The 72089-nt window shown below is 37.8% G+C and overlaps 3 protein-coding genes, 2 long non-coding RNA genes and 2 pseudogenes across 5 annotated transcripts; all 7 read left to right on the forward strand.

Moving 5' to 3' along the window:
• The first annotated feature begins 5850 nt into the window (after nucleotides 1-5850).
• Nucleotides 5851-6237, forward strand: LOC145810458 (auxin-responsive protein SAUR68 pseudogene; annotated as a pseudogene).
• Nucleotides 6238-7443: 1206 nt separating this feature from the next.
• On the forward strand, nucleotides 7444-7881 carry LOC114264845 (auxin-responsive protein SAUR67). Its single transcript, XM_028205561.2, has one exon. The coding sequence runs from the start codon at nucleotides 7444-7446 to the stop codon at nucleotides 7879-7881; it is 438 nt and encodes a 145-aa protein (XP_028061362.2).
• Nucleotides 7882-11317: 3436 nt separating this feature from the next.
• On the forward strand, nucleotides 11318-14665 carry LOC145810488 (auxin-responsive protein SAUR68-like). The gene is made up of 4 exons (XM_082907535.1): nucleotides 11318-11492; nucleotides 13253-13349; nucleotides 14109-14208; nucleotides 14651-14665. Exons 1-4 carry the CDS (start codon nucleotides 11318-11320, stop codon nucleotides 14663-14665), a joined length of 387 nt encoding a protein of 128 aa, XP_082763661.1.
• Nucleotides 14666-17946: 3281 nt separating this feature from the next.
• Nucleotides 17947-18303, forward strand: LOC145810505 (auxin-responsive protein SAUR67 pseudogene; annotated as a pseudogene).
• An 8644-nt stretch (nucleotides 18304-26947) lies between these two features.
• On the forward strand, nucleotides 26948-30859 carry LOC145819877 (lysine histidine transporter-like 8). The gene is made up of 5 exons (XM_082913819.1): nucleotides 26948-27427; nucleotides 27638-27774; nucleotides 28278-28705; nucleotides 29942-30073; nucleotides 30227-30859. The coding sequence occupies exons 1-5, from the start codon at nucleotides 27039-27041 to the stop codon at nucleotides 30710-30712; spliced, it is 1572 nt and encodes a 523-aa protein (XP_082769945.1). The 5' UTR covers nucleotides 26948-27038; the 3' UTR covers nucleotides 30713-30859.
• Nucleotides 30860-50689: 19830 nt separating this feature from the next.
• LOC145819489 (uncharacterized) lies at nucleotides 50690-51873 on the forward strand. Its single transcript, XR_014360241.1, has 3 exons — nucleotides 50690-50896; nucleotides 51013-51264; nucleotides 51701-51873. It is a non-coding gene; the product is annotated as an uncharacterized LOC145819489 (long non-coding RNA).
• A 4831-nt stretch (nucleotides 51874-56704) lies between these two features.
• On the forward strand, nucleotides 56705-57062 carry LOC145819490 (uncharacterized). The gene is made up of 2 exons (XR_014360242.1): nucleotides 56705-56820; nucleotides 56958-57062. It is a non-coding gene; the product is annotated as an uncharacterized LOC145819490 (long non-coding RNA).
• Nucleotides 57063-72089: the final 15027 nt, after the last annotated feature.

Genomic DNA, 72089 nt, shown 5'->3' on the forward strand with positions numbered 1-72089 from the left:
TTCATGGTCCTAATAAATAACTCTCTAGGGATCAGAATAGAAGCCCATATATCTTTGTGAGCAGGTAAAGCACAGAACCTATCACTTAGGAAATTCTTCAACCAAGATGGGCCAATGGTAGGTTCGAAGGGTCGAAAGCTGTAAGAAGGAAGGGAAGCTGGAAGTTGGTGGAAGAAAAAGAAGTAAAAAGCAAAGGTAGAAGGATAAAGTGAAGCATTGGCTAGCCTCATGCCATGAGTAGGAGGGTTTGGCTCAAAAAATTTAAGGCATTTGGATTGTAACTCAGTGAAATAAGCAAAAAACCAAAGTTGAAGAATCCAAAATGGCCCCCCTTGATTGACATCTAAAGGTTTCTCACAGAAAAGAGAACAGACTCTATATACGTGACTTAGAACGTATGGAGCTAAGGCCACCTTCTTCTGTAAAACAAGGGCTTTGGCAAGAGGGGCAAATTCAGGCATGATTCTCTGAGAGGGGGTGCAGAAAAGGAATTTGCAAAGCAAATATAATATGAAAGAAAAGAATTCCCTATCAGTCACAAGGCCCTCTCTTCTATTCTCGGCCTTGACGAAATCACTATAGGATGAATTAAGAGAGGGGAGGGAAAAATGGACTGTTAGATCAGGATAATCTGGTCCAATGGGGGTACCAATGGGGGATAATCCTAAGAGATGACAAATGTCAAGAACAGTAGGGGCCATCATCCCACATCTGAATTGAAAGAAATTAAAGGCAGAATTCCAAAAGCATAGGGCAGCAGGAATTAAGAAAGGGTCCTTTGAGATAGTTAACCTGGATAGTCGGAGGGCATCGAGAAGGCAGAGCTCCTGAAGGTCCAGAGTCCTAGCAGGGACAACCTGATCATACCATTCCTGCCACTCCGGTCTCACCGTGGGCCAGCATCGGTGGGGACGGTTCGTCCTCCAGTTCCTCCAATCAAGGCCACCTTCGTAGAGGAGACAATGGTCTTCCAGATGTGGATATAGAACTGGAAGCTCAGTAAGAATCTCCTTGAATATGGGCCCAACCACATAGTCTTGTTGCACATGACGACGATGGATAAAGATGCGTCCGTCGATGGTGCTTTTCTCCCCAGCCTTGTACTCTTCACATTCTGCATCAATGATCCTTTTCAGGGCTACAGATGGACTTGCACGCTCTACGACTGGCACTTTCAATGAAGAAGAATCCATTGGTGGCAAGTAGTGAGGAAGAGAGGGTTAATAGAGGGGAAGGGTTTGTGTTTTGAGCGAGCGAGTGATTTCAGAGCACGAAATAAAAGGGTTTTAAAAGCCTTTGGCCTTGTTTGGTTTGTGTTTCCCAAAAATTTTTGGGAAAAATTCTCTACAAATAAGTTTTCAAAAGTAATCAAACCAAACAAATTTTTCTAAAAAAATTTCTCAAAACTTGTTTGGTTTACAAGTTTTCCAAACAAATCTCTCTCTCATACACATCAAATCAATCACTTTTTTCAAAACTTTCTCTCAAAACAATTTTCCAAAACATCTTTTGAAAAAAACCAAACCAAACAACTTTTCGTACTTTTTATCTCTAAAACTCATCTCCCAAATTCAAACCAAACATACCCTTTGTGTCTGAAAGATATATCGCGTAATTCGTTGAGTACTAAAAGTACGAATGCGAAGAGTTTCCTTCAATATTGATACTTTTGGAGGGAAAACACAGCCCAGATGTTGATGCCAGCTTCGAAGTAAAATATTTTGCTTCAAAACCAGATTTTGGGCGCCAAAAGTCAAATAACAACGGCTTTGAAACAGAAAAGCCGGCTTCGAAGCATATTCCATACCTAAAGATGTAAGAATAATCAAGTATTTGTTTACTTAAAAGGGATTAAAGACCTGTTTTAGGTTTCTTAACAAAAGTAATGTCCTTTGAAGCAAAACTTGAGACCCCTTAAGGATGGGAATTGGTATTCGAAACATCAAAACCAATAGTTGGTTTATATATATACAGAAAGAGATTGTTTTTCGAACTAAAACAGTGCAGTCTTCAAAAGGAACTTCCATATTTTTGAAAGTATGGACTGTTTGTTCGAAGCAAAAATGGTCAATTTAAAACTGATTGATCATACTAACCATGACCATATGTTGGTTATGATTAAAACAAGCTTTAAGGGTAAGAATTGTTAAATTCGAAGCACTGATTCTAAATGAAAATTAGCAAAAACTATCAACTTTATTCCATAAATTGGAAAAGTTCATATTGGTATTTTGTAGTGTTTTCATTTAAAACGATTGAGTCCAAATTCGAAGGATAAGATTATTCAGTTCGAAGCCCTAGATTTTCTTTTAAAGACAGACAGAGACAAGATCAGACAATGCCAAACAAAGAAAAAGTCTTAGTTGTATTAAAGCAAAAGCAATTACATTGAATGGCCCTCTTTGGGTACAAATTCAAGCTCATAAAAGTAGGGAATAGAATAAATAACAAGATCATGAAATTTTGTCCAACTGTGATCAATGAATTTATGTTCTTTTTTTTATTCTATCATCTATTTCTTCTAGGGTTGGATGCATGAGTTGATGTGCTCTCACTTCATAGAAGGGCTCTTCAGCCTTTATTTCGAATGCTGCTTCCCTTAATCCTTGTTCCAACTCGTCTATATTCAAGTCATCCCAAAACGCAGAATCTTTATTCTTGAAGTCATCAAATTCTTCAATGAAGTTCTCTGCATCGTATAGGGCATGAACTCGAAGAGATGAGAGTTGGTCCAAAGATTGAGTGGTGGCTGCAGAAGTTCGATGCCAGTGAAGAGGCAATAGAAGTTGGTCCAAAAACATGTGAAGCTCTGCTTGGGCGAGGGGGTTTAGAATGTGACCTCGAGTCAGAATGTCACATGCCCATCGAAGGTTCTTGAGAGGGACTTCATCCTCAAGAACATTGAAGGGCAAGTGAGAGAAGGCCGCGAGCAGAAGTTGTGCTTGCTTCCGTTCAGCTGGAGTAGGGGAAGGTGGAGGCTTGTAAGGTGGAAAGACCTTATTTGCAGAGAGGGCAAGCCTCAGTCTTTCTGTCCAGCAAGGATTTGGCGGAGGAGAAGGTGTGGATGCTTCTATTTCAGGAGATGGAGCAAGGGCAGAAGGAACAAAGACATTAATATAATCGAGCCAGTAAGAAGAGCAAAGCTTCGCCTTCTGGGCTAAGAACGATGGATTATACCTAAGTGTCTCTTCTGGGCGTCGGGCAGCGTGCACTATCTTTGTAGGCATGGAGGATGTGTACCATGCTACAAGCAGATTCTCCTCCAAACTGCGTCGATGGTCAATGGGCCCATAGGGATAGACCACTGAGCTTCGCGCATAGGAAGGGAACTCTAAAGGGTCAGTGAACTCAACAAAATGATGGTTGATTCGCTCCCTTAAATCACAGGCCTCAGGTTTTGACCAGCTTGTCCAGTTAGAAGCCCTAGAAGAGGAAGAAGCTGCAGCCTTATCCCATACAGAGAGTTGTGAAGAAGAACTTCTCATGTCCATATTTGTGACTTTCTGAATCAAAGGATTGAGAGCAGTTTATTCGTAGTCCAAGGGTGAGTCAGAAGAAGAACTTCCCATGTCCATATTTGTAAGTTTCTGAATCAAAGGATCAAGGGCAATGTGTTCGAAGTCCAAGGGTTGATAATTTGCAAAGGCATCCATGACCTGAATGTAGAAAGGTGGGTAAAGGTGGCTAATTAATGCATGGAGGTTCTTTCGAGGAGGAACAGCATCATCATATGACTCTTTGTGTGCTTGATCAATGGAGGAGAAAATTGATTCGGCCATAAAAAATGTATCAGTCTGTTCGAATACTAAGGTGGGGGGGTGTTCAAAAGATTGAAGGAGAGTTTAATGCAGATGATGAATGACAGTTGCATTCCGGGGAGAATGCAAAGCCCATGAACGTTTTAAGACGTAGATAAAAGACCTTGATCCACTAATATCACCAAGTATTGGATATATTAGTGCGGGGAGTAATATTGGCCACATATTTTGTACAAGCCAATTACAGTTCGATGCGTGGCAGAATAAGGGTAATACTGGAAGATTATTTAAGTCTTCGATCCTGATTGTACACGTGGCAGTTATTATTGGTTATTACAAGATCTGGGTAGCAGTGGATCAACAAAGAGATGCAAGGTGATGTGGCTTCAACGATTACTCACATTTAAATTCAAATTTAGGAGGAAAGCCTAACTGCAAGTGATGGCGTAGTGGAGCTAATTATAAGGCAACATGATCAACGATCATGGATGAGCAGTTCGACGGTTCGAAATGCAGTTCGATGGTCATCCTTGAGAAGTATAAATAGCAGAGAAGGCCCTAGAAAAAAATCTCAGACTCAAATCCAAAAAACCAGTCTAATTCTACTTTATTTCTTTTCCAGTTTTACATTTCTTGTTCTTTACATTCCAGTTCTTTACATTTCTGCACTTTAAAATTCCTGCACTGAACTTCGTTCGATAGGAGTAGTTTCAAGTAGATTATTGTTGTAAACCTCAACGAGGTTGAGTTTGGATCATTGTAAGTTTTTCATTTCAATGAAATGCTTTAATTGTTCCTCATTTAACTGTTATTTTGCTTAATTCTCCTAAATCAAGCCACCAGTAAAAGTTCTCTTCATTGAGGCTGAAAGAACTAAAACACAATCATCTGATAATTTGTTAGCAATTATTTTTCTATAAGGACTGATTGATCCTTGCTAGCACACTCGCAATTACATAATAATCTTCGAAAGCCAAAAAGCCAACAGATATAATTAAATTCACATGGTTTGTTGTCGATGAATCCCAACACACAATAAAAGCTTCATCAAATGGTGTTTCTGAAGTACCCTACATAGCAAACTCAGCATTGTCCTTTGGGCCATAAATTAGTAATAAACCACTTTATGAAGATTTCCATATAATTTGGTAGGACATGGACTCGAGTCTCTAGGACAATGCTCGGGGTGAGACTCTTTACTGATATATCTTAAGTTAGTCTGTGGCTTAAGTATCTTGAAAAAGAATGTAAATTCCTCATGTTGTGAATCGCCTGTGTGCTTTTCCTCGCATTGTTAGGTCCATTTAGCCCCTCTTGTTCGGCTCCCAATGGGTAGGGGCTTGCTTCTGTGGCTGCCCTCTAAAGATAATTGGTACATGTTAGTTTCTCCCCTCTATCCTTTTCATCTAACAATTTACCTTTTCTTATCCTTCCTCTTTTTGAGTTAATTGCACAAGACTTAATGAACATGCCAATTGTTAGGTTTGTGGAGCCTAATTAGTACTGGATCCAACTCTGCGGCGAGTTGGCAGGAGTTGGACGGAGACTGTACTCCGAAGATGAATTTTATTAAGGGTATTACTAATAATTTGTTAATATAAACCCTAACACGTATATTATTGTTGTCTATCCAAACAATTGCATTGTATTCCTCTCTTATTTTTGTTTAATAAAATAATCTTGTTGGACCACCTAAATTTGTGTGGTGCTTTTTTTTATATGTGATCGATTCATGTTGTGCTTTTTTTTATATGTGATCGATTCATGTTGCTTTTGTGTGTGTGATTTATTCTGCAACCGTATACATTTTTAGTACAACTAATCACATAGTTTGACGAGGCATGAGCCCCAACATAAAAGTAAAAAAATAAAAACAACGGCAACCATTGTTTCTCAAAGCCTTCTTTATAAATAGTTCATACCACTCAACACATCAACACCTTTTCAGTGTTTTAAGACCCAAATCTCCTCCTAAACCACCCACCCACAACCCCCCCCCCCCCCCCCCCCCCAAAAAAAAAAAAAAAAAAAAAAAAAAAAAAAAAAAAAAAGAAAAAACAGTGTGATCATAAGCCCCAAGAAGCTCACGAAAATGGCAAGGACATGGCAGAAGATAGCGGTGTCCATTGGAAGGAAAACAATTTCTTCATCAAGAACCAAAGGGACTACTATGGACACCGACAGGTGTAATAAAGGACATTTTGTTGTATACAGCACTGATCAAATGCGGTTTGTGATTCCTTTGGCGTATCTCCACAACACCGTCTTCAGAGAGCTCTTCAAGATGTCTGAAGAAGAATTTGGACAGCCCAGAGATGGGCCTATTATGTTGCCATGTGATGCAGTTTTTATAGATTACATACTCTCACTTGTCCGGGGAGGTTTAGCTCAAGATTTAGAGCAAGCCTTGGTCTTTTCGGTTGTTGGCTGTAGAGGCACCTTACCTTTTGTACTCAACAAGAAACGAGCAAACAAGTAGATGTTTGTTTTGTGGTTAATTTGTAATGTTATTGTGCAAATTTTGTATGTAACAATCACAACTTAATAGAGGGTGATACATACTTTGAAAATCCAAAAAATTTATCCATGTTTGGTTCTTTCCAATTGTATATTATGGATTGAGTGAAACAACTTCGGTAACTATCATGGTTGGGCACAGGATATCATGTAGCACTGTTTCATGACTTAAAAAAAACTCTCTGAAGTTCGAACCGCAGATCAACAAAGAACAATTTTTGTTATTAAGAACTTGTTGTAACATTTGTTCTTGAAATCATCTGAATTCAAGTCATTGGGATATTTTATTTTCTGGTTTTGTCATAAAGGTCCTGAAACATGTCATGAAGGCTCTAAATTGAGCCAGCCATTTAAATCACCCTTTGAGATTTCAATATAACGATCATTTTTGGAACCTCATCAGATTATTTACATTGTATTTCCTATGTTACAATCTCGCTGGTAAAAGATTTTTGATATATTCCTGAACCACTTAAGAATTCATTCATCAAATATAGCTGCAGCAAATAACTAGTACAAATCATATGCAACTCACATATATCCTCTTATGTCAATCACATTAAAAACCCCGAAGCTATTACAGTAAACTATCATTGCTGACAAGTTTTGGAAAGCAAAAATTGAAAATATGCCTCTTTTGTCGCATTTTTATTGGAAGCGACTCAATTGGACCCCTCAACAGAGATTCGGAAACCTTGCCTGCTTGTCTGACCAAACGTGTTATCAATGATCACCATTCCTGTGCCTTAAGCACTTGTCATTGTTTCCGTGTACCACTGTACCCACGTATGGTTTTCTGAATTACATGAACTGAAAGCAAAACTGATTGGGCCGTGATGTTTCCAAACCACTTAGCATATTTGATGATATAACCATGTACAAACTTATAAACACCACTAATCATATTTGAAGAGATAAACCACATATGTTTGTTTTGATTTCAGAACAAAACCAAGTAGCCAAACATGTCCACCCTCAGCTGTCCCTTGCGACCCAACCAGAACATGGTCTTGCAACCCACAAATTCTAACAATTTTAAAGCTACAATTTCACTACTGTCTCAGGCATTCTTTTATATAAACCATTTCCATTTGCGTTCAAATCATTGCATCTTTAGCATTTCAGTCTCTTGAAATCTTTATTCCCTCTTATTTCTAAACACGACAACATGATCAGTGCTAAGAAACTCGTCAAGATGGCAAGGAAGTGGCAGAAGTTTGCTGCCATGAGGACAAAGAGAATTTCATTTCACAGAAATGTGGACACTGCAAGTAACTGTAGTACTTCATTCGTGGCAGATAAGGGACATTTTGTTGTCTACAGCGCTGATCAAAAGCGTTTCATGATTCCCCTAGCGTATCTTAACAAGGAGATCACGAGAGAGCTCTTCAAGTTGTCCGAAGCAGAGTTTGGGCTCCCGATGGATGGACCAATTACATTGCCATGTGATTCGATTTTCATGGAGTACATAGTCTCATTGATTCAGCGTGGTGTAGTTAAAGATCTAGAGAAGGCTTTACTTATGTCAGTTGCTACCAGTCTCTGCTCATCATCATTGTCATTTTTCCACCATGGAAAGACAAACCAGCAATTACTCGTGTATTGATTTAATTGAAGTTTAGTGGTGTAAATGATCAGTGCAGTTCTAACTTGATACATATTATGAAAAATTCCGAGGGTTTACCTTCATTTCCAATTTTTTATTGTAGTGAAGTTGAGTTTCTGGCTTTGGAATGATAAATATTGTCCTGTGGATGATAGTGACATACAAATTTGTAGATTATGGTCAGAAAAAACCAAGTTAATCACTTTGACAACCAAAATAATTTTTATTATGAACTAATATAATCTCTGTCTCAAAATTCCATCAGTTGGTTGTTCATAAGTAATCGTGGAAATTCCAAATCAAGTAGTATGTGAAAAATCAAGCAACAAAATTTAATCAGTACTAGTTTTTAATTGACCAGAAACATTTGAAGGACAATGGATCATTGAGACAGTAGAGACTTTTTATATGGATCAGACAAGCACTTGAAGCCCAGTGGCATCTGGTACGATTAGTCGTACACATACTGACTAATGCACAAACTCAATTTAGAAAAAATAATTAAAAAATCATTTGTGTGTACAAGTACCTTTGATTACAGACTGATCCCTTGTTTCCCATCTTACCCAGTAAGAAGAATGTAAGAATTGAATTATCAGATAATTTACTTGAAATATCAAGAAAGTGATAGAAAGCTGAACAGAAGAGGGGGGTGAAAAAAAACATGCCTAACCCTCTAAAGTTCCCTCTGAAGTTCTCTTAGGGATCACTATCTCTAGTACACATAAGCTGTCCTAAAATCATAGTGGTGCCAATATGTAAGTACATCATAATTTTGAAATTTTAGATGAAATTTGTGGTTTAATAGCTAGGAGCTTATTTGACTGGTCCAAATTTGACTCTAATTCACTTAGCAGAAGAGGATATGTGATTCTCAGCCACACTTCTCCTAGTGCTGATTTCCAAGTAGAAACAAACGCGCAAACCTCCCAGACAGACATTCTAATTGACAAGCAACAAAGCACATTAGTTTTTTTTTTTTTTTTTAAAAAAAAGAAAAAGAAAAAGAAGCACATGGTTTTGCAGCCCAACAATCCCAACACACGTAAGCCACATTTAGTTATTAACCATTTTTACATATACCAGCAAATTCACATATAATGAAATAATTCTTAGTAAATTCACGGATCTTAGCAGCGTTGTAGTTCACAGAACCATTTGTTGATTACGAGACACCACTCGTTTTGGACCCAATATGTTGTTAAACCACTTGACAGAGTGAAATAAAATGATTCCGTGCTCTGTTCCACCTTGATGTGTTGATTGCCAAACATAACCAAACATTCAAACCACACCACCCAAACCAGCCTTCTCACCCAACTATCACATGGCTTCGCTTCCCATTTATTTAAAGCAGTGTCACTAAATCTTGAACATATATAACCCGCCCATTTCCTTTGCTTTCCACCAAGCACACAGATACAGCATTTCAGTCTTTCAAGAATCATATATTGCCTTTCTAGTCTACCATTAACACGAACATGATCAATTCTAAGAAGCTCATCAAAATGGCGAGGAAGTGGTGAAAACTGGCTTCTATCAGTCGAAAAAGAATCACCTTCTCAAGAACAACCGGAGGTGTTGATAATGCAGAGAGTTGCAACACATCTACAGTTGATAAGGGTCACTTTGCTGTGTACACAGCTGACCAGAAATGCTTTGTGATTCCCTTGGTTTATCTCAACAATGACATCTTCAGAGTACTCTTGAAAATGGCTAAGAGTATGGACTTCCAAGGGATGGGCCTATCACATTACCATGTGACGCAGTCTTCATGGACTATGCAGTCTCTTTGATAAGAAGGCATGCAGCTAAGGATCTGGAGAGAGAGCTGCTCACAACCATAACTAGTGGTTGTTGCTTATCATCCTCCTATCTCCAAGAGCGACTAACCGATCAACAATTACTAGTCTCCAGCTTCTGATGGAATTAGGTTTTTGTTGGGTGAATGAGAAACAATGTCTTTAGCTTTATACAACAAATTAATGAAATCTCCATTGAAATTTCTTCATATTTGTCTCTTGTTCTACTGAAAATTTTGCTTATTAGTGTATGTGATAAATGTGTTTGATGATAGCATCACACAGAATTTACTGGGACAGTAGATATCCCTGGCTAGTTCAGTAATCTAAAAAAACTGCCTCCATTTTGGTCAGTATATTTGGTTCGACTCCATGAATTATCCTTCTATAACTTCCCCGTTATCAACTAAATGACATTTTATTCAAATTCAGGTCTCTGAAAATCAATACATTTTTCTTCCTGCAAGCTAATCCTACACATCACATCTCTTGTTGAATCTAGAAGAATTGTTGCAGCCACATCCCATGTGACTTTTTTTAAACTAAAAAAAAAAAAATTGTAAAAAGAGGTGATTGCTTGGTGTAATATTAAATTTTCATGCTGTGATATGCCTAAGGGTGTCGGTTCGAGTGTGAGAGAATCCAATGTGTGCATGTGATGTCAAAGGTGAGATCAGTATCCATTTTATGCATTACAATACCCTTGATTTGGGAGCAACACCTGGAATGATCTATGTAACGGCCTATAAAATTTTACAAATACACTAACAAATTCAATGCAGTCCTATGTGATCATCCTATCTACCCATCACAACACCCTCAATTTTGGACTAGTACTGGGTAATGACCCATAAAATGGCCTTGAAACTTTTACAACACTTCAACAATCTCAAAGTAGTCATGTATGATTTTCTCTCACCTCAAAATTTTTTTCCTGTAAATAAATGAGAGCATACCATTCACCAGTACTATAGACAACCATGGGGGACACCACTCATCTATCCTCACAAAAGAGCAGATTACCAGCTGTCCGATGTTAAGCTACTCTCTCTACAACCACGCATAGATATGCAGCACGCTTCTTGTCTGGCAGTACTTGGACCTACATTTCAAGTACAGAGTAGTAAATTTTACCACCAAATTTTCAATCTCTTCTATGTTTTAGTGAAACAGTTAAATCAGAAAATTCAGATTTTTGTGGCTTTAGGAGTATCATTGGTCTATGTGGTTCGTAGAGTCACTTGTGTTCACAAGACACCAGAAGACACCTCCAGTTTGGGACCCAATATGTTGTCAAACCACTTGACAGTGAAATTTGGGGTATGTTCCACTTTGATACGTTTATTGCCAAGCACATCCAAACATACCCGCCACCCAAATTTCCTTTCTCATCCAACTATCACATGGTTTTGCTTCCCTTAAATTTTAATACAAAGTTAGGTACATTTAAGGCAGTATCACTGGCTTTTGAATATATAACCAGCCCACTTCCTTCTCTTCCAATCAAGCACAGATACAATCTTTCAGTATTCTAAGAACTAAATCCCCTTTTTTCTCTTTAGTAACAAAATCAACCCTTTCTAGTATTTCACAAGAAAATAACAAACATGATCAGTTCTAAGAAGCTCATCAAAATGGCGAGGAAGTGGCGAAAACTGGCTTCTATCAGTCGAAAAAGAATCACCTTCTCAAGAATAACCAGAGGTGTTGATGATGCAGAGAGTTGCAACACATCAACAGTTGATAAGGGTCACTTTGCTGTGTACACAGCTGACGGGAAATGCTTTGTGATTCCCTTGGTTTATCTCTGTAAAATAAATTGATAGAGAAAGAGAGAGACACTGAATTGTTTCTATTATGTTGTGTATGTTTACAAAGAAATGTACACTCTCTTTACAGAGAGGAGAGGCAATCATAAGATGCCAATTGGCACCGAAAGTATAAAGCAAGGGGGGACATATAATTATTAAAGCTACATATAATTATTAAATCTAAACATAATGATATACTAAACATACTTACTGATATACTAACAATACTAACATATAATAATATATTAACAGCCCCCGTCAAACTCAAGGAGGATAAGTACTAACCAACTTGAGTTTGGAGAGAGTAACAAAACAGGAAAGTAAACTGATAAATAAAATAAAATAGGATAGGAGACACTGTATGGTTGTGTCAAATCGTTGTTGAAGACACAGTATGGTCGTGTCACACCGTTGGAGAAGACACTGTATGGTCGTGTCGGACCGTTGTAGCAGAGAATGTCTGAATCAATGTCGGGACAGTTTACGGGGTCATGCCGGACCGATGTAAAAGCTGACCGGAATCAATGTCGGGACAGTTTATGGGGTCATGTCGGACCGTTGTAGAAGCTAACCGGAATCAATGTCGGGACAGTTTACGGGGTCATGCCGGACCGATGTAAAAGATTTTGGTGGTGCACCAAGGGGGCGACTTAGGGAGTGCGCCATGGGGTGGCTTGGGTGGTTCCCATGGTATATAACCATGCTCATCAGCTTGGGTGGTTCACATAGTATGTAATCATGCTCACCATGATATATGTAGAACCCCCCCTCAAACTCAAATAGGTGTGAAGAGAGAAAACCTATTTGAGGTTGAAATAAAGAGATTGATAAAGGGGATCAATTTTTTTTGTTTGTTTGTTTGTTTGTTTGTTTTTTTTTTTTTGGGGGGGGTGGAATATAAAAAAAAATAATAATAATAAGATAAGGGAAAAAGGGTGATGCTCACTAACGAGTTGTATAATAATGAAATATTGATGGAAAAATGAAGATAGAAAAAATAAAAAATAAAATAAAATAAAATTAGGGGTAGTGGAAATATATTATAAGAATGGATGTTTGTTTTGGTGTGGTTTTTATTTTTATTTTTATTTATTTATTTATTTTTTGTATGGTGATCGGGGTGAGCCCCGACATGAATAAAATGAGGTTGAGGTTGGTTGGCAGTTCATCTGCGTCGTTGGGTTTTTTTTTTTTTTTTTTTTTTTTGTTAAAGACATAATAATGAAAAAAAAAAAAGAGGAAAAATAAAGGGAAAGAGTGGGTCACGTGGGTGTGTTGGCCACGGTTAAAGTAATAAAAAAAAATAAAAAAGAAAAGAAAAGGGGAGATGCAAAGGTTGTATGGTGAGTGGAAAATGTTGTCGTGGAATGTGTGGGTAATATATCAATAAAGAAAAAGAGATATAATATATATATATAGAAAAGAAAGAAAGTTGGCAAAATAGTGGGTGTGCTTGAGTGGAGAGAGAGTTTAAAGTGTTGGTTAGTGGGATCATGTGGGTAGCTGATGAGAAAAAGTTGTCATCTCAGAATAGCAAACAAAGGAGAGACCATCCAAAGATCAAGCTCCTGACCATCTTCTCCATGGACCACGACTTCTCCACCCCACTTGTTTCGGGAGCAGACGGTGAAGGCGATGTAGCCCCCCCGTTGGTCGGCGCTGGTGCTGCCGTCGGCGGTGCCGGAGGACTCACTGCCAACGGCGACGGCGACGGAGATTTTGGCTTCTTGCGCGGAGCTGGGGCTGGAACCTGAACAGGTGGAGCAGCAGGTTGTGGTGGTGATGGAACAGCCGGAGGAGGAGAAGCTTTTTGTTGGTGGAAGGTTCGGCCTAAGAAGAACATGAAGCAGTCAAGGTGAGTGACGTTGTCTGTGTGTTTTCCGGAAGAGAGAGTTGCCGAGAGAGAGAGGTGATGGGTGTGTGTGTGAGCATCTTTTTGTTGGTGGAAGGTTCGGCCTAAGAAGAACATGAAGCAGTCAAGGTGAGTGACGCTGTCTGTGTGTTTTCCGGAAGAGAGAGTTGCCGAGAGAGAGAGTGGATGGTGGTGGAGCTGAAACTGGCGGAGCGGACACCACAGGAGGTGTGGCCGGAGAATGACCTCCAACGCCGGCGACGACAATGCAGATAAAGCTACAACATAGACGGACCTGCGATCCATATCCACGGCCTCACTGGTGTGAAGGTGTTGATTATTCCCTCGGAGAGACAAGAGTTCAGTTCAGTTATGGAATTTGTGGCAGCGGAGTGAAGGTATGTGTAGAGGTTCGGCGGGCGGTCAAAGCGAGGCTGCCGCCCGCCGGTGAAGCAGAATGACCAGGTTCTTAACCTCGCTCTGATACCATGTAAAAATTGATAGAGAAAGAGAGAGACACTGAATTGTTTCTATTATGTTGTGTATGTTTACAAAGAAATGTACACTCTCTTTATAGAGAGGAGAGGCAATCATAAGATGCCATTTGGCACCGAAAGTATAAAGCAAGGGGGGACATATAATTATTAAAGCTACGTATAATTATTAAATCTAAACATAATGATATACTAAACATACTTACTGATATACTAACAATACTAACATATAATAATATATTAACAATCTCAACAATGACATCTTCAGAGAGCTCTTAAAAATGGCAGAGGAAGAGTATGGGCTTCCTAGAGATGGGCCTATCACATTACCATGTGATGCAGTCTTCATGGACTATGCAGTCTCTTTGGTAAGAAGGCGTACAGCTAAGGAACTGGAGAGAGAGCTGCTCACGTCCATAACTAGTGGTCGTTGCTTGTCATCCTCGTATCTCCAAGAGGGACTAAACCGTCAACAATTACTAGTCTCCAGCTTCTGATGTGAATTATGTTTTAGTTGAGTAAATGAGAAACAATGTAATTAGCTTGATACAACAAATTAATGAAATCTGCCAAGGACTTTCTTCATGTTTGATTCTTGTTCTACTGAGAAAATGGTTACTTATTTGTGTATGTGATGAATGTGTTTGATGATAGCATCTAACAGAATTTACAGGAACAGTAGATATCTGTGTCTAGTTCTGTAATCTAAAAAACTAACTCCATTTTGTTCAGCATATTTGGTTCAACTCCATGAATAATCCTTCTATAACTTCCCCATTATCAACTAAATGACATTTTATTCAAATACAGGTCTCTGAAAATTGATAAATTCTTCTTCTGCTAGCTTAGTATCCTACACATCACATATCTTGTTGAATCTAGAAGAATTATTGCAGCAACATCATGCCACTTTTTTTTTTTTCTTTCTTTTTTTTTAATTTTTAATTTTTTTTGTAATAAAGGGTGACTTCTTGATGCAATGGTAAATTCTCAGGGTGTAATATTCCTAAGGGGGTTGGTTGTGTCTAAGAGAAGCCACTTTGTGCGTATGATGTTAAAGGTTAGATCTTGTGGGAGTTGAGTAATTGTGGGCCAAACAAAGCCCAAGCCCATCAAATGCTGGACCATTGCCGAGTACACACAGTAAGTATGGAGAGTGCCGTATTGATGATATCTGAGCTGCAAGGTTGAGCCGAGTCTATCAGGTTAGACGAACCCGGATGGCTCATCTCTTATAAAATCTTTCAATAAAAATATTATAGGGAGATGAGTCTGACAGAGTAATGATGAAAGGCTAAGCTGGAGAAAAGATCAAGAAGAATAAACAATATAAAAAGGAGAGGAAGTCCAAAAAGAAGGCATGTGCGAAGAAACCTTAAATCCCAAGAAATTAGAAAAGAGCCCTTCTATTGAAATTAATTAGACTGTCGGAGTGTTTATTCCGGCACCACCATCCGGAGGTTTATTCTTATTTCAGGTCACAACAGGAGTGATTTTCCAACAACTTGTTTGGATTGAAGGAATATTCTATATCCACTTCCACACATATCTTTATCCAAATTATGCATTACAACACCCTTGACTTTGGACCAATACCAGAGATGATCTATATAATGGCCTACAAGTTTACAATACTTCAACAATCTCAATGTAGTCATGTATGATTTTCTCACTGAATCTTTTTATTTATTTATTTATTTTCACTGTAAATAAATTAAATATATGCCAAAGAGGGCATACCATCCACCAGTAGAGACAACCACGGGACACCACTCATCTATCCTCACAAAAGACCAGATTACCAGCTGTCTGATTTTGCATCCTCTATACAGCCTAAGCTACTCTCTCACCACAACCATTCATAGCAACATCAATTTTTTCGGTGCAATGAGATGTTAATGTGGACATTGAATATTGCACCATCATCATGTGAAGGTGTAGGATTTTACAAGTCCGTATAACACGGTTCTTGCCCATAGTTCTTGGACATGATGAGTCAAGCTTGTTTTGTCTTTTGCCTACATTTTAAGTACAGAAATTCTACCACCAACTTTTCAATCTCTCCACTATATTCTAGTGAAAACAATTATATTAGAAAATTCAGATTTCTGTGGTTCTAAGTGTATCTTTGTTCTATGTGGTTCATAGAGTCACCTGTGTTCACAAGACACCACCAGTTTTGGACCCAATATGTTGTTTAACCACTTGACAGAGTGAAATTTGGCGTAGATATGTTCCACTTTGATGTGTTGATTGCCAAACACAACCAAACATGCCCACCTCCCAAATTGCTCCTCATCCAACTATCACATGGCTTTGCTTTGAATATAAACCTATCCCACTTCCTTCACTTCCAATCAAGCACAGATACACAACATTTCACTCTTCTAAGAACCAAATCAACAAAATATACCCTTTCTAGCATTTCACAAGAAAAACACAAGCATGATCAGTTCAAAGAAGCTCATCAAAATGGCGAGGAAGTGGCAAAAGGTGGCTGCTATCAGTCAGAAAAGAATCATCTTTCCGAGAACCACAAGGGGTGTTGATGATGCAGACAATTGCAACACATCAACAGTTCAAAAGGGTCACTTTGCTGTGTACACTGCTGACCAGAGACGCTTTGTGATTCCCTTGGCCTACCTCGACACGGGAATTTTCAAGGAGCTCCTAAAAATGGCAGAGGAAGAGTATGGACTGCCGAGTCATGGGCCTATCACACTGCCATGTGATGCAGTCTTTATGCAGTATGCAGTCTCTTTGATAAGAAGGCATGCTGCTAAGGATCTAGAAAAAATATTGCTCATGTCCATTGCTACTGGGCGGTGCTTATCATCCTCGTGTCTCCAACAAGAACAATGCAATAAAAAATTAGCAGTCTGCAGCTAATGATGTCAATTGTACTTCAGTTTTGTCAATGATAAACAATGTAGTTAGCTTGATACAATTAATGAAATTTCACAAGAGTTTATGTTCATGTTGGTTCTTGTTCCATTGAAAATGGTGTACTTAACATATGAGAAGCTTGATTTTGGACAGCATCTAATGGAATTTCTCAGGACAGAGGACATTTCTAATTCAGTAATTTTAAAATCTTTCTCCATTTTTGTTCGTATATTTTTGGGTTCAACTCCATAAATAATCAAACAGCAATTTATCCATGTCAACTAAATGAAATTATTTTCCAAAACAGTTCTCTGAAAAATGTTAAAATTCTTCTTCCAGAACTAATCTTATACATCAGAAGGCAATCTCAGTGATTTTCCTTAACCATTTAAAGTAATCTGCATCACTTGATTTTCCTATGATTTTTTTTTTTACCAAACCTAGGCTTTTTTAAAAAAAATTCGTAAACTCAAACTAATTTGTTGTAAAATTTTGAAAACACAACTTCATGAAACAACTTGGGTTCGAAAAATAAGTTTAAAATTGCTTGGTTTTTTTGAGAATTTTGTCTCAAAATAACTTGTATTTGGTAAAAAAAAAAAAGTTTGACGGTCTTTATATCTCTTAAGGGCCACAGCCTCATCTACTTCCAGTCACATATTTCTCTCCTGTTTGGTAGGCTCATGCCCACATGTTGTGTTCGACATTATCCATTGCATTGCAAATGCTCAATGCCTGCCAAATTTTTCACTCTCATCTAATGGCCAAGCTATGTCTTCATAAATATTCATGAAAGTGGTTAGAAAGAGATATACACTCCAGCAATTCAATCAATTTCTTAGCTTTATTTGTGTGGTTCTCAGGACTTGCAATCAAGAAAATCACCAGCTTTCAGACCCACCAGGGCTTGTGATTTCGAAACAGAATTGAACATGGCCACAGGACACACTATCCAACCATCCTCTTCACCCAACTCTGCACATGCTCTTGAATCCATTGATCCCAACACTGAAAGCTACCTTCAAAAGTAGTGTCTTTGCTATTGTAAATATATATAGCTAACCCACTTCCATTATCTTCAACTCAGCACAACACAACACACTATTTCATTGTTTCAAGCTCTCAATCTCTTCTTATTTCTCTGATTCATAAATCAACACAATATGATCAATCCCAAGAAACTCCTCAGCATGGCAAGAAAGTGGAAGAAAGTGGCCGCGATGAGAAGGAAAAGAATTTCACTACCAAGAGCCAATGGGGATGTCAATAAGGGCCATTTTGTTGTGTACACAGCCGATCAAAGGCGCTTTGTTTTCCCAATAGTGTATCTTAACAGTGACATTTTCAGAGAACTACTGAAATTGTCTGAAGAAGAGTTTGGACTACCAAGTGATGGACCTATTACATTGCCATGTGAGGCGATTTTCACGGACTATGTGATCTCTTTACTCCAACGCCACGCAACAAAAGAGATACAGAAAGCTCTGCTCATGTCTATAGCAAATAGCAGATGCTCAATGTCATGCTCTCTTCATCAAGAAAATCTTTGTCAGCAATTACTAGTCTGTGGCTTCTAGATCCATATTCATCATAGAGATTTTGTAAATGGTCCACGATATTATTGTAGTATGAAGATTTTGACTTTTTTTTTGCTTTTACTTTGGGACAAAAATTGTTAAAATTAAAATAACTCTTTGACAATTTTTCCAAGAGCAAACATTTAAAATAAGATGTGGATCATTTTTCTCAAACTAAAGAGTTTAACATAACCCCTTCACCATTTTAATCAAACCAAGTAATTTAAAATAGTTGTTTGACTATTTTATTCAAAGCATACAGTTTGAAACAACATTCAATCATTTTACTCGAATCAAGTGAATTAACATAACCCATTGATCATTTTAATTAAAATCAAGTACTTTAAAATGACTTTTTGATCATTTTAACCAAACTGAATTGTTTCAAATAATCTGTTGGCCATTTTAATCAAAGCACGTGGTTTTAAAATAACCTTTTGATCATTTTATTCAAATCAAACTGTTTAAAATAACTTGTTAGTCATGTTAGTGAAATCAAACAGTTTAAAACCTGTTGACTATGTTAATCAAATCAAGTCGTTTCAAGCAACTCTTTGGCCATTTTATTACAAGCAAACTCTTTAAAATAACTTATTGTGGGTCATTTAGCTGATGTGTCACTACCCCATTCCTATATTTCTGTAGATTTTAGTTGATGTGGCAACTCATCAATAGTGGACTCTAAATAAGAAATTTATCCAGTAAATCTGATTGAATTTAATCTATTTTCATATAGAAAATATTTTTGTCTTGAGAGGTTTTGTGTTTTGCATATATGTAACTTCTCATATTGAAGAGTTTATGGTCAACACCTCTCTTTCAGTACATAACATCACACCAACTAATTACATTAAGCAATCTAAATATCATGGATATATGTAATTGCTGGTCAACAAGAGGATAATTAGTCCACAGATAGCCGCCAGCACACGTTAACTCTTTTTTTTTTTTTTTTTTTTTTTTTTGTGAATTCCTTCATACGAAAAATTCATTGTTTTATTGTAAATAATTGAAAGCTACGAAATCAAAACGTGTTGATTGCATCATATAACTAAATGACATAGACTTTATACCAAAAAAATTATGACATAGACTCATGTCACGGCAGCTAGTCTATGATTTCATTCTACCAATTTGGTAAGATTTTTCTTGTAGTTAGAATGTAAAATAGAAATCAGTATTCGGTATAGCAATCATAGGCACAGATTAAAACTTGACCACATGTATCGTTTTGTAACATTTACAGCTTATTATAACAAAAAAATTAAATATGTTTTTTCTTTTAATTTTTTGAAAAAAAAAAAACTAAAACAAAAAACATGTATAATACCCACTTGTGTTTAAAAATTTGTATGAAAATAAGTGAGAGGGGGTGGCTGCAGAGGGTGGTGATCAAAGGTTGTTATCGGTAGAAGGTGATTGTCAGTCGTGGGAGGTTGCGGTTGCCGAAAGAGATTGTTGATGACGGTGGCTAAAGATCACGGATGATGGTAGTTGGAGGTGGGGTGTGGTCAAATGTGGTAGCCATCGGTAGGGGTAGGGGTGAGTATGGTCCGGATTGGGGTAAAATCAGGACCAATTCAATCCGTTTAAATCGTAGAACCAATCCATTTAAACACAGTTATCTACGGTTCCTGAAAAATTAAAACCAATCAAATCTGTTTAAATCGTGGAACCAATCCGTTTAAACACGGATTGAATCGCTTTAGGACTACGAATTCACATAATTAAATAACAAAAAAAAATATAGAATATTTTAATTTCATAAAAACATAAATATAGCATCAAACAAAAGTATCAAACAAAAGCAATAAAACTGGATACACATTACACAAAGTAAAGTTCTCCTCTGTATTAAAACTAAACATAACATCAAATAAAAGTAATAAGAAAACTGGTTTAGCTTTTATATGGAATAAGAAATGATATTATGTGGGAAGGTTTATAGTATAAATATAGATTATTTATATACGGTCTGGATCGGTTCCAATCCTAAACCGTGAGATTCAATTCAGAACTGATCTGTGGCCTATGGATTTTTAAATTTCTAATCTGGAACCAAACCACATTCAAAAAATCAATCTAAACTTACCGGATTAGACTGGACCGGATCAAATTATAAATTATACAAATTTCTTGCTCAGCCCTAGCTGTCGGTGGTGATGGGTACTAGTTGAAGGGGGTGTGAGAGGGAAAACTAAATGAAATTTTATAATCTAAACAAGTAAAATTTTCTTTTAGTTACTGTTAACACCATAAATCTGCAATTTTTATTATTATTTATTATTTATATAATTGCAGGACACGTGGCATCCTCTTATTCATTTGGAAGTTAAAAGAAGTTATAGAGATAATGGAGAATATGAAGGACAAAGTGGATGAGTGGGAGGACAAAGTGGATGAGTGGAAGGACACATGGCAAGACAAGAATGAAGATGGAAGAAATGGGTAGTTACTAAGTAGTTATTGCTGTATTTTTTCTTCTATAAATAGCCATTAATGGCTACATTGTAAATGGCCAGAATTCATAATCAAAGACACTTGATTTCAATATTTCTTGTCATTTTCCTTATCTTAGGAGTAGTTTAACATAGATTTATATTTCGAAACATTTATTTTCAGCATTTTCATTTCGAAGCATTTTATGCACTTTCTTTTCGAAGCATAGGAGTAGAGGTAAGTAATTATTACTTCGATTGTTCACTCAATCATCTTTCTCCGTCCCTTTTTCTTCTTTTACTTTTTCTTTTCGCTACACTTGGAAAATTTGAAGTCCTCTTCGTTGAGGCAAAAGAACCGTCAACACAATCGCTTGGTAATTGGCTTGAATTTAATCTGTAAGGATTTTTCAATCCTTGCTGGCACGCTTGCATTTATGATATTTTCCTTCGTAGGAAAAATAAGCCAACATTTTTTGGCACGCCCAGTGGGACTGCCAAGTGTAAGAAATGACAAACGATTTGGATTTCGCCATTCAAACTTGTCAATTTGAAATATATTGGCGTGAAAGAAAAATTTTGGATCTTCAAGAAGAGATCCATTTTCTTGATGAAATAAACTTTCATCCATTACAATATTATTTGGTAGAAGAAAAAAGACACCATTTAATTGGAAAAATTCATCAACTTGATATGGAAATTCGCCAATAGAATGATGAGTTATCAACTCTCACTACCAAGTCTTTAACTGAGGCTTTAATGGTCGGAATTGTTGAATTTTTTCAGAATTTTTCCATGGTTAAAAATAGCAAAAGCAAAGAATTGATTTCATCAATGGCTCGGGGGTTCAAGAGTTCGTTTTAAAAGAGCCAAATTATGAAATTAACACAACGAAAGAGCATGTTCTTGAGCCAAATTTGGCTAAGAATGATGTTCCATGTATGACTCGAGGGGTTCAAAAACCAAATTTTAGAGAGTCAAGTCATGAAAATAATATATCTATGGGTGATTTTCATAAGCCATTAATGGCTAACATGGAAAAACAACCCACTTTGCCAAATAATTATGAAAACCTATTCGGCAAAAGTCATGTTTTTAAAACAAACATGGTCAAGAATAATGAACAAGCCACTGTTCATGAATTCAAAATTTTTGACATTTTTCAAAATGTCAAAAAGTATAAATTTTCATGGTCACACTATACCATGACTTTTGGTGTTCAAAATCCTTTTTGGATTTGTGGTTCACATCAAAATATAATTATGATGATGTGGCTAATAAAATTAACAAATTGTTCTTATGAGTTCGAAGCACTAAGAACAAGGGATGACCATTTAAAATGCATGAACTTGGCTAGAAAAAGCCTGTGCATTTAAATAAATGGTTGAGAATGGCTTATCTTTTCAAATTGATGGCCAATTGTTTGCATGTACACAATCAAAGCATCGAAGATACATTCGAAGCATCAAGAGTTGTTTCGAAGGTTGATTACTTCACATTCGAAACTGTATAAAGTTTTGAAGATACATTCGAAACATCAAGAGTTGTTTCGAAGGTTGATTACTTCACCTTCGAAACTGTATAAAACTTTGAAAACTTTCGAAATGTGTACATCTCTTCAAATATATGTAAAATGACAATTAATTAGTTGTCGAATAATGTCTGTTTTTGGCATCATAAGTTGGCTCGAAGAACAACAGTTTTGGTGTCTTCGAAGAATTAATAATTGGTTCGAAGCACAAAATTAATATTTTCATTAATTATGTGTGAACCAGAACATATAAGTTTTGAATAACCACAATTTGGCCAAAAACAGCTTCGAAAGCCGTTTTGCCATAAGTTGCTTCGAAAGCCGTTTTGCCATAATTTTGTAAGCTTCGAAGCACTCTATCTTGCATCAACAACAGCTTCGAAGAAATAATATTGGTGGTTGTGAACCTTCGAAGCTTTGTCGAGTATTTTTGAGGATGTAATTCGTCTTTTGTCGGTTCCATCGACCTTCGAAGAATGATTTTGGTCCTTTATATCACTTTCGAAGCTTGTTACTAGTAATAATTCGAGTCATCTAGTCATAATTTCATACTCATTCGAAGCGCTTTATTGGTGTTGTTACATCATTCGAAGCACTTTGCTGCTTAGGTTAGTCATGTGCTTGGTTCGGCCCTTCAAAATTTCAAATAAACATCATTTTTAAGGGCCGCGGGGGGTAATGTTAACACCATAAATCTGTAATTTTTATTATTATTTATTATTTATATAATTGCAGGACACGTGGCATCCTCTTATTCATTTGGAAGTTAAAAGAAGTTATAGAGATAATGGAGAATATGAAGGACAAAGTGGATGAGTGGGAGGACAAAGTGGATGAGTGGAAGGACACATGGCAAGACAAGAATGAAGATGGAAGAAATGGGTAGTTACTAAGTAGTTATTGCTGTATTTTTTCTTCTATAAATAGCCATTAATGGCTACATTGTAAATGGCCAGAATTCATAATCAAAGACACTTGACTTCAATATTTCTTGTCATTTTCCTTATCTTAAGAGTAGTTTAACATAGATTTATATTTCGAAGCATTTATTTTCAGCATTTTCATTTCGAAGCATTTTATGCACTTTCTTTTCAAAGCATAGGAGTAGAGGTAAGTAATTATTACTTCGATTGTTCACTCAATCATCTTTCTCCGTCCCTTTTTCTTCTTTTACTTTTTCTTTTCGCTACACTTGGTAAATTTGAAGTCCTCTTCGTTGAGGCAAAAGAACCGTCAACACAATCGCTTGGTAATTGGCTTGAATTTAATCTGTAAGGATTTTTCAATCCTTGCTGGCACGCTCGCATTTATGATATTTTCCTTCGTAGGAAAAATAAGCCAACAGTTACAATAAAGTAATAAATTTTATAAATTATTTATAATTTTAAAAAACAAAACTGCTACCAAATAAGTTTTTATATAAAATTTTTATAAATTATAAACAAACGAGCCAACTATGGCTCTGTGAATTGCATAACACCAAAAATTCAAACAATGTTACTATAGTAGATAAAATGGTTGATTTTTTCAGTGAGATGATTAGTCAATTATGGAGGATCTTTTTTCTTCTCTTTATTTATTTGTTTACTTTTCTTCTCTTCTTTTTTTTTTTAAAAAAAAAAATATTTATTTAATTACCATTAATTCCTTCCATCTGCTTGCGTATAGGTGCTTGAGCTGGCCATATTTGAATTGAGCTATTTTTCTCTGCGCTTAAGCTTCGTTTGAGGATAGATTTTTTTAGTAATTTTTTGATTTTTTAGTTAAAATGTGATATAAAAAAAACTAGTATGTTTGGGATGATTTTTTGACTTTTTACGAAAAGATATGCAAAAAATAGAAAGAAAATAGAATATTTAACTTTTTGGTATGGACTGTTGACTTTTTGATTTTTTTAATAACTTTTTGACTTTTTAATTAAAAGGAATACTTGCCAAACGAGAGCTTTCACAAAGTCAAAAAGAATAATAAAGCTCTACATCAACATAAAAATCAAAAGCATGCACTAGCGATCCTAATTGTTGTGTGTGTATTTTAATGCTTAAATTTCATTTTGTCTCCAACTTCTTTGACTCATTGGACACTACAGTGTGGTGTTATATATTAAACTATGAATCTTCAGACTATGCAAAGAAATTACTCCCATCCCCACTATTCACATTGCCATTCATTTTCCATGTTGAACCACTTTTATCAAGGCAAGTACTATAATTTTCTGTAAATCCTAACTAAAGTTAATTCATTGAGTTGGATACAGATATGGGAAAAGTTATAATTTTGCTTTAAAATTATGATACATGTTCACATACGTGATTTTTATTGAAAACTCGAACAAGATCTATTGAATCAAATTGAAATAGAATAATAAATTTATCGTTAAAATTAAGTTAATTAAAATTATATATATAATCTAAATTGACATAAAAAAAACAAATTATAAAAATTAACGATATAATTCCTCCCAAATTAAAAACAAAGAAGAAAAAAAATGGAAAAACACAAGTCTAAGTCAAGCCAATACAAAAAGATAAGGTTGAACTATACTCTATAATTTAGGGTTGAAATAAAGATGATCAACCCCCTTAAGTCTTCAAAAGGGTGCTTTCAAATTTAAGATATAAAAAAAAATAATAATAATAATAATAATATACATATTCAACATACAGGAAAAAGATTGTAGCAGCCAATGGCCAACCTGGTTCGTCAACAAGCCCACTTGCCTTTATTTTAGGCCCATTTCTTTAATATACTTTTCTATATTCATTGCCGGTGGTTCCAAATTGTCTGCGAAATCTTGGTCAGCATACGACCCCTACGCTAACAACCTTCCCTTTTATTCCCTGTGCCCCTTTTTTAGCAATGTTACGTTTGACACAATTTATACATAAAAAATATATATATTTATAATATTTAAAAGAAATTTAAAATGATCTAAATAAATATATATTTTAATTTTTATAAAAAGATGTATAAAAAAATATAGAAATAAGATAAAATGATAAATAAGTGTGCTAATATAAGAGATACCAAATAGTGCCTTAATGTATAATTTAAATTAAGGATAAATTTCATTTTACTACCTATATTTGGGGTATGTAGGGTTTACCCCTATGACATTTAGAAATGAAGGTATAATTCCCACGTGATTTGTTGATTAAAATGTATTATTAAATATTCTGTCCAACTTAACAATAAGTGTGAAATACGTGACAGACATAAATGAGTTATATGCTAATTTTCAAATTTTAAAGGAGTAAATCACATTTGGAATAAAGCACAAGGAGTTGAAGTGCATTTTGTCTTTTAAACAAATGACGAAAATATTCATAATTCACACACTTAAGGTACTTATGTACAGGGTTATTTTAATCTTTTTTATTAAGGCCTCGTTTGGCATAACCTATATAATCCATCTTTTTATCTTTTTATCTTTTTTCCATCACATCACCTCTCTACTTTTCTGCACATCTTTTCGTAAAAAGACAAAAAGTGCACTTTTTTAGGACACCCCAAACCAACCCTAAATCATTAATGGATCTAACGTTACACTTTAGTCTACAAACCAGATGGGGGTTATGCAGTCATTTTCAAACGTTAAGGGGTAAATTATACATGGCCCAAACCACAAGGACTAAAATGAAGTTTGCCCAAAAATTAATTTAAGATGTGAGTTTTACTACATAAAATTTAAATTTAAACCACACAATAATCTTCTAGATATAATTTTGTGCATAAATTTTGTATACATATCTTTACTGTGCTTGGCCAACTAGATCATCAATCTAGTCCACCTGGAGAATCAAACTGCTCATTTTGTAAAATCCGTCAAGCAAACTATCTATGCCAGCAATCAGATTGAATGATATTATTAGCTATTTGATCATATCATATTCGTTTAAAAAATAATTAACAGATAGTTTATTTTTTGGACAAATATGATCTGAAAGCGACTATGGATGCCTGATCAACCTCATTTTTTGGCATAATTGAACTGTTCGGCAAAAATTAAAAAATAAAAAATAAATTATGAATACACCTTTTGAGATTTGCTTAAAATGCAAATTACTCCATTTGGTTTGGAAAATTACAAATATTTCATAATTTTTTATTGAACAAAATTAGCCGAAAAAATAAAATTCTTAACTATTTTCTTATACAATAATAAAATTACTTGAATTATTAATTGAAATATATTTATTATATCATTAAAAACTGTTAATTGACTTAATAATTTATTAATAAAAAAGATAATTTGTTATACAATTAAAATTTTGAAAGGGTGAGACGTAATTTTCAAAATTATAGAGAGCAATTTATATTTTAAACAAATTTCAAAAAATATATTTGTAATTTATCAAAAAAACAACAACTAAAATATAACTCCTCAATGAAAAAAAATTATTGATTGATCTTAAGACGCCACATGACCATATCTCAAATCAATCACAAACCCTCGTGTCTCTTTCATACCCTCGTGTCTCTTTCATATTCTCGGATTTTTCACCAATTACAGTACATATAGAGCAACACATGACGTGGCCTGAACCAACCAATAACTTCGCCCCCAATGAGTATGAACAATTGAGTCGGTCAAACTAATCCAACATCTCTTTTGAGCACATGAAAGCACCATACACCACAGTACATGCAACTCCTATATATAGGCCTATACTTCCAAGCCTTGTTTGTGTGGCCAAAGGCAGGAGAGGGAAAATAGAAGTTGCCAGAGTACTAGAGATAGACCTTGCAAACTACAAAACTAAAAAATGGGTGAGGTGGATGAGGTAAGGTCCGCCCCCATAACTCCTCGGCCGCCATCTATGGCCTCAACACCACCCATATCATGTCCACCCTCTCAGTTCCACTCTCCTTCTCTGTCTCGATCGCCGCTGCTCTCCACCGCCGACCATCCCGAAACCACCGCGAACAAGACCCCAAACAAGACCCCCAGGATCAGGACCCCACGGTTCATTACTCCGTTGGGAAGCCCACTCAGGAAAGCTCTCAAGATGACCAAGCTCGACCCACAAGATGCTTGGCTTCCCATCACTGAGTCGAGAAATGGAAACGCATACTATGCTGCTTTTCATACTTTGTGTTCTGGGATTGGAATTCAAGCCCTGGTGCTTCCTGTTGCTTTCACCATTCTTGGATGGTAAGTTAAACTTTGTAGATTGACTATTTTATTAATTTCTTAAATTTTTATAAAAAAGAAATACGTAAATATAGAGACAGTGATGTAGTGACTTTTTAACTAAAATTCTTAATTGCGAAGCCTCAGTCTCTGAACCCACTTGGGTTTAGGTTTGGTTACTCCAATCTTTTTAATAACTTGTGTATATAAATGTTGTTTGTTTGGTTGCAGGACATGGGGAATCATACTTTTGACATTAGGGTTTGTATGGCAACTTTACACCCTCTACTTGTTGGTGCAACTCCACGAATCAACTGAAACTGGAATTCGCTATAGTAGATACATGCAGATAAGCAGTGCAACTTTCGGTAAGTTCTTGATTCTCTTTGGGGCAATGGCTTAAACAATTACTTTTTCACTATTTTTGTCCTAAAAAAAAATTTCCCACCCACTTTTTCCAATAACAAAAAAAAATATTTTTTAAGTATCAATTTTATTAACAATTAATTTTTTCTTAAATAAATAAATAAAACTACCAAAATAACTACATGAGTGCAACTGTAATATCATGGTATTATCAATTAATAAATAAAATTAAATTAAAATTTTACATATCTCTAACTAATTGAACTATTTCATCTCTAGTAATGCTATGTGAATTATCTGATCACATCTCCCTCTTTGAGTTTAGTCCTCTTTTGTACCAAAAACATTTATTATTATTATTATTATTATTTTTCTAGATCTGTATTGTATATTTAATCAATTAAAAAAAAATAAAAAATAGAGAACCATGTGTTCAACTTATAAATTAATAAGCTGAGTCTACCTCAAAACAATTGAACAACTCCTCTATGATCCAATATTTCAGGTGACAAGCTAGCTAAGCTGCTGGCACTGTTTCCAATCGCGTACCTATCAGGGGGCACGTGTGTGGCTCTGATCATCATAGGAGGTTCAACGATGAGGTCGTTGTTTCAGCTGGCATGTGGGGCCAACTGCTCGCTCAAGCCATTAACGATCGTGGAGTGGTACCTAGTCTTCACGTGCGCCGCAGTGTTGCTGTCTCAGCTGCCGAACCTCAACTCCATAGCTGGGGTGTCGCTGATCGGAGCAATCACAGCCGTCGGATATTGCACAATCATATGGGTGGTGTCGGTGGCGAAGGGTCGGCTTCCGAACGTGTCGTACGAGCCTGTGAGATCCCATTCTCAGATGGTTAACGCTTTTGATCTTCTCAATGCTATTGGGATCATTGCTTTTGCTTTCAGAGGCCACAATCTCATACTTGAGATTCAGGTACTTACTGTGCATACCATGCTTGTGCTTCTTCTTAGTAATGTTGCAATATTAAAATTTAAAATGCCAAATTCGAGATTCAAAATCGAAATCAAAATTAATTTAAATTTGTTAATCAAATTTATTCTAGATATAATTTATATTACATTAAATTTAAATTTACGTTATAAAGAATCGATTCTTCTCCTATCTAAGAGAAATTTAATTATGTTTGATCAAGTTCCTAAACTCTTTTCTCGATTTTGTTTTATTTTATCAAATTAATTTGATTTTTTATTAAAATATAAATAATTTAAATTATTAATATAAATTCGATTAAATTCAGAGACCCGACTGAATTAAACAAACCACACTTGGATACTCTTTTTTGGAGGCATATGATGACTTTTCTTCCATTGTTAATAAGGACCTGTCATCAACATGCAAGTAACTCCAAAGTCTTCGCAGACAAAAATACTTGAATTTTATGTGCCAATGGCCTTGTACTTCACGACCATTACTAACAATTTCACGGGAAAAAGTTAGATATATATATATATATATATTTTTGTGATTGTTAAAAAAATTAAAAAATTTAATAATACAACTTACCGTATGTAAAAAATTCACCAGTTTGAAAGTTGAGTTTTGACCGAACTAATATATTTATGTAATATATAATGCATCATACTCAGAGATTATTAAGTGTGTGAGTCTGACGTTTTATGACACTTATGGGCCGAAGATGTTGAATTTTGGTTTCAACAATGATAGAGACCACTAATTTTTGAGCTCTAAAAAGACCATTAATGACATGACACTCAATAGAAAAAGAAAAAAAATACAACACCAAGGCTAAAACATCAAATCATTCCTGGTGGGGCCCACTGCCACATCATTAGTGATAGTACTAATTAGTGCTCTCACTCATTTTCCTTTTGGTTCGGAGCTATTCATTTATTATTTATTATTATATACTCTAGTACTAGTCAAGTGTTGCAAAAGCTGGATGGATTATTTTGACCATGCACCATGGTTTTAGTCCCCAGCTTTAATTACCCAACCAACCACCCACCTCAACAAGACCATATAAACATGTCAATAATGCTACGTGCCATGACCAAAAAATGTTGTGTAAGAAAAAGAAAAAGAAAAAGAAAAAGAAAAAAATTAATGTGCAACCCAAAATGAATTCAGATTATACATTGATTTTTTAATACACATTTTTAATTTTTGGATACATTTGGTTGAGTGCAGGCAACCATGCCTTCAAGTGAGAAGCACCCATCACGTGTGCCAATGTGGAAGGGTGTGAAGTTTGCATATGCTGTGGTTGCAATGTGCTTATTCCCTATTGCAATTGGTGGCTATTGGGCCTATGGTCGCCAGGTATAATTTAATTTCCTCCTCCTACTTTTTCAAAATGAATGTGCTTTATCTAATTTTCTATCTCAAAAAATGAATAAATAAATAAATGAATTCTTGTATTGTATTATGAGAATGAGATATAAAATTTATTATGTATAGTATATATGAATACAGATACCCGATGGAGGCATGCTAACAGCTCTGTTCCAATTTCACGGTAAAGATACATCGCGGTTCATCCTAGGACTAACAAGCATCTTTGTCATAATCAATGCCGTGAGCTCCTTCCAAATCTATGGCATGCCAATGTTCGATGATATGGAGTCCAAGTTCACCACCCGATTGAAGAAACCGTGCACGTGGTGGCTCCGTGCAATCCTCCGAGCCATGTTTGGCTTTGGCTGCTTCTTTTTCGCCGTGGCAATCCCTTTCTTGGGAAGCGTGGCCGGCCTTATCGGAGGGATCGCGTTGCCGGTGACTTTCGCTTATCCGTGTTTTATGTGGATTAAGATTAAGAAGCCCAAGGTTTATAGCCCCATGTGGTTTGTAAACTGGGGATTAGGAATTGTTGGAATAAGTCTCAGTGGGGTAGTGATCGCTGCTGGAGTATATGTTGTGATTGACACTGGTATTAAAGTCAGCTTCTTTAAGCCTCAGTAATTAAATTAGTTCATGGCACAAAACTAAATGATGGTCTGAATTTTTAGGTTCAAATTTTTTCTTGAGTGTATTTTATTTGTTCTATGTAATTGTAATATTTATTGATCATAAAAGAAGGGATTGATATTATACTACTTTTCAATTCAATGCTCTTCTCTTGTCTCTCACCTACAATTTTATTGTCCACAAAAAATAAAATAAAATGGGAAATTTAAGAATTGGCCCATTCCCACTCCACCACCGCCCCAACACCACCACTGTGTGCTCCACCTCCTGCTACAAATCAACAAATAGTCTTCCAATTCAACACAAACAAATGACCATGGGATTGATTTGAGAGATTTGAAAATTTGAGTTTTGATTTGTTACACGATCAAACTTTGAAGTTTTGCACAAATAAAATTAAAATTTTTGGGCCATTGCTGAAGGCCCATGAATCCAGCCCAGTGATATGGCAAAGTTCTCAACATCATATTGGGTCGGCCTACCATTGTGCATGAAGTTGACAAAAGTCACAAAATTGAGTTCAAAGTTGAATGTCTGTTGGAGTCCAATAACCTCTCCACGAGAAACTAATTAGTGGCATGTTTTTTTTTTTTTTTTTTGATAGATGGTTAAAAGTCATAATTTTAACTTTTAACTTATTTTAGGTTAGATTATCTCTTTATTTTTTTAAATATTTTTTCAAAAAAAATGAAAAAGTCAACTTTTAACTAACTTATGAAAATAATCCTAAATATTTGAAATACCAGTGATATTATCAATTAATAAAAATTTTACATTGTGGTAATGAAAATTGCATATTTGGATTAATAGAAGTAAATGAATATGTGGTTTAAATTCATCTTAAATGTGACTCACTCCATACCTAAGTTTAAATATACGCCATACATTGAAATTTTGAATAATTTTTAAATAAAAAATTTGAGTTCACACCATTGAAAAATAGTAAGGGGGCATGAAATGGTGACAATGAAGCCTATAACTAATTAATTAAAACAAGCGATAGAAAAGACTTGATTTTGAGATGTGTTGAAATTTCAGTCCATATATATGTTTACCCTATTTTCTGAATGTGACAACCACCCAAAATTTGAGTTAAATACACCTTAGCTACTACTACTAAATAAGTCCTATTTTCTGGCACGTGATTGACTATTTTATACATATAATATCTTGGATTTCAGTTCATTCAATCAAAAATGTGTAATGCTCATTGCAGCATCCAGTGTCTCATTAACAATTAGATTAATCTCTTTCAACTGGAATTTCTCTTTGTTCACATTGGCCCCAAATGGAAGTGTGATCAGTATGGTCATGTTCATCCACTACAAAGATGCATTCATATAGCTTTGAATAATTCTCCGAAAACATATCATCTAATTGGACACACATTGTTTACAAATGAATAAAAAAATAAAAAATAAAATTGAGTGGATTAAAATGACAATGGGTTGGATTTTTTTTTTTGAGTTTCACACACGAGTTCTTGATTTTAAACTCATCTATCTTAATGATACAATTTCATATTTTATCTTAATCTTGATAAATTTTACGTGCATACTTTGTATTTTATCCTAACTTATCAAAGTTCACCCCGAACCTTTTTTTTTATTAAAATCGGGTTAGGACAAATAAAATCAGGTCGAGTAATATTAAAATCCCTTTCTACCTACAAGTTTTTATAAAATTTTGTTTATTCGTAGATCTATGTTCCATTTTGTATATTGTTTCTATTTTTTGTAATATAATTGTATAGGTTTTTATTAAAATGAATAAAAATACAGAATCTAGAGTAATATAAAATAACTAATCATTTATTTAAAAAGTGTATTATCCTACTTAAAAATATAAACTCCACTATTTTATATGAATTATTTTGTTCACACATATTAAGTGAAAAATATCAAACTTGGTTTTTTTTCATATATGAACTAGCATATCACCCGTGCTATGCACACGGGTTGTGTTTCACCACTTTATCTTTTTTTTTTTTTTTTTTTTTATACTCTATTAAAATTTAATATTTTGATACTAATCATATGTGATGGACTTTTCAAAGAATTTTTTTCATGCTTGTTCTTAATGTATTAAAATGTTATTATGCAGGATAATAATCATGTGTTGGATTTTTCAAGGAATTCATATATACTTCACAATTATTTTTATATATGTGAATTGTGATTTTTAAATGTCTTTTTTTTTTTTTTTAAATGTCTTCTTTTTTTTATATTATATTAAAGTGTAATATTTTGATAATAATCATATGTGTTAGACTTTTAAGAAATTCATATGTGTTGGACTTTTCAAAGAATTTTTTTTATGATTGTTCTTAATGTATTAAAGTGTTATCATGAGGGATAATAATCGTATGTGTTGGAACTTTTCAAGGAATTCATACGTGTTGGACTTTTTAAAGAATTTTTTTTATACTTGGGGGTTGGGAGAAGTTAATAAATGGTAAGATTTTTTTTTTAAATAAAAAATCAGGAAATTTAGATTAGGATATTGGAGCTCCCACAAGACTTGGGGGGTTAGAAACCCCATTTTTCTTAATATATACTAGCCTATCATCCGTGCTATGCACGGGATAATTATAGATATTTATATTTTTTTTTAGATTTTTTTAATATATAAATTATGTTTTTTAAGATTTTTTATAAAAATAATTTAACAATCTTATCACTAACCATAATAATGTATGGGAGAAATTGAAAAGGGTACTGCAATAACTATATATGGATTGTATCTATAATTATTTGTATGAGGGAATTTTAAATACTGATTAGAAAATTTTGACCAAATCAATAAATGTAGGCATGTGGAAAGACATGTGGATTGAAAAAAGTTAATAAATGCTGATATGGGGATTTTAACTAAATCAATAACTGCTGAGTTTTTTTTTTTTAAATAAAAAATTTAGAAAATTCAGATTGTGATATTGAAACTCCCACAGGCCTTGGGGGTTAAAAACCCCCTTTTGCTTAATATATAGTATAGATAAAATTTTCAAATTGTCACTGAAACAATTAATGACATTTTTAAAAAAACACAGTGAGTTAAAAAAATCAATTACAATTTTTTTTTTCAAAATACAATCTAATCATTATTAATAATTGGTACTTTAAAAATCAAATCAGAAATAAAATCAAATCAAATCACAAATATTTTTATACTATCTAACTACAATCATATTTTTTTCATAAATAATTGTAAAAGAAAAACCATTAAAACAATAAATAAAAAATTAAATCACATTAAAAAAAAAAGAAGAACCATTGAACAAACTACAATCACATCATATTTTTTTCCATAATTAAAAAAATAAAGGGTAAATTACACTAACACCTCCTGAGATTTATGTTTATTATAGTTTCCTCCATCACATTTGGGAAATTACACTGACCCCTTGTTAATCTAATTTTATGTACGATGATCATTACGGTGAGGAGTGGGCAATCTGTAATGAAACTTTAAACCTGGGGGAAGGGAATGTATTTTTCAAAAGGTGAGGGGGGGAACTGTAATAAATATAAACCTCAGAGGGTGTCAAGTAATTTACCCAAAAATGAATAAATGAAAAAAAAAAACCATTGACTAACTACAATCACATTAAAAAAAAAAAGAATCATTGAACTAACTACAATCACATTTTTTTCTTTGTGAGTGTTTATGTTTATCTAACTTCAATCATATTAAAAATAAAATTAAAATAGTAAATAAAAAGATTAAATAACATTAAAAAAAAATCATTGAACTAACTACAACAATCATATTAAAAAAAAGAGTCATTGAACAAACTACAATCACATCACATTTTTTACATAATAAAATAAATAAATGAAAAAAAAGAACTATTAAACTAACTACAATCACATTAAAAAAAAAAAAATCATTCAACTAATTATAATAAAAAAATTATAATAATTATAATTACATTTTTCTCTTTGTGAGGGTTTATATTTATCTAACTCCAATCATATTAAAAAATCAAAAATAAAAATAAAATAGTAAATAAAAAGATTAAATAACATTAAAAAAACAATTTAACTAATTACAACAATCATATTAAAAAAAAAAGAGCTATTGAACAAATTACAATCACATTACATTTTTCACATAATAAAATAAATAAATGAAAAAAAAGAATTATTAAACTAAACTACAATCACATCACATTTTCCACATAATAAAATAAATAAATAGAAAAAAAAGAACTATTAGACTAACCATAATCACATTTAAAAAAAAAAATTATTCAACTAATTATAATAAAAAAATTATAATTTGATTTTTTAACTAACTTCAATCACAAATATTTTTATGCATTATCTAACTACAATATTAAAACAGTAAACAAAAGGAAAAGTCAAAAAGGAGAAAGCAAAAAGAAGACTTACTGTTTGCATACATGGTCACTGAAGTTGAAAGTGTAGAAGTGAGAAGTCAAGAAGGAGAAAACAAAAAGGAGACTCACTGTTTGCAATAAGTATGTGAAAAGTTAAAAAGAGTGTGTGTATTGGAGAAGTTAAAAAAACTTGGAAGAATTTAATAAGTGCTAAGTTTTTTTTTTTCAAAAAAAATCAAAAAAATTAAGAAATTAAGGTTTAGATATTGGAACTCCCACAAAACTTGTGGGTTAGAGATACATATAAATAAATAGATAGATATAGATATAGATATAGATATTTATATTTGTTTTAAATTTTTTTTAATATGCAAATTATTTGTTTTGGAAAAGGTACTGCAGTAATTATGAGAGAAGTCAAAAAGTATTGTGGGTTGAGCCAAGTTAATAAATGCTGAGATTAATTTATTTTAAAAAAAATTAAAAAATTAAAATTGACATATTGAAACTTTCACAAATCTTGAGAATTAAAAACCTTCTTCTACTTAATATATAGCATAGATAAAAAGATTGACCTGGTCAATCTCGCGCGTATCATGTAAGACCGTTACCAAAACTTTATCATATTAACATAAGGTGCAACCTCTTTCTTTTTGTATTTTTGTTTTTGGATTGCATATAGTCTAATCGATGCATGTTATTCTCATCACTATTTTTTTTTTTTTAAATTAAACATACATAGTAATACTCTCAGTGCAAAAATAAAGTTCAACACATGGAAATTTCAAGTCTTAAAAAAAAAAAAAAAAAAAAAAAAACTTGAATCGGACTACATTGCATGTGATTCCTAATTGTTGTTTTGCTGGAAAATGAATTGCCATTGTTAGTATATTATTATGATAGTCTATTATTATATGTTGTTAGCTTTAATAATGATATGTCACTTTAGCTTTAATAATGATATGTAACTTTCATAATTAGATGTTCCCCCTTTACTTTATACTTTCGGTGCCAATTGGCATCTTATGAGTGCCTCTCCTCTCTATAAAGAGGACATCTATTTCTTTGTACAGATACACAACAGAATAGAAACAATTCATTCATTTTCATTATTTCTCTCTCTCTATCTTCTCTCACTATCTCAAACTAATATGGTATCAGAGCCCAGTATTACATTTCTGGCAATTTTTGTTTAGGTACACAGTGGCACTACATCAAACCGCTCGGAATTTTCTCACGATTCCAACGGCACCAAGCCTGTTCTCATAAAACCTTCCACGCGCCCACACGCGCCGCTTTTGTCCTCGGCGCGTCAACACTTCCGCCACCACTCTCACACGTGCCATTTGTTGTTGTTCACTTTCGCCACGCGCCCACACGCGCCCACACGTCCGCGGCTCCCGTACGCCGCGCCTGCTACTGTACGCCTCTCGTGCGCCGCTTCGCTAGTGTGCACCCGCGTGCGCCAAAACAGCTACCGTGCGCCGCGCCTGCACCTGTCCGCTACCGTGCGCCGCCGCCTTCCTGCTAACGTACTCCTCTCTGCACTCTGCTAACGTGCGCCGCTGACATCATTGCTGACATCATCACTGTCCAGCATACATTTCCTTGCTATTTTCGACTTTCCGGACTCACTGGTACGCTCTGTTTTACCTAATTTTGCTCCTACAGGTCTATTCCTATTACTTCAACCCTACTCAACTAGTATTATGGATCGTCATGATGCCTCCCATCCCATTTCTGTTATTTTAAATGGTTCCAACTATGTTTTGTGGGCCCAAGCCATGTCCTCCTTCCTCAAAGGCAAGAAGCTCTGGCGAATTGTCATCGGAGATATGACTAAACCAGTGAAAGAAAGTGACACTACTGAAACTACTGCTCATACTGCTACATATGAAGACCGACTTGAGGAATGGGACAATAAGAATTACCAAATCATTACCTGGTTTCGTAATACCTCTGTTACCTCTATCAGTCTTCAGTTTGGTCGCTTTCAGCTTGACTCTGTAACTACTATGGGGGGATACCGCTATTTTGTTGTTTTTATTGATGATTTTTCTCGGTTTACTTGGCTTTTTCTCATGAAAAATAGGTCTGAACTTAAACACATTTATTATAGATTTGCCCAAATGGTCCACACCCAATTCTCCAAAGCCATCAAAATTTTTCGCTCTAACAATGTTATGGAATATCGGGATTCCGATTTCCTTTCCTTTCTTCAGCATCATGGTACACTGCCTCATCGTTCATGTGCTGGCACGTCCCAGCAAAATGGCCGCGCTGAACGGAAACATAGGCATATTCTTGACACTACTCGCGCTCTCCTTCTCTCTTCTTCCTGCCCTGAAAACTTTTGGGGAGAAGCTGCCCTCACTGCTGTTTACACTATCAACTGTGCTCCTATCCCTGTCATCCATAATCAAACTCCCTTTGAACGTCTGCATGGCACTCCCCCTCCTTACGCCAATCTCTGGGTTTTTGGCTATGCCTGCTTTGTTCTACTTCAATCCCATGAACACACCAAGCTTGAACCTTGTTCTCGTCTTTGTTGCTTTCTTGGGTATGGAATTGAACATAAAGGCTTTCGCTGCTGGGATCCTCTCACTAAACGTCTTCGTATCTCCCGCCATGTCGTTTTCTGGGAACACCAAATGTTTTCCTCGCTATCCTCTTTTCACTTACCCGCACTTTCCACTACTGTCTTGTTTACTAATCCTTCCATAGATCTTTTCTCCGTTGATTTTGATACAGGTTCCTCCTCCATCGAGCCGCCCTTGCTCACTCCGGATCCTATCCAGCCTGCTCTCCCTGAAAGTCTACCTCTTATTGCCACACCTCCTTCTCCACCTGTTCTTCCTCCCACCGACCCTCCTACGGGTCGACCACGCCGGGTAACTCAACCTCCTATTCATCTTCGTGATTATATTGTTGGATCTGCTGCCTTCTCTACTTATGAACCTACCTCCTATCGTGAGGCTTGTACTAATCCTCTTTGGCAGCAAGCTATGACTGCTGAACTCCAGGCCTTGGACAAAGCTCATACTTGGGATCTTGTTGATCTTCCTCCTGGTAAGACTGCGATTAGTTGCAAATGGGTTTACAAAATCAAAACACATTCTGATGGCTCTATTGAACGCTACAAAGCTCGTCTTGTTGCCAAGGGTTTCAACCAAGAATATGGTATTGATTATGAGAAGACATTCTCTCCTGTTGCTCGGCTTACCTCTGTTCGCAGCTTACTTGCTGTTGCTGCTGCTCGCCACTGGGGGCTCTTTCAGATGGATGTCAAAAATGCTTTCCTCAATGGTCATCTTCTTGAGGAGGTCTACATGCATCCTCCACCTGGGTCCACTTTTCAACCTCATCAGGTTTGCAAACTACAGCGTGCTCTCTATGGCCTCAAACAAGCGCCTCGTGCTTGGTTTGCTACGTTCAGTTCTACCATTCATGACTTCGGGTTCACCTCTAGCTCCTATGATTCTGCTCTTTTTATACGGACTACTTCTCATGGTACCACTCTTCTTTTTCTATATGTGGATGATATGATTATCACTGGTAATGATGAAGCTGGTATTCTCCACCTCAAACAGTTTCTCCACCGACAGTTTGAGATGAAGGACCTTGGTACTCTTAACTATTTCTTGGGCCTTGAAGTCTCTCATGATTCTACTGGTTCCTATTTGTCCCAGGTCAAATATGCATCCGATCTTCTGGCTCGTGCTGGTCTTACTGATTGCAAAACTACATCTACTCCAGTTGATCCTCAGATTCGTCTCACTCCTCTCGATGGGACTCTTCTCTCTGATGCTACTCTTTATCGCCAGCTCGTCGGCAGTCTTGTCTATCTCATCGTAACTCGTCCTGACATTGCCTATGCTGTTCACATTGTCAGTCAGTACATGTCGGCTCCCCGCACTCCCCACTACACTGCTTTACTCTGCATCCTTCGCTACCTCAAAGGCACTCTGTTCCATGGCCTTCACTTCTCTGCTTCCTCCTCTCTTGAACTGCGTGCCTTTTCCGATGCTGATTGGGCTGGGAATCCTACGGATCGACGCTCTACCACGGGTTTTTGCTTCTTCTTAGGGGACTCTCTTCTTGCTTGGCATAGCAAAAAACAATCCCTCACTGCCCGCTCTAGCACCGAAGCTGAATACCGAGCTCTTGCTGATACTACTCAGGAACTTCTCTGGCTTCGCTGGCTCCTTGCTGATATGGGTGTTTCTTCTTCTAGTCCTACCCCTCTTTATTGTGACAATCAGAGTGCCATTCAGATTGCTCACAATGATGTTTTTCATGATCGCACCAAACATATTGAGATAGATTGTCATTTCATTCGCCAGCATGTTACCTGTGGTACTGTTCATCTTCTCCCTATTGCTTCAGTCGATCAACCCGCTGATATCTTTACTAAGGCTCATCCTCCTGGCCGCTTCAATGATCTTGTTTCCAAACTCAACTTGGTTGATGCTTTCCCTCCTTGAGTTTGCGGGGGATGTTAGTATATTATTATGATAGTCTATTATTATATGTTGTTAGCTTTAATAATGATATGTCACTTTAGCTTTAATAATGATATGTAACTTTCATAATTAGATGTTCCCCCTTTGCTTTATACTTTCGGTGCCAATTTGCATCTTATGAGTGCCTCTCCTCTCTATAAAGAGGACATCTATTTCTTTGTACAGATACACAACAGAATAGAAACAATTCATTCATTTTCATTATTTCTCTCTCTCTATCTTCTCTCACTCTCTCAAACTAATAGCCATGAATAAAACACAAATTCGCAAAATGTCCAGTCCATGTCCAGCACTATAAATAATAATAATAATAAAAGCCCATGCCTTAGGTGGAACGTTAGGGTGGAACTTGATCTTTACTTTTCACAACTTCAGTGGGAAAAAAACCATATTTATAATATCTAGCAAAGTCGATCAATAATACTAAAATACATATCATGATAGCAAGAGACTTTTTTTACAAAATAAAATATTGGATGCATCGACACTACATTGATAATAAAAAAAATATATGAATGATATATCGATATCATTAAGTCAATATAATTATAATATATAAAATGATAAATAAAATATAATATACAAATTTGAGCATCATAGAACTATTATTGACTGAAGTGATAACATATGAATGAAAAAGGAAAGAGAAAATCTAAACTGACTTTCAAAGAAATAACTTGAAAATAGAACCACTACTCACAGAAAGAGAAAGGAAAACAAAGTGGCCACTCACTTCAACCCACCACAACACCACAATTTTTGGTTGATATATATACCCTCACGATTTCTATGATTTGCTTTGTCAATGGTAAATTTATATTTATACTACAATGAAAGAAAGAATATAGACATTTGTTTTGGAATATTACTTATTAGAATTTTCATGCATGTTTTTCTATCAAAATGATACTCAGTATCAGGGGTATTTTGTTTTAAAATGAGTATTCATGTTATTTTGTATACAAATTATGTATACGTTTTTTGCTGTATTCCCTCATAATCACAAGTAAACCAATAAGCTAGGAGGTTGGCTTAAAGCAATTAATGTAGTCCCTTTTAAGCCTGCAATTTTGGATGGTTCATAGGTTTCACTATAGGAATTTTTACTTTTTGACGATTAAATGTTTAGTCGTTAAAAATTAATTTTTAGTCGTCGAAGGGTTTCAGCGACTAAATTATTTGGTCATAAAAGTAGTCATCGAAGAATTGTCGGTAAAGGTAATTAGTGACTAAAATTATTTTAGTCGCCAAATGTATTCAATTTCCGACTAAATTTTTAGTCGCCAAAAGATTGGACATAAGATTAAATTAGTAAATTTTTGGTGACCAAACTTTTTGTCGTCTAAAGTCTCACATCTATAGCTACTAAAATTTTTGTCAGCAAAGAGTTCTTATTTGGCTACTAAATATTTTGTCGCTTAAAATATCATATTTTTGGCTACTAAAATTTTAGTCAGCAAAGAGTTCTTGTTTTGGCTACTAAATATTTGGTTACCTAAAGTCCCACATTTTTTGCTACTAAACTTTTAGTCGGCAAAAGTGTTTTTATTCTTTAGCTTTTGTTTTTAGCTACGAAATATTTTAGTCGCCAAATGTTTGATTTTCTTTTGACTACAAAACTTTTAGCCGCTAAATCTTTGCTTTTCTTTTGCTACAAAACTTTTAGTCGCCCAAACCATTTTTCCAATTTCTTTTAGCTACCAATTGTTTAGTCGCCAAAAACTTGATATTATGTTTTATCGCCAAATTATAATTTCTCCATAACCTGTTTATATTCCATGCAACCTGTAATACGTATATAAACAAAATGATACATATACTATCAATCATTCCACAATCTGCATCCATATACAAAAAATAAATAACTTTAAATGTCAAAGTCTATATAAACCAACTATTGTCCAAAATAAAATAATAATTCCATACAAAATATAAAATCATACAAAAATCAAAGCCCTTCTTATATAAAAATTACATTTACTACTGTAACAACCCCAACCTCTGATTAACGTTAATCCATGATTAATTATGCCTAATTAGTAATTGAGGTGAATTCTGTATTAAACTGCATGTGTGTGATGCATTGTTTGTGTCTATATCTGTTAGGCGTAGAAAGATCTGTTCATGTTTTAGTTTCAGTTTGCGAATTGAAAGCCTTATCGGCGTTCGAATCAGAAATTGACTTGATTTATGTGCCAGTTAGGATTTATAGAATTTTATGGTAGGTTTAATTAAAATTCGGTTCGGAACGATTAAGTTAGATTTAATTAATGCTATGTGCTTACTTTGGATTATTTAGCTTACTTTTGGATTAATTGCTACCCTACAAGCCACTTTGACACTCCACTCACTCCTTTCTTTATCTTACATGCACCTTTGAGTTCTCTAAGACCCAAAAATGTGAGAGATGGAGAGAATTGAAGAACTGGAGCCTTAAATTCAAGATTTGAATTCAACAAGGGGGAATTACTAGAATGGTTGGTGAATTATGAAGAACTAGAGGACTTTAACTTCAACCCTTGAGAATTCACGTCACTAGGTAAGACAACAAGCTCTTGGTTGTGTAATTGAACTAGATTTTGTGAGATTTCAAGCAAATTAATTGAATTCATGTAAGGTTTGAGCTAGGATTGGAGGGAACTAAGTCAATCCATGCATGCATGCATAAATTTCCATGTTTTGAGTTTAATTTTCAAAGGATTCCCTCATTCATGTTCTGATTTCACTTTAACTTTGGGAAAACAATGATTTTCATGTTATTTGGTAACATTTGATCATGATTTGGAGGCTTGAAGCTTAAATCATTTCATGCATGTCATGTTTTGGGCCACCTACAAAATTTAAGTTGAGTTTGTGCATAATTGGTTTGCTCTTGGGTCATGATTTCTTGAAATGATTCTTTAAACATGTTGTATTATGAGTTTTCATGTATTTCCTCAATTTATAGGCCCAGAAAATTGAGTTTGATGCTTCAAAGGTCGAATTTTAGCTTGGTGATCAAATCTGAAATTTTCAGAAATTTGATCCACGCTCGAGCGGGGAACTTTACGCTCGAGCTTGCACTCTGAGTACATGCACCTCCGCTCGAGTGTCGAGTTTTACGCTCGAGATACCCAGAAGTTCTTGTGTTTTGCAGACCGCTGGAGCAGGGGAATCTACGCTCGAGCGAGGGTCTGAGTCTCACGTTCAAGCGGAGGTCGAGCGTCCGTCGAGCGTGAAAATCATGTATCTAGTACTTTTTCAAAAGTTAGCAGTCCGCTCGAGCGGGGAAAGTCACGCTCAAGCGAAGCTTCCTTGTCTGCATGTCCGCTTGAGCGGGGAAATCCATGCTCGAGCATGGACCTTATTTTCAGCAAGTTTTAAGAAATGATTTCCAATGCATTCTTGCATCCTCCTTCTATTCTAGGCATTCCTAGGCCATGTTTAAGATTCGATAATGAGGATTAAAGGTTAGAAACATACTAAGAGCCAACGAAATAAGTTATGTGCAATTAGAACGTGTGTTTCAAGTGTGTGTCTGTTATGTGCTATATAGGTCACGTGCCACATACCGTTTGACCAATCTGCTCCATTTATCTGTCTCAAGGCCAACTGTGAGTAATAACATAGTAAAGCTATGTTCCACTTTATTTATTTTCTATGTGATGAATTAAGATCTGTTTTCTGAAATGATATGTTCTGTACAATGAATGATTGTCCAATTTCTGATATGTATTCGTAACATCCTTAGTATCTTGTGATATCTGTTGGCTGTTACCCGGTATCGGAGGTTCCATCATGGAACTTAATCTGTCTGCACTCTGTTACCCATACCGGAGGCTCCATCATGGGGCTCAGTGTGTTTATTCTCTGTTACCCCGATCCGGAGGTTCCTTTATGGAACTGGTTACTCGTAACCCTCACGTGTCTGTATCTGTTCTGTATTTGTTCTGTTAATGCTAATGGATGTATCATGTATACTTAAGCATACCTCATGATTTTTGTATATGATCTAGACAAATTATGAATTTGATATGAAACTAAATTATGATTTCTGAATTTGTACGGACTCATTCATTGAAACCCCTTTACTCTGTTATTGTTCACTGAGCTTTCGCTCACAGTTTATATTATGTATGTAGGTGAGCCGGCGCGTGATCAAGGCCAGAGTTGACGGCCTTCATTTCTATTTTTGTCAGCCAACCGTTGTGCCTCCCGAGGAGGTTTCGATCGAAGTCTAGTTACATGGCTGTTTTTGTACTTATGCTAGTCTCTGTCTGTTTGGTAAAGTCGGGTCCTAGGAATTACACTTTTGTAAATGTTTTGTAATATTGATGTCCTTCGACCGAGACATTTATGTATATATATAAGTTTTGAAATATTCTGTCCCATGTATGTTTCCACAGCTCATTAAACCTTGTCTATTTTGTATAATTGCTTCCGCAGCTCCTTATTATGTGTTGATCTGTTAAGAGGCCTTTGGTAATCCACGGATTACTGGCCGATTACAATGTTAAACCTACAGGGGCGGGTTTGGGTCGTGACAGAGTGGTATCAAAGCACGTGTTCTACCGCACACACAAATCCATATGAGCTTAGGATGTCTTAGTAAGAGTTAGGGGCATTCCATCTGAATGTGTGAGTATGTGGTAATCCAAATGAATGTGAAAAATGAATGTAAATTTGAGCAAATGAATTGAAAGAAACGAATAAGATTATGCCTATGTTTATTATCGTTTGATGTCTCTATAGTAACATGGAGAATGCAAAGGGAAGTGATGTAAATGAATCTTCAGAGGCTCGCATGGGCCGAATGGAACAAATGCTTGCAACATTGACTGAAACTTTGTCACAACAGCAAAGACAACAACCTTTGCCTCATCCACCTCCGCTGGCACAGGCCGAAACAGATAATAATGACATCATCAACTTGACACAGAAATTCATGAAAATAAAATCGCCGACGTTCTATGATGGAATTGAACCGTTGAAAGCGGAGACATGGTTACTAGAAATGGAAAAGCTATATGAGGTGTTCCTTTGTTCTGAAATCCAGAAAGTCCTCCTAGCCACCTATACTCTGAAGGATGAAGCCCGAAGGTGGTGGTTACTGATTCGAAGTGGCAATGGGAATATGACGTGGGCACAGTTTAATGTCGTCTTCTATGATAAATATTTTCCCTAATGTTTCAGGGATCAGAAGGTGTCTGAGTTTCAAGAACTTAAACGGGAAAGAATGACTGTAGCAGAGTATGAAGCCAAATTCACCGAACTGGCATGGTTTGCTCCACATATGGTGGATACTGATTACAAGAAAGCGCGAAAATTTGAAGGTGGACTGGATTTAGAGGTGTTTGATCGGGTAAGCATATTGAAATTGCTTACTTATGTGAAAGTTTTAGACAGATCCTTAATGGCGGAAGCCACCATAGCCGCTATGAAACAAAGTAAGCCCCAGCAGCTACAATAACTGATTGGAGAGGAAAAAGGTCTGGGTTCGGTTTTAGAAGAGGCCGGTCTTATGTCAATAAGAAACAGAACACGGGATCTATAAGCAGCTCGAGCCAAAGTAGTGGGTCTATCGCGGTCTGTTCTAATTGTGGTAGAAGGCATAAGGGTGTGTGTTACCAAGTATCCAGTGCTTGTTTCCGATGTGGCCAGGCAGGTCATGTAGTGAAGGATTGCCCACTCAGGTCAGAGAATACTAGCCGTCCTACGGCAAGTTCAACTAGATTCGCTTCTACAGCCAAAACAAATGCAAAGGCCAATAATGGGAAGGAACCTTCGAGACAAGGTCGAGTGTTTGCCTTAGTGCCCGGTGACGTACAAAACACCTATACTGTGGTGTCAGGTACACTCTCTGTATGTTCCTAAAATGCATGTGTACTGATGGATTCTGGTTCTACACATTCCTTTGTATCGCATGCTTTCTCTCGAAAATTGAATAGACCATTAGAACTTATGACATATATGTTATCTGTATCTACGCTGTTTGGGGGTTCTATGATGTGTGCTCATGTTTATCCAGCATGTGATATTAGGATTGGCGATATGATGTTATATGTTGACTTATTGCCCTTGAACATTGATCATTTTAATTGCATTTTGGGAATGGACTGGTTGACTAAATACTGTGCTACAATTCACTGTGCAAGTAAATCTGTTGTGTTTAGACCACCGGGTATGCCTGAATTTACTTTTACTAGGAATGGGTAGTTCCTCCCCCATATCAGATTTCGGCTATGAAAGCTGTAAAACTGCTTAAGAAGGGATGTAGGGGTTACTTGTGTTGTATACTGACTGCATCATCTGACGGTACTAATGTAGAAATTATCCCTGTTGCTTGTGAATTTCCCGATGTGTTTCCAAATGACTTACCTAGGGACTTAGTTGATAGAGAAATTGAATTCACTATTGAGGTGTTTCCGGGAACACAACCTATTTCCAAGACTCCCTATAGAATGTCTACCTCGGAATTGAAAGAGTTGAAAACTCAACTTCAGGAACTGCTGAACAAGAAATTTATCCGTCTGAGCACTTCGCCTTGAGGTGCTCCAGTCCTGTTTGTCAAAAAGAATGATGGATCTTTGAGGCTATGTATAGGCTATGTTGACTTATATTCCATCAGTTGTCACAAGTCTTATTTTTTATGGGGAAGGTGTCCGTGAGAGCCACATGGTGATTTGGTGGCTGTTTTGAATTTTCACCCACAAAACGCTTTTTTTCAAGTAAATTTAAGGCGTATTCGACTTTAACTCCCAACCTACAGGTCCGGATTACATTCCGTCAGTTGTCACAAGTCCTATTTTTCATGAGGAAGCTGTCCGTGAGAGCCACACGGTGGTTCAGGGGCTGTTTTGAATTTCTGCCCCTAAAATGCCATTTTTCGAGTAAGTTGATGGCGTATTCAGCTGGAACTCCCAATTTACGGGTCCGGATTACATTCCGTCAGTTATTACAAGTCCTATTTGTCATGAGGAAACTGTCTGTGAGAACCACATGGTGGTTCGGGGGCTATTATGAATTTTCACCTCCGGAAAGTTCTTTTTCGACTAAGTTTAGGGTATATTCGGCTCTAACTCCCAACCTACGGGTCTGAATTATATTCCGTCAGTTGTCACAAGTCCTATTTGTCATGAAGAAGCTGCCCGTGAGAGCCACACAATGGTTCGGGGGCTATTTTGAATTTTCGCCCCTGGAACGCCCTTTTTCGACTAAGTTTAAGGCGTATTCAGCTCTAACTCCCAACCTACGAGTCCGAATTACATTCTGTCAGTTGTAATAGGTCGTAATTGCCACGAGGAAGCTATTCGTGAGAGCCACGTAGTGGTTCGGGGCTTGTTTTGAATTTTTGCCCCCGAAACACCCTTTTTCGAGTAAATTTAAAGTGTATTCGGCTCTAACTCCCAATCTACGGGTCCGAATTACATTCCGTCAGTTGTAGCAGGTTGTAATTGTCATGGGGAAGCTGTTCGTGAGAGCCACACGGTGGTTCGGGGGTTGTTTTGAATTTTCGGCCCCGAAACACCATTTTTTGAGTAAGTTTAAGGTGTATTCGGCTCTAACTCCCAACCTACGGATCTAGATTACATTCTGTCAGTTGTCATAAGTCCTATTTGTCATGGGGAAGCTTTCCGTGAGAGCCATATGGTGGTTCAAGGGCTGTTTTGAATTTTTGCTCCCGGAATGTTTTTTTCCGACTAAGTTTAAGGCGTTTTCGGCTCTAACCCCAAGCCTACGCGTCCTAATTACATTTCGTCAATTGTCACAAGTCCTATTTGTGAAAGGGAAGCTGTCCATGAGAGCTACACGGTGGTTCGGTGGCTGTTTTGAATTTTCACCCCCGGAACGCCCTTTTTTGACTACACAAATCTAATTTATTATCCCTTTTAAGGCAGCAACTGAAATGGATAATTGGGAAAATAGAAAGAAAAAGAAAACTAAATCTATTAACTGAAATAAAAATAACAATAAAAAAAGAAACATACTATCATTCATGGCTAAATAAATTAGAGCCTAACAAACAATTTGAACAATGTCATGATGAGGTTGTCAATCAAAAGCTACAATTTTAATCCAAAAAAAAAAGAGTAATAGTTTCCTTAGCCAATTTGATTAATGCAAGAATTAAGACTAAGTAAAAGCAATTGTGGGAAAATTCAATAACAAACTCACAAATCCAATTTTGAATTGACATCCAACAAAAATATTGATTCAATCGATGCCATAGCCTCCTCTGCAGTCTGCACATATTTCAAGAACTTCAGTCCTAAGATCATTCTATTAACAATGACAATAGACAAAGCACATGCATATATAGTTACAAAAGTCAAGATTTCCTAAAATCAATCCATGTAGAGTGACACCTTATAATAAGAAATAAGACCTATGATACTGTGGGGCACTAATTGAAATTGAATTGTTATGAATTAATAGGGGTAGCAAGTAATAGTCTGAGCACAATTTGAATAGGAGATAAAGTAGATTTAGACAAAATAGAAATATCATACCATACCCATGATCACAACCCTTCTAACTTCTAAGTTCGACTAGTACCAAATGAAACATTTAAGTAAATCATAAATTGTTGTGCTATGAATTTGCAGAATATTATTTGGTACAGTACTAGAATATTGCCATTATATGTTAGGCTAAAAACTTACCTTTTACTATAAGCCGGCACATGCAACAGTAATAGATGGGCTATCAGCAACACACAACAAGAGCCCTCAATTTCATAGCAGTAACACAAAAACACAAGATACCCACAAAACAAAAGGCTAATAAAATACATTCAATTGCAAGAAATTTCATATCTTTGGTGGATGAGAAGATCTTTCCACAATTTGTTTCAGAAAATGGGGTTTGGGCTTCGACCCATCTGGTGAATCTATGAGGGAAGATTGGTCATTTATAAATCTTTCCTATATTGAATTAATTCAATTCAATTTCATAGAATACATCAAAGCAATCAACATTGAGACAAACCTCTAAGCAGAAAAAAAAAAAAAAAAAAGTAGGCAACAAATTAATCAGCAGTCCAAAAGCATAAAGTAGGCAACAAATTAATCAGCAACTTCACTAATATCATAAAATTGTAGTGGGTCATGCAAGAGTTCTTAACTAAGTCAAGAAATTAAGTACTAAAATTCAAATAAAAATGAGGTACCAAGCATTAGAAGCCTACCCAATGATAACAGAATTAGAATAGCGATGAGAAGCTCTATCCTCTGCTCTTGGGAATCAATTAATCGACTCGATGTAGAACGAGATTGAAACAAATCCAAAATCACAAGAATTCCACTAAAAAAAAATATCGAATTCAAAGCAAAATTGAAGTCATCAAGGTATCTTTCGAGCTTCTTTACAGAAAATAAGCAAACAATGGTTCAATGGAAGCTACGTAAATGGCCAAATTCCACAACCCCAATACACAATCTTCTTCGCTCGACACAAATTCAATCCTTAGGCCTATTTTCCAGAGGTAAGATCAGAACAAACTTCTTCAGCAAAACAAACTAATCACGTTCCCAAACTAATCACTCCTTATCGAAGGGATCACGGTGACTTTCGCTTATCCGTGTTTTATGTGGATTAAGATTAAGAAGCGGAAGGTTTATAGCCCCATGTGGTTTGTAAGCTGGGGATTAGGAATTCTTGGAATAAGTCTCAGTGGAATAGTGATCGCTGCTGGAGTATATGTTGTGATTGACACTGGCATTAAAGTCAGCTTCTTTAAGCCTCACTAATTAAATTAGTGCATGGTACAAATCTAAATGACGGTCTGAATTTTTAGGTTCAAATTGTTTATTGAGTGTATGTTATTTGTTCTATGTAATTGTAATATTTATTGATCATAAGAGAAGGGATTGATATTATACTACTTTTCAATTCAATGCTCTCTCTTATCTCTTACCTACAATTTTATTGTCCACAAAAAATAAAATAAAATGGAAAATTTAAGAATTGGCCCATTCCCACTCCACCACCGCCCCAACACCACCAGTGTGTGTTCCACCTCCTGCTACAAATCAACAAATAGTCTTCAAATTCAACACAAGCAAATGACCATGGGATTGATTTGAGAGATTTGAAAATTTGAGATTTGATTTGTTACAGGATCAAACTTTGAAGTTTTGCCCAAATAAAATTAAAATTTTTGGGCCATTGCTGAAGGCCCATGAATCCAGCCCAGTGAAATGGCAAAGTTCTCAATATTATATTGGGTCGGCCTACCATTGTGCATGAAGTTGACAAAAGTAATTGAGTTCAAAGTTGAATGTCTGTTGGTGTTCAATAGCCTCTCCACGAGAAACTTAACAGTGGCATGTTTTTTTTTTGATAAATGGTTAAAAGTCACATTTTAGCTTTTAACTTATTTTAGGTCAAATTACTTCTTTATTTTTTTACATATTTTTTTATAAAAAAATCAAAAAATCAATTTGTAATCAACTTTTCAAAATAATCCTAAATATTTGAAATAGCGGTGATATTATCAATTAATAACAATTTTACACTGTGATAATGAAAATTATATATTTGGATTAATAGAAATACAATAATGCTAGAGGGCCACAATTTTTGTGGCCATAATGGCTCAAAACTGCCAAAACGGCGTCGTTTTGGCATGTTTTGCACCCAAAACGACGTCGTTTTGACAGTTTTGAGCCATTGTAGCCACAAAAATTGTGGCCCTCAAACATTTTCCATAGAAATAAATGAATATGTAGTTCAAATTCACCTTAAATATGACTCATCCCATACCTAATTTTAAATTTACGCCATACATTAAAATTTTAAATAATTTTTAAATAAAAAATTTGAGTTCACACCATTGAAAAATAGTAAGTGGGCATGAAATGGTGACAATGAAGCCTATAATTAAATAAATAAAACAAGAGATAGATAAGACTTGATTTTGAAATTTCAGTCCATATATATGTATATGTTTACCTTATTTTCTGAACGTGCACTACAAGAAATGTTGGTTTAAAAGGCGTTTATATAATGGCGTTTTCTTAAACGTCGTCTTTTTTAATATTCAACGGCGTTTTAAAAACGTCGCCTTTTGTGCTACTCAAAACGGCGCTGTTTAGCTGATAGAAAACGCCTCCGAATATGTTATAATCTCTCACACCCTCTCCCTCCCGCTTGAGACTCTCATTCTTTACTCTTCAGTCTCAGAAAGAAGATGCCTCAAATCTCTCGCTCACTCTCTCGCTTCAGCTCGGTGATCCCTTAAATCTCAGAGTGATTTTAGAATAGGAATCGATTGGAATCATCTCGGTGATTTAATTCGTTTACCTATTCCATTTACATAGAAATCACTGAGAGGTAAACCTATCTACATCAAGCTTCAGAATCGATTTCATTTACTCAAGCTCAGTGATTTTGATTTCGATTTCATTTTTTGTTCTCTCTCGCTCATTTTCACTCTTCTCTGTCACCAGACTCATCTCTCTCTCTCTCTCTCTCTCTCTCTCTCTCCTCTGCCGATCTCATCCACACTCACCGCCGCTGCTGTCTTCTCATTATCGCTTCAGATCGACAGCTACAGTGGTGGAAGAGGATGGCGGTGGTGGTGCTCGTTGAAGAAAAGAACAAGAGACGAGATTTGAAGGATTTCGAACTAATTAAAGCCAGATCTAAAGGTTTCAAAGAACACCTGATCCAAATGTGGGGGTTTCGAATCAGATATGTTGGTAAGCTCCTTCGAATCCTTCCGTTTTCAGTAATAACCTCTTTTCATCAACTTCTGTATATGTTTGTGTATGTTTGTGTATGCTGTCTTCTCATTATCTCCGATCCGAACATTCCAGAGTCTCAATCGCCGAATCAGATATGCTGTCTTCTCGTTTCTACTTCAAAACCATTTTTTTGCTCAAATATGGTAAAATATTAGATCGACCATACTGCAATTTGAAGAATAATTTGATTAAAAAAAAAAAGAGAGTAAGAATTAAGAATGTTCCATATAAGATCAAGTTTTTAATTAAATTTTTACTCACATTTAATAATATAAAAAAGAAAGTAGAAGAGAGTAAGGATTCAATAATCTCAACTGTTTAATTGTGTATGTTTGACATATGATATATATTGTTAGCAGTTAAATTTTCACTTGTGTTTGATTAATTGTAGGACTTTTGAGGATGACGTTTTTGTTCCCAAAACAATTAGTGGTGATGAAAGAAAGGCACATGTGGGCAATTGACATCAAGAACATACTTGTTCAACATGCTTCTTATTATGATTTTTTAGATAGTGGAAGCAAACCCCAACTAGGCCACCAAAGTTCCTATCATGAAATCCCAAAGAAGAGCCATTTGGATAGCAACCTAGATAACCAGACACTACAGGAAGATACACCACAAGAAACTCCCTCTTCTTCTTGTTCATTTACTCTCTCTTTTTCGAATACCAAACAGGGCATTGATGTGGCAAAGTTACTAAATGCAGTTACAGATAGCCTAGTTTCCTTGGAAAGCAGCAGCCAAAAGAACCAAACAAAGAAAGGTACTCACTGTCTCGGTTCTTCTGAATATATTCAACATTTTATGATAATTGAACTCCATGAATAAAAATTCCTTTTTCGATTAAATATTTTCATATTTTTTAAGTGCTTTGTTTTATGTTATTAAATGCGCTTAATTATGAAGTTATTGAGTATTAGTTTAGGCCATGTTTGATAACCAATATAAATTTTTGGAGGTTACACTGAATTCGTAAAACTAAGATAATTATGGACTAGTAGATTAGTAACACTATTGTTTTAATTTTTTGGAAGCACCTAATCTAAATGCACTTAAAATGTAAAATATTCGTGAAGAAATCTACAAAGAATTCAATAAGTACAAAAAAAAAGAAGAAAAGAAAAGAAAATGTACTTAATTTTTATATTTTTTTGTAGTTAGTGAATTTTTTAAAGATTTTTTTCCCTACAAATTTTGTACTTTTAAGTGTATCTAGATTAAATAGATCCAAAAAGTTTTTTAAAAAATGATTAAAATATTAAAAAAATTCACTCAAAATCAAAAAAATACAGATTGAAAACTTTTTTTTTTTTCCAGACACAGATTTTACAAAGTATTTCTGTACTTTGCAGCATTATCACAAGCATAAAATTACTATTTGTCACTTGTCAATTGCTTTTGTACTTCCAAGGTTTTTCAAAGCTGTTGTTTCTTATATCTGAAAAAAATTCAAGAGAACAATGAAAAAAAAAACTAAAAGAAAAAGAAAGGAGCAGGACATATTCTGTCCTCTTCGCAACCAAATCTGATATTGATTTACAACATGAGAATGACCAAGCTATTCATTAGTTTTTTTTTTTTGGTCCCATGGACATTTGTTAACCACAATGAAATTTTATATAACATTCTAGGCTATATCATCTTGGCTGTGGCCATTATAAGGGCAGCCGTTTCACAAATTATGTTGTAAGTTTTTTTGAACTTTTTCATTTCAAGGAAATGATGATAATTCTGTACTTGGAAATATGGACAAGTCCTGTTCTTTCATGGACACATTTTAGGGGTTGAATTCTTTTAAATGGAATGCCACAGAGAAAGCAATTGTCAATGGAGTGTCTCCAAATGCTAATGAGATCACATTTTTTTTATTTTATTTTTTTCCTTGCTTTTTATATCTGGTGTGTTCCATGTCTTATTTTGAAGCGTTAGTCAATGAACAACACTTCGTGCAAATTATGCTAAAAGTTAGGTTTGTACCCAATCTACCTCTCCCAGAACCCCATCAAATGGGGATTAATTTGGGTGTAGTTTTTAGTCAATGAACAACACTTCCAAATTATTTTTGCAGGCCACAGAGGTTCATGGATGCAAGACAGCTCTACGTTCATGACACTTTTTATAGTCTTGATGTGTATTTACAACCAATGGATGCAAGACAGCTCCACGTTCATGACATTTTCTCTATCTGCTAAATTCTCATTCTATAGTCTTGATGTGTATTTACAACCAATGGACTATGTCATAAAGTTTTTGTAATGCAGATTGGTTTTAGTGCTCCACAAGGATGTGGAAAGACTACACTCGTCTTTGCTCTAGATTATCAGGTTGATGTTTCAAGCTCTCATAACTTACTAGCAATTCCAGTTGGTATTAAACAAAAGAGTAATGTTGATGTTATTGTTCAAAAGGTATAGTTGTCTATTAATGCTTGTTATTCAAAGCTATAATAGTTCGTAGACATTGGACATGTCATTATGTGGACGTTATTTGCCTAATTTTTGTGAATTCAGTTTCTTTCAAAGAATTTTACAATTATATTATTCCATTATGATGGCAATATGGATGGATGGTGGGATCTTCCATGGAGCAAGATGGCTACACATATAGTTGCACAGAACCAATCAAAATGGTAAGGCTATATATATTTCTTAATTCATCGCTTTCATAATCTCAACCTCTTCCAACAAGGGTATGTATGCTTCTATTACTTCTTCTTCTTCTATTATATCCATTTCTCTTTCTATTTGATCATTTCTTTCTTATTTTTTAATTTTATGTGCATTGTAGATGGTATCAGATTAAGATTACAATGAGACGGGAGGACAGTGACGACACTTGTCTCGGAATGCCAGCTAGAGTGGTTCAATATGAAGGGGGGAGATAAGCTAATGAAATTTCCAAGAGTTGAAGCACCAAATGGGCTGCACATTAGGGTCTCAAGTTTGTAACTGACCTTTTTTTGTTTGTAACTGACCTTTTTTGTTATGTAACCAAGTATTCTTAAATTATTAATGGTGTATTTTCACACCCTACAGGTCGACAATGCAGCATCTAACTGTTTTTTACTTTGATGTTCACACAGGACCAAGGATTGGAAGTGATATCAGAAGGTTTGGATAAATTGAAAGACATGGCCCGTGATTTGAATGAGGTTTGCTACTGGATGGTTTTTACTTTGATGTTCACACAGGACCAAGGACTGTTTTTTTTATTATTGGTGGTTATTGTTTGGTGTTGTTTTTATCTTATTTGTTTTAAAATTTGCACCTAACCCCTTTATAATTTTTTTTGGAACTAAATGTTATATGAGGATCTACCTGCAATTGATTGCCTTGAAGATCACAAAAGACCAAGTTCATCACATTTGAGAAGGAAATAAGATTTAATCTTTGTTGATGAATTACCCTACAGATGAAGAGAAGCAAAAGTGGATAGGCATCTGAAAGCAACCTCAACAATCTGGCTGCTCTCTTAGGGCAGAGGCGTAGTATGTGTCAAGTTGCTTTCAAGTTTGTGTTGATAATTTGTCAACCCTAACCTTCCAACTTGGTGTCTGATTCGTGTCATGTTAAAAATTCTCACCCCTACAATTTCATAAGTTTCATGCTTTTATTAGAATGTTAACTTTTGTCATTGTTCAATCCAAGAAAGTCATATTTTGAAAATTTATTTGGGACTTCTAGTTTTGAGACATCTAAAATTGAGTAAATGTTTGCTACGTGTTTTTCTTTTAACTAATTTTTATCACTTAAGTGGTACTGGTATACTATATTATTTTTGTATCAGGTCAAATTTTATGTCCCTCTTCTCCACGTCTCCATCTGCTGGGGCTTCCAACATGCTCTTTGCACAGTTTTGCTCTTTGAATTGCAATCCTAATTGACATCAGCACCCTAAACCTTAAAGTTGCCAGAGTTTGTCTAAGTTAAACAGGCTCCAATATTCCTCCCTCGCCTCTTTCTTATGTTTGAAGTTCTACTATTCATGTTCTGAAATAGTCAAGCAGTAGAAAACTGGCAAGCCACAAACAATACATTAGTTTGATAATGTAATTTACAAGTCATTTGTTTTTCCATTATGCTTGATATGGTCTACCTTCATTTCACTTGTGTTTTTCTGCAAGTCTCATTTCTTATAGGTTGCTTTGGACAAGCACTAAAGACTCCAAACCTTCTTGTTGATAAAAACTGGGTTGTTAAGGTTTGCTGAAATTAGAACTTGGCATTTGAAATCTCCCATTCCTTCCTTGATTATCCAATTGTTGCTGTATTTAATGTAATCTAGAAAATGCGTAGTTAACAATGCCGTGACTCACCATGGACTTCGTCTCTTTTACTAAGATCTAGACTTTTTCATGCTTAAGGATGTTTTTCTGAAACTTCTCTAATTTATTGTTGTCTCTACAGGTTTGTGATTTTGGCTTATCACGAATGAAGCACAATACTTTCCTGTCTTCAAAATCTACTGCTGGAATGGTAATTGATGTCAGGATAGAATGTTATATTATATCAATTATACTGAAGCTGTGCCATTGAACTGCAGGCGGAATGGATGGCCCCTGAGGTTTTGAAAAATGAACCATCCAATGAGAAGTAGGTTTATTTTTTGTGTTAGACTTGAAAGCCATGCTAGAGAGTTTAATTCATTTTTTAATGTTTCATTCAAGTCTTGCTGATAAAATAATTGCGGACTGGTTTGCAGGTCCGATGTGTACAGCTTTGGCGTGATATTGTGGGAGTTGGCAACTTTACGTGTGCCATGGACTGGGATGAACTCAATGCAGGTTGTTGGAGCTGTTGGATTTCAAAATAGACACCTTGACATTGCAAAGGAGATTGATCCAATGGTTGCAGAGATAATAACAGATTGTTGGCATTGGTAAGTTGTCAATTTTGTAATTATCTGTTTTGTTGCTGGTACATTGGACTATAATCTTTCTCAGCATTAGAGGATTTGTGCACAATTATGAGTTAGTATGAACCCTAAAATTTTATTAGCTTCTATTTCCACACGGAAAACACTCTGTGCACATCATCTCTCAATGTACACACTAATTGATTTTGAAACTTGACTTTTTGCTCAGTACACAACTTATCACGTCAAGAATACCCTCACTTCTTTAACCTTAAAACCTAACCCTAGCCATTAGTGGCCACCACCTCCAAACCCTAACCCTCAACACATCACAGATTCACAGCGCCTTTCCTAGCCTCCACCACCGTGACCCAGCCCCCTCCCCCACCCTCATGCCACCGTCCTCCACCCTCGCAGCACCTTGAAACCCAATCTCGGGTAAATGGTTTTGAGAAATATATTTTTTTGTAATTCTCGGGTAAATGGTTTTGAGAAATATATATATTTTTTTGTATGTATTAATTTACTTGGTTATTGAATGGGTATGCATGTCCTATCTGCTCCAAGTCAGTCTGTGATATGTCGAAGGTATGAGAGAAATTTGACATGGAGATTGCGGCTACACCCATGCCCAAACCTTACCAAAACAAGATGGTCAATCTCTCTCTCTCTCACTCTCTCTCAAAATTCATTGGATATTTTGCAGTCTCTCTCTCTCTCTCTCTCTCTCTCTCAAAATTCATTGGATATTTTGCAGGAGGAGATTTACTAGTGTGAATTTGGTGTTACAGGTCCGGATCCTCTGTAATGACTGTGGAACCAAATCAGAAGTGCAGTTTCACATAGTAGCTCAGAAATGCCCCAACTGCAAGTCTTATAACACACGCCAAATAAAAGGAATTTGAATTGGAATGGTTACACAATTGATCGCTCGCCGATGCTGTTGACTTTGGGGTTCACCTTGTTCATGAAAGATTGAGTGACTCGTCCTATTACCACTGCTTGTTTAGTAGATATTCTTGCATCCATCTATTTCCATTTTGTATTTTTCACATTTTTTTCAAGCATATTAGACTCTCTTTACCTAATCAATTTTAGTGGAATATATTTCTTTTCCCCATCATTTCCAGACCTCCCTCTCTTTAACACATTTGGATATTATATTGTGGACATACCTTTTACGTTTATTCATTTTATGTGTTTCAAACTATTTTGCTCTCAAATAATTTGGATAAACTTAGTACAATTTCCCAAAAAAAAAAAAAAAAAAAGGATATGACGGCGTTTCTACAAATGCCTCTTAAACCATAAATACTAACAGTCATTTGTTTTAAAAAGATATAATGGCGTTTTTTTAAAAACGTCGCTAAATATCGTCAGTGACGTCAGGTTGTGTTTAGGAGGACATTTGGCGGCGTTTTTAAAAACGCCGCCTATACTAATATCATGACTGTAGACACCCCATTTTTGACCGACCTTAAGACTCAGACGTCACCAGTTGAGCGTTAGGTGATGTTGCATAATATGCTCGTTCAGAAGTTTCAGAGTCGCGGCCGTGAGCCCTGCCTCCGGACTTCCGAACCCTTTTCTGTGCCTTGTCTCGGTTTGCGAGCCAGACTCGGTTTTCTCTATTTCTTTTCCTGAGGGAAGGGAGAGGTCCCGTAGACCATCTCTCAATGTCCGTAGGCTACATTTGGTGGCCGTAGGCCATTTTGCCCATTTCGGAGTCCGGTTCCCGGTTTTCGGAGCCGTCGGGTCGTGTGCCTCGGTTCGGGACCGCTTAACCATCTCCTATTGCTCTGATTTTTGGCATACATCTTATTTCATCCCTTTTGAGGGACACTGGGGGCTGAGAAACCCACTTCGAGGTCGAATACCATTTTCGGTGCTTAACAGCCCATTTTCGGGACCCCGAACTGCGTGTTTTGGCCCCGGAACATTCGTTTTGCAACGGTTTTCGTTCATTTTTGGCAGGTACCTCTGTTTTATCACAGGGAAGGTCACTGAAGGGTGGGAGGCCAGCAATTGTTGCAGCAACCAGTTATTTCTCTTCCGGAGCCTCCCGGCGCCCGTTTTTCGCACTTCCGGGCTAATGTTGAATACCTTGGAGCTAGTGTTGCCAACTTTCAACCACATATCTGTGATCTACACACTTGGGAGGCCCCTAAAAGTTCATGGCCGGCCATTAAGGTCACCTGACCCTTTTGACCCCTTTCTTCCGGGCTAATGTTGAACCCCTTGGACCCTTTTTCTTGAACTTTGAACCACATATCTGTGATGTACACACCTGAGAGGCCCCTAAAAGTTCATGGCCGGCCAGTAAGTCAACTTGACCCTTTTGACCCCCTCTTTCCGAGCCATTGTTGAACCCCTTGGGCCCACTTTCTTGGAATTTCAACTACATGGTTGTGTTGTACACATATAGGGGTACCTCTCCAATAGCTGGCCGGCCAGAAAATCACCTTGACCCTTTTGACCCCTAGCCGGCCGGCTAGGGGGTGTGGCCGGCCGGCCACCTCCAGTAAAAGTAATGGGCCGGCCGTGTTCTTTGCACTGTGCACTTTACAGCTGTGGGGCATTGTCCCCCAGATATTTTCTGTATCCGGGGGATATTTTGTGGGGGAGTTTTGCCCTCCTTCTCCCCCACCTTTACACCCCATTTTGAACCCTTATAACCAGCTGGTGGCCTTCTTTGTAAGGGTTAGAAAATTTACTCTTCAAAGCTCCATAGCCAACACTATCTTCTTCCTTCTCAATTCTTCAAAAAACCCTAAGTCACTAACCATCATTCCTTCTACACCACCAAGCTCTACCACCACCATCTCATTTCCAGCAACAAGGAGGGATTCTTGAAGGCTAAAGAAGCTGCAAATCCATCCAAGAAGCAACAAAAGCTTGAATCTTCAAGGGTAAGTTACACTTTTAACCTTTTGAACCTTTTTCTTGATCTATTTCTAAACCCCACTTCTTTTTGGTTTCAAGCTCCGGCCCTAACTGAAAAGGGCCATATTTTGAGTTCATCTTCACTTCTCATTAAGGGCTCAACCTTGTTTGAGCCCTCCATAATATACTTGCTTCATTGATCATCTTGTATGTCATGTTTTTGCATGCTATTTTTGGCCCATGAGCAATTTATTTTCGAGCATGTTGTAAACTGATATAAGGCTTATTTTGAGCCCCTCTTCAACATTGGAGAAGGGCTCAACATTTTTTGGTGACTCCATGTGTCACTTGTAGTTATACCCTTCTTTTCTTCCCCTTCCTTACATGCAATGGCAGCCTACCATGCTTAGGTTTTTGGCCATTTTACAGTTCTGAAAATGTCCTTGTTTTGGTCCATTCTTCATGTTTTGTTTAGGGTCTTTCATGTTTTGGGACCTCCATAAGCCACTTCATGTTATATCTCACTTTCGGTTCGTTTTCTTGCATGTTTTGTTAGCCTACCATGCTTAGGTTTTTGGCCATTTTACAGTTCTGGAAAAGTTCTTATTTTGGTCCATTATACATAGTTTATCAAGGGTCTTTGGCTGTTTGGTGATTATTTTGCATACTTCATGTTATGGCACCTTTTGAGCCTTGTTTTGCATCATATTTTTAGCATATTTGTATACTGATTTTGAGGCTGCCATATACTGTAAATGTTCATATTTTTGGTCCATCTTCAGTGTTGTAGAATGAAATTTTCCAGTTTGGGTTTTGTTTATATCACTTGCTTCATTACCTCTAGAAAATACCGTATTCTTGCATACTATTTTTCCCCTACCTATATTTGCTGTTTGGCCATGTTTATAACTGTGAAAGTGCATCTTTTGGGACTGTCTAGCTTGTGTCTTTGCATTACATGTCCATATTGTGCATGTTTGGCATAGCTATAGGCCATTTCGGGTGCCTAATGTTGCATTTCGGGACGTTTCCTTGCATTTCATGTCATTTCGTTTCATTTCGGGACTGTTTTCCCCCATATTTTAGTGCTGAAATTCCATTAGTATGCTTGCATATCATTTTTGCCACATTTCATCACATTTTAGCATCGTCTCGGTTTGCGTGCCCGTGTGCACGCATTTCGAGGCACTTCATTTTCTGCCATCGGCATCTTATGTGAGTGTGGCTGAGGCCCTCTCATGTTAGTGTAAGTCCATGTTGCATTTTCCATGTCATTTCATCACATTTTAGCATCGCCTCAGTTTGCGTGCCCGTGTGCACGCATTTCGAGGCACTTCATTTTCTGCCATCGGCATCTTATGTGAGTGTGGCTGAGGCCCTCTCATGTTAGTGTAAGTCCATGTTGCATTTTCCATGTCATTTCATCACATTTTAGCATCGCCTCGGTTTGCGTGCCCGCGTGCACGCATTTCAAGACACATATCATCGCCTCGGTTTGCGTGCCCGCGTGCACGCATTTCGAGACACATATCATCGCCTCGGTTTGCGTACCCGCGTGCACGTATTTCAAGACACATATCATTGCCTCGGTTTGCGTGCCCGTGTGCACGCATTTCGAGACACATATCTTTTTCTCGGTTTGCGTGCCCGTGTTCACGCACTCCGAGGCATTTCATTTTCATAGCATTCTGCCATTTTCTCGGTTTGCGTGCCCGTGTGCACGCATTTCGAGGCATCTCATTTTCATAGCTTTGAGTATGTTAGGATTGTATCTTAGTTGCATTTCATGCATATCATGCATATTGCATCGTGTCGGGAATAAGAGTTAGCCCGGGCACGGGAAACGAGATACATTTCGTACTCCGAGTGACGAAATGTGTCTCAATTCCCCAGTCGCCGACACTCCGGATTATCCATGATGGAGTTAGGTTTTAGCTGTAGTTTCATGTGCATTCATCCTATATTGAGTTGTGCATTTCGACTCCTCTGCCATCATGCCTCGGTATGCGTGATTGGTGGCACGAGGATCGAGACATGCATATATTTGTGCAAATACATTGCTATGCCCCTTTCTTGCTCTCTGTTGCAGCAAAATCAGGAATCAGCAACTTTCCGGGACTTGGCACGCTTTTCAAAAAAATAACAGGTGTAAACAGAGGCTAATTGGGGCATTCCGGTGGATTTCCGCGCAAGACAGTCCGGACATGCATCATCCACCAGAAGCAAGGCAGTCCCTGGCTTGCATGCCAGTTTTACTTGTTTTCTTAGTTAATTCTTTAATTAATTAGAATTTTGTAATATTTCGGACTATAATATTCTTTTATTCGGGACTGTAATATTCGGGACTGTATTATTTATTCGGACCCTCTGCGCGAGGGCCACAACTGTAATAAGTGTGCGTGTGTATGTTGTATGTCTTCCAACCCCACGTCTTTCTCCCTTTTATTTATCCGCTTTTTGATGGTTAGATTAGGGCATGTTTAAATTAGCATACAGTATGACAGCATGTTTGCATCATTCATCTGTTTTGCATACACCGGGCTCGGCGCATCATACTAACTGCATTGTACTTTCAATTTCAAAGTTGAATACATGATAGTTGTAACATTTCATATGCCATCTTAGAATAGCCGAGCCTGCTATAAATTGCATTTTGCATGTGTTGCATTAAGCATTTCTGTATAGTTAGGATCATGCATAATTTCTAATGAGTTCCTCTTTTGGCTTGGAGTACTCGGTAAGCTTTATGCTTTAGCATCCTTGCATGCGTGTGAGTGACTGCCATGAATAGCATGCTTACCATGAGGCTATGTGCTTATCTGATATAACTGCCTGAATGCCTGTGGGTGAAGGTTGGGTTATCTGAATTGGAGTGAATCATCAAATGTTTCGAGCCTACCTGCGGGTAGCAAAACCTCTTTCAAAAACAAACAAGAAATGTTTTGTTCCAATTCAAGCGATCCAGTCTATACTTGTATGCTGTGCGCATCACATAGTAACCTAGGCTAATAAACCGGAATAAGAACTCACAATGTTTTCCAAAAATTGATATCATGGTTAGTAGAGGCCGGTCTATGACCGGGCGAGTGGGGGTGCTCACGAAGTGACCTTCCCCAATCGTACCCAAGTTCCCGAGCCGAGGCAACTTTGGTGATGACGGACACGTGGCCTTTTGGCACCGAGTCAGGGTTTCCTAAATTTCCCAAAATAAAATATTTAGGTGGCGACTCTGTATCTGGCAAAGCAGTCCATGTTTGGCACTTCTTTCAAAAATCTGTTTTCTTAAAACGATTTGTCGGATTTGGACTCTTTGGTTCAGATTTAGAACCGTGACTACACAAAGTCGAGTCCGAGCTGTAGCGAGGTCCCCCGCGGGCTTGTTACAGTTTCTGGCGACTCCGCTGGGGAATTAGAGAGCTTGACTCGAACTCATGATATCTGTTTTTTGACTACACTTGTGTGTTTCTTTGCATTGCATTTGCATTGGTGCGCCTAGGACACCGTGTTTGCCATCTGCTATTCCTGAACGGTTTGCCGGAGGCTTGTCTTGTCAAGGCATGACCATAAGGCTGACCGGTTGTGGGCTCTGCCAGTATGGGAACACAAACCCCGGTTTTTTACCGGGGCACCCTCTTTGACCATTCGACCTAGTGCATATTCGGATCCATAGTGACCATTCCAAATTAGGACAGGTTGCTTACCCGTTTATAGGTTGTTTGAAACCGCTGTGTGCGTAATGAAACCCTAGTTCTTGACACAATAGGACAGGGAAACCCTACCCCAACATAGGGGTGTTTTGGCTCTCACTTATCTGTTATGTGCTTTAGAGTGCGTCTCTACAGGAATGCATGTATCAGTATATGAGTTTGGGCATCAAGCCTGCGGGCTTCAGTTCAGAATTGTCAGTATCAGGCCTGCGGGCATCAGATCAGTATATGAGTTTGAGTATCAAGCCTACAGGCTACGGTTCAGTATTGACAGTATCAGGCCTGCGGGCATCAGTTCAGTATTGTCAACATCAGGCCTGCGGGTATCAGTTTTGTATTACGGGTATCAAGCCTGCGGGCATCAGCCAGTATTTGAGGATTAAATTATCTGCGGATATCAGATTCTGTTTCAGAGAACAATGATACAGGGATAATAATAAGTGTTCGAGGCCAATGTGTATTTTAGCTTATTGACTGTGTGTTGATTATGCCCGACTGTGTGTCTTGCATTTTATTTTAAGCTGTTATGCTATCCGTTTATCGGTTTATTTATTTCCTTTTCGCTTTATTTATCTTTTGCTAGGTCAGTTTTAGCACGATTGCTTCCAACCCAACAGGCATTCCCCAAGCACCTTGGACACGAGGTCGTCGACTCCACCGATCTGAGGATCTAATCGACGGACAGCCAGTGTTCCGTTCTCTACCCCCTGTTACCAGAAGGAAGCCGAAAAGGCGCAGTACGTCAGAACAGAGATTGTCAGAACAGTGGGTTACTTTATCAGAGGACTACAGGACTGAGGTCTCAATTACTGCTGTAGAAATAGACATACCGGTTAGACAGATGGATCAACCGAATACATCAGGGATGGAGGCTTTGATGCGCCAGATGCAGGAGAGTATGAAGCAAATGCACGATGATGCCGCCCGTCAAGCGGAATTCTCCAAACAGCAGGCCACAGTCATGGCCCAGCAGGCTGAGCTGATCGCCAGACTGCAACAACAGAATACGGCGTCTCCTTCACAAACAATCCCTCCTCCGGCAGGAGCCCCAATACCTGAGCAGGCACCTGTTGTTCAGAATATTCCTCCGAATACCCAGAATACTGTACCAACTGTCCAAATTTTACAAGAGGACACGAGTCTTCCAACGGGGCCGGCTCCGCCCCCACTTCCACCACAACTGTCCAAGGTCCATACATCCAATCACCCGGACTCTCCATCCGAGGTCGAGGTTGATCATACGGCTCTGAAATTGAGCAAATTGGAGAAACTCTTTAAGAAATCCCAAGGGGCCAAGGCTATGCCGGATATCGGGGATGGATATACCGAGGAGGCCGTAACACTCCCCGATAGGTTCAAAATGCCACAAATCGACCGTTTTGACGGGACTGGCGACCCCATGGTCCATATCCGATTGTTTGCAGATGTCTTGCGGCCAATGGGCCTTACACGACCACAGAAGCTCTCACTATTCGGCCGAACCCTGTCAGGTGTGGCCTCCCATTGGTACGCAAGATTACCAGATGAAGTGAAGAAGAATTGGGATGAGATGGCTGAGGCCTTTGTCACACAATATTCATATAACACTCAGATCGAGATCACGACCCGTGATCTTGAGACGACGAGACAAGAGCCCAAGGAATCTTTCTCGGACTTTGTGATCCGATGGAGGGCAAAGGCGTCAACGATGACTTTAAGGCCTACTGACAAAGATCAAATTCGGATGATTGTGCGCAATCTCCACCCGAAATTAATGCAGAGAATGATTGTAGTCCCCTTTCCTACTTTCGCAGATTTACATGATATGGGGGTGCAAATAGAAGATGCTATGAGGCAAGGTCTGTTTGACCAGGACAGAGAACAACCGAAGAGGACCTTCAATCGCAATAACAATGCAGGCCCGAGCGGCGCTGCAAATACGAGAGCCTCGGAAGTTGGTATGGTCACCACCACTCCCCCTCCCCCTCCAAGGCCCATGACTGCCACACCATTCTCCGGCGCGTCCGGAAGCAACACACAAGCCAACAACCGATTCCAACCACGAGGCCAAAGAACCTTTACCCCACTATATATGCCTCTGACCAAAGTTCTGGGAATACTAATCAGAAAGAATCATTTGAAACCCCTAGAACCAAAGCCATTACCGAATCCACTCCCCCCCTCTTACGACCCATCAAAATACTGTGCATACCACCAACAACACGGTCATGACACCGACCGCTGTTATAGATTGCGTCATGAGATCCAAGATCTTATTGACAAACAAGTGATCGCACCTCCTGATCAACCCAATGTCACAACCAACCCTCTCCCATCACATAACCAAGCTCCTCCTCCCAAAAGAATTAATTTTATCCAGACTGGGGTCGCATCTTATGATCCTAGCATCTATATCACTCCCACCCACCTACCCAAGCCGGAGGTGCTCCTCCCCGATTGCACTGACCTCTTGTGCATGGTAGACATCTCCAAAACCCAACCAGAACCGATGGTGGTGACCGGCGAAGACGGGGCAGGGCAGATTTTGGGAGGAAATGAGATTGTTGAATCTGAAACTGGACAGAATTTTGTCGGGGGAGCCTATGATCCAAGCAAGCACATCCTATCAACGATCCGAATTGGGCTAAGTGTAGAATTGCCAGAGACAGGAGAGCTATGCATGATCCGGGGGGATAGATCTGGGCTATGGACAGATGAGCTGACAACTGCAGGGGAGGACTTTCCCAACCTGCAACTTCTTGATGACCAGGAACTGGGGGAGGCGTCAATTAATTGGTATGATTATGAGGAATCAGAGGAGGCCACGGGATGGCTCGAAGATCAACCGGATGCAGTGGGGGAAGCCCAATCAGAACAGAGCCCGGCAGGGGTAAAATATCAGTTGTGGCCGGAACGACCGAAAATCAAGTTGTACCGCCGGAGAGCGCCGGTGTAAAGAATTCCGCTCATGATATGGGCATTACGGATGTAGGAACTGTTGAACAAACAGTTGTACTGACGCAGCTAGAACAAGAAAAGTTTGAGAAGGCTGAGAGAATTAGAAAAGCAAAAGGCCCTGAGGGGACTGAAAGTGCTGTGTGCACGAAGACAAACAATGCTGCGAGCATATGGATAGAGAGCACTGAGAGTGCGAGTGGACCGGAGCCAGACAGGTGTCTGTTGGCCGCTAGCGGGATGTGGTGGGAAGATGACGACTTGTGTCTTGCCCACACGGATGAAGACTGGGGGAATAACCAGCCGGATGATACTTGGTACCTCGATGAGGTTGACCATATGACAAGAAGTGGGCGGTACTTCAAGCCCCTACATCTGGACCAACCCGAAGCATCCGGGAAAGATAGAGAAGCAGAAAGACAGAAGGAGAAGCAGATTGAGGATGAAGCTGTGCTGAAACAATTAAAGAAGATACAAGCAGACATCTCCATCTGGGGACTGCTAATGGCATCGCGAGTACACAGAGAAGCTGTCCTATCTGCTATGGACAAGTCCAAACTCTCCATAGACACCACGCCTGAACAGCTGGTTGGGCTGGTTTTTCCGAGAGGAGGTTCCCCGGCATTAACCTTTTCGGACAAGGAGCTACCGCCTGAGGGCACAAACCATAACAAACCTCTCTATATTTCTGTGGAATGTAGAGATAAGTGGATACCGGTGGTACTTGTTGATACCGGGTCTGCGATTAATGTCTGCCCGACCAGAACGGCATATGCAATCGGGTTGAAGCCCGTGGATTTCGTCCCAACCACCCAAGTGATCAGAGCATACGATAATACCAGCAGAGAGGTGATGGGGACTGTTAAAATTCAAACCAAGGTTGGTCCAGGACAACACAGCATTGAATTTCATATCTTGGACGTTCCCGCAACCTTTAACATACTTTTGGGGCGACCGTGGTTGCACCAGGTCAAAGCAGTCTCTTCCACTCTACATCAAATGCTAAAGTACCCTCACGGGAAAGGGGTAGTGATCGTTTTTGGGAATTCATCAATCCATCCGCCGCCGGAGGTGTCTACACCTGTCTTGGAGATTGAACACGGCACGGAGGATGTATTTTTATCGAGGTTCACTTTGGCCGAGGCTCAAGTGGTGCAGAATGTCATGGCTGCGAATGAGGGCATGTATGTTAGTGCACAATCCATATACCTCATGAACAAGCTAAAGCATACCCCTGGGATGGGATTAGGGAGAAGCGGCCGGAAAGGCGTCTCAGTATTGGCCGAAGTGCCGCACAACCCCCACGCCTTTGGACTGGGTTATCTGCCCACCAAGGAGGATTGGGTAAGGAAAGGGAAAGAAATGGCCGGAAGGTCCAGGGCAAAGAAGGCCAGGAAGCCATTTGATTTAATGCACAGGCCCATCTGGGGTACCCTAAACGGACGCTTCGTCCGGGAGGGGGAAGACTTTCCATTCTGCGGCTTCCCGGAGCCATGGCAAAACGCGGAGGGGAAGCGCGTGCCTGGTTTTGAAATCTTCTTCGACATACAATTATCTGGGGATGACGTTGCCGAAGCGCAGACAGACCCACCAACTGAGACTGAGCAGTGTGAAGCAGTGGATTCTGAGAGCACAGAGCTTGAAATGGGGGTAGCACTGGCGAGTCTACTATCAGATCCTCCGATCGGCCAAGAGTGCTTGGGGGATAACTCTTTGGTTTCTGTGATTGGAGATGAAATAGCTGCGGGCTTTCCAACGCCGATCTTGGATGCATCTATCGCACCTTCTCTCATCTGGCAGTATGAAGAAGGCTTTTTATCTAGCAGTTCCAGGTCAGGTAGTGAGCCGGAATCTGATTCTACCGAATCTTCTGCGTCAGAATCAGATTCCAGCTCGACTGAGTCTGAGTCCGGTATTCCTGGGGGTGATAACCCGGATGCCACAGTCCTGTCTAGGTCGTCTTTTTCATTTTCTTTTGAGTCTGTTGTAACAGAGGAATCTGACGGCTTGGAAGTATTTAATGAGAATGATGTGGATGTGGTTTCCGAGTATTTTTCTGTGCCTTTGGTTTATTGCTTAAATCAGGATTTTCAAAATTTTGATGAAAATAGCGAGGAAGAAATTCCCCCAGTTTTGCAACGATTAATTGATCAAGAGCAGGAAAGATTTGTTAAACCTTTAATGGATGAAATCACTACTGTGAATGTTGGTACTGAGAAGGACCCGCGGCTGGTCCAGATCAGGTCCACGTTGTCTTCAGAGGAGCGCGAGCGCTTAGTCGCTTTATTAAAAGATTTCAAAGATGTTTTCGCGTGGTCCTATGAAGACATGCCTGGAATCGATCCTGAGATTGTACAGCACCGGATCCCTCTTGATCCAGAGGCCCGCCCTGTCAAACAGAAACTCAGAAGGATTCGCCCGGACTGGGCCCTCAAAATTAAGGAAGAGGTCACCAAGCAAATTGACGCAGGGTTCCTGCTGGTATCTGAATATCCAACTTGGTTGGCCAACATAGTTCCAGTGCCGAAGAAGGACGGCAGAATTCGGGTCTGTGTAGACTTCAGAGATTTGAACAGGGCCAGTCCGAAAGACGACTTCCCTTTGCCGCACATCGATGAATTGGTAGACTTCACGGCAGGACATGCCTTGCTTTCGTTTATGGATGGTTTCTCAGGCTATAACCAGATAGTGATGGCACCCGAAGACCGGGAGAAGACTGCGTTCACTACCCCGTGGGGGACATATTGTTATAGAGTGATGCCATTCGGGTTGAAAAATGCTGGAGCTACGTATCAACGGGCATCAACTACAATATTGCATGATATGATCCATAAAGAGGTCGAGGTGTATGTGGACGACATGATTGTCAAGTCCAAAGATAGAGAGGGCCACTACACCGCCTTACAAAAATTCTTTCAAAGGATCAAAGAGTTTCGACTGCGACTGAATCCCCAGAAATGCACGTTTGGTGTTACAGCAGGGAAGATGCTAGGGTTTCTGATCACACAAAGGGGCATCGAGGTCGACCCTTCCAAAATCAAGGCCATCTTAGAAATGCCACCACCAAGGACTGAAAAGGAGGTGCGAGGCTTTCTGGGTAAAGTGCAATTCATAAGACGGTTTATTTCTAAATTAACCTTGACTTGTGAACCACTTTTTGGTCTCTTGAAGAAAGGAAAGAAATTCCAATGGGACGACCGATGTCAAGTAGCTTTTGAGCAGATCAAAGAGTACCTACAGAACCCACCCGTGTTGTCACCGCCAGAGCCGGGGAGACCGTTGATACTGTATCTTTCGGTAACTGAGACTACCATGGGCTGCATGCTCAGGCAAGAATCAGAAGACAAAGCGGAAAGGGCCATATACTATCTGAGCAAAAAGATGCTGGATTACGAAACCCGCTATACACCGCTGGAGAAGGCTTGTTTGGCTTTGGTATGGGCAACCAGGAAGCTGCGGCACTACCTGTTAGCCCACTCAGTAATGTTGGTTTCGCGTTTGGATCCCATCAAATATCTCTTCGAGAAACCAGCACTTACGGGTAGGCTAGCTCGATGGCTGCTGTTGCTCTCCGAATTTGATTTGAAGTATGTAACGCGCAAGTCAGTAAAAGGCAGAGCGGTAGCGGAGTTCCTTGCCGACCACCCGGTTGATGGGGATGAAGCGGTTGAGTATCTATTCCCAGATGAAGCCATTCTGCACGTCGAAGATGAAACTTGGACGATGTACTTTGATGGAGCATCAAACCAGTATGGGTATGGGATAGGGGTGTTGCTGATAGCGCCTGACGATTCCCGTATCCCTTTAGCATTCAAGCTCCGGTTCAAGGTTTCCAACAATGAAGCAGAGTATGAAGCATGTATTGCTGGCCTAGAGGCAGCCCTGGAACTAGGGGCAAGACGAGTGGACGTCATTGGGGACTCGAACCTCGTTGTGTCTCAAGCAAAAGGAGATTGGAAAGTCAAGGAGGAAAGGATGATAATATACCACCAAACCTTGGATTCGCTAATTCCTCGGTTTGAAAAGCTAAAATTCACCCACCTCGTAAGAGAGAACAACAGGTTTGCAGATTCATTAGCAACTCTATCTTCTATGATAGACATCCCGTCCGGAGTCCGGATGCGTCCAGTCATTACTGATCAGAAGCTCGTGCCAGCATACGAGTCAATTTCCACCATAGATGAGGTTCAAGACGGCAACCCCTGGTACTACGACATCTGGAACTTCTTGGAAAAGGAGACATATCCACTAGGGGCAAATGCCAAAGATAAGAGGGCTGTCAGGAGAATGGCTGCTCAGTTTAGCATCTGCAGGGGAAAGCTGTACAAAAGGGGTCATCTGGGAATGCATAAGCTCTGTGTAGAAGCTGAAGAGTCAAAACGCCTGATGGAAGCTATCCATGGGGGTGAGTGCGGTGCACACATGAATGGAGTAATGCTGGCCAGAAAGATCCTCAGACAGGGCTACTACTGGTCAACCATGGAGGAGGATTGTATTAGCTTTGTTCGGCGATGCCACAAGTGTCAAATTCATGCAAACCGCATGAACATCCCGCCGTCAAAACTGTACAACATGACTTCGCCGTGGCCCTTTTCAGTTTGGGGAATTGATGTGATCGGAGCTGTTACCCCGAAGGGGTCCAACGGGCATGAGTTTATCCTAGTAGCGATAGATTATTTCACAAAGTGGGTCGAGGCCCAATCATATGCGGTGTTGAAGGCGTCGCATGTCGCAAAGTTCATCAAGAACAACATCATCTGTCGCTACGGGGTGCCAAACGAGATAATTTCAGATAATGGTTCCCACTTCAAGAAAGAAGTGATAGACCTGTTGGAGAAATACAATGTGACTTTTCATAAGTCATCTACATACAGGCCGCAGACCAACGGAGCGGTTGAGGCCGCCAACAAGAATATCAAGCATATACTACAGAAGATGGTGGAAACCTATCGAGATTGGCCAGACAAGCTGCCGTTTGCTCTGTGGGGCTATAGGACTTCAATCAGAACTTCTACTGGAGCAACTCCATATTCATTGGTCTATGGAATGGAGGCTGTTCTACCCATTGAGATTGAGGTTCCATCGTTACGAGTATTGGCTGAATGCCAAATAGCCGAAGCAGATTGGCAGCAAAGTAGATTCGAAGAACTCATGCTCTTTGATGAAAGAAGACTGAAAGCACTGTACCACATCCAAGGCTATCAACGCAGAATTGCCCGGGCTTTCAACAAGAAAGTTAAGTCCAGGAATCTGAAAGAAGGAGATTTGGTGCTCAAAGACAACCGAGCTCCCATCCACGACCCAAGGGGCAAGTTCAAACCCAATTGGACTGGTCCTTACATCATCAAAGCTATCTGGTCAGGTGGGGCTGTGGTTCTGATGGATCTAGATGGCTTGGAGTTCTCACAACCGATCAATATGGACAAGTTGAAGAAATACTATCCTTGAGAGGCTCGCTAGGCCGAAAACCCGAAAGGGCGACCTAGGCAAAATTCAGAGCACAAAAAATTAGAAAATATAAAAACTGAGCTCGCAAGGTTGAAAACCCGCAAAGGGCGGCCTTGGCAAAAGTTAGAGCGCAAAAGGAGAGTGAAAATACTCGAGTGAACCTTAGCCTGAACTACGTAAGGCTTGATTCCCATCTTTGGGATACGTAGGCAACTTCACCTTGAAGTTCAGCCATAAACTTTTCCCCGATCAACTCTGTCCATTTTGATCATCTCAGTCATCTTTATCCATCAGCGTTTACCGCAATCTCCGGTACAGTGCTGTTCAGACTAGGGGCAACTTTCCGTTGCCGCGGCGGTACAAGGTTACTCAGACTAGGGGCAGCTTTCCGTTGCTATGAAGTGCCGCATTGTTCTTCAGACTAGGGGCAACTTTCCAGTTGCAGGGATCTGGGGTTGTGCATCTCAGTGACAGATCTCCGACGTGTCCAATTCTGATCCACATCGAAAATAGTTTTGAAAAGTTTTAATAAAAGTTGACTTTGTTCAAATCAATCTTTTTACGACTAAGACCATTTTTGGACCAAAAGTGGAAAATTTTCAGTACTATAACTTTCAATTTCGTTGATTTCAAAATAGAGTTCTCCTGCTCTTGCATTACAATCGAGGTTGCTTATTTTAGTACATTCATAAAGAAAACTTGAAAATGCTAAATAAGCAATAAATTTGAGGCATAGTTGAATTAAGTATCTCTGTGTCCCCTTCCAGAGCTGTATGGAGCATCTGATGCCAAGCTAGGCCCGGCCTGTGCCTCTTCATTAAGCCAATCCACGCATTCATCAGATAAAGTGCAACTGAAAGTGGAAGCAAGGGCCAGGAGCTCTCTAGTCCTCCATGCCGTGGCATATCGGGCAAGCTGTGTACCCCGGATCGGGAAAGCAGCTGGGTACTC

The sequence above is a fragment of the Camellia sinensis genome, chromosome 2 (genome assembly GCF_055761805.1).
Source record: "Camellia sinensis isolate YWXY chromosome 2, ASM5576180v1, whole genome shotgun sequence".
NCBI classification, from domain to species: Eukaryota; Viridiplantae; Streptophyta; class Magnoliopsida; order Ericales; family Theaceae; genus Camellia; species Camellia sinensis.

Excerpts from the sequence above, each read along its gene's own strand:
- LOC114264845 (XM_028205561.2), top strand. The coding sequence starts at position 7,444 with ATGATCAGTGCTAAGAAACTCGTCAAGATGGCAAGGAAGTGGCAGAAG.
- LOC145810488 (XM_082907535.1), top strand. The coding sequence starts at position 11,318 with ATGGCGAGGAAGTGGCGAAAACTGGCTTCTATCAGTCGAAAAAGAATC. Across the intron at positions 11,493-13,252 it reads GATTCCCTTGGTTTATCTCT|GTGGAGCAGCAGGTTGTGGT; the intron begins GTAAAATAAATT and ends GAACCTGAACAG. Across the intron at positions 13,350-14,108 it reads AAGAACATGAAGCAGTCAAG|AGAGCTCTTAAAAATGGCAG; the intron begins GTGAGTGACGTT and ends TGACATCTTCAG.
- LOC145819877 (XM_082913819.1), top strand. The coding sequence starts at position 27,039 with ATGGGTGAGGTGGATGAGGTAAGGTCCGCCCCCATAACTCCTCGGCCG. Across the intron at positions 27,775-28,277 it reads GATAAGCAGTGCAACTTTCG|GTGACAAGCTAGCTAAGCTG; the intron begins GTAAGTTCTTGA and ends CCAATATTTCAG. Across the intron at positions 30,074-30,226 it reads ATTGGGCCTATGGTCGCCAG|ATACCCGATGGAGGCATGCT; the intron begins GTATAATTTAAT and ends ATATGAATACAG.